Raw genomic sequence first — 72089 nt, forward strand, 5'->3', positions numbered from 1 at the left:
AGAAAGTGTCTTTCACCTTTTCCATACATCTCTTTGCCCCCATCCCCTCCCCCCGTGGGCCTGGCTCAGGGTCTGGAACTTAACTATGTGTGGTCTTGCTAGATGCTGGTCTGAGGCCAGTGATCAGAGGGTGCTGGGTTGCGGGCAGCTGGCAGATTGCCTGATGTGGGGCGGGAACCCAAGGCATACTGGGCACCTACAGCTTGGCGCAGCTGGCTCTGAGGAATTATTGCAAGTCTGCACAACTTAAAAATCTGCAGTTTGGGGGCGGGCGGGGGAGCGCGGGGGTGGGTCCCCGAGCGAGCGTCCCATTTCTCCTCCGGGCGGTTCACTGAGCCTTCTCGCTCACTGCAGAGGGGCGGGCGATGCCTTTGGACCACACGCCGGCCTTGCTGAAGTCCTGGTTCGTTCCTCAACCTCAGCAGAAGGCATCTTCCTCTGACCTTCGGGAAGGGGACCGGACTCGTCCTCCTTGCTCAGTGCATACGTCCGCCACCTCTTCTGATCTGGTAAGTCGAGGAATGGAGCGTGTGAAACAATCTTGTTCTGCACTGTGCTTGAGTCTTCAGGCAGCCGAGCTGGTGGTAAACAGGCAGGACCTGAGTCAGTTTCCTCCTTCGCACTTTGTTTTAAAACAAGTTGGGGGCCGCGATACTTACTAAGAAAATCCCAGCAAATTCGCAGGGCTTTGCTTGGGAGGAGAGGCGGTTGCCGGAGCCGCTGGGGCCGCAGAGGAGGTCATCTGTCTCCCACAGGTTCAAGGTACTCCCAGCCGCGGAGGGCTCGCAGGTGGGAGGCGCGGGGCGCTCTTCGGCTCCCCCCCGGCCTGGGCGCGCAGCTCCACGGGTGACTCTGCACTTGGGTCTGGGCGGGGGCGCGCGCCCCGCGGGGCCGCCTCTCTGTCCATCCAACAGTTCGCCTGTCGCGCTGCCCGATCCCGGCAGCCAGCAACCGGCCGCGGCACAGCGCCGCGCCCTCGGCCCGGGGAGCGCCGACTGGGAGCCAGAGGCGAGGCGGCGTGCGGAGCTGGGACCAATGGGGCGGCGGCCGAGCGGCCGGCCCCGCCCCGCCCCGCCGGCGGCTCCCGGGCGCCGCGCTCCTGCCGGGCGGGACGGACAGACTGATCGACGCGGGCCGCCCGGCTCTCCTCGCCGCCGCCGCGGCGGGCGCAGGGCCGCGCGGAGACGCCTGATCCCTGCAGCGCCGGCGGGCGGCGTCGCAGAGCGGAGCCAGCCAGAGACGCCGGGACTCCTGCAGGTACCTGCTTGCGTCCCCTCCTCCCCCTGCGCTCGGGAGACTTCTCCGTGCGACCCCGCAACTTTCCCCGCCTTTTTTTGCCCAGCTCCGCCGTGGCCCAGGTCACGGGTGCACGACCCCGCAGATCTACACCCGCAGGGGACTTCGCATCCTGCTGGGCGCCTCTCTCCGGCGCTGTCCATCCTCCAGTCCCCAGACCCGTCGTTGCTGGAGTCCTAAGGATCCGCCTGTTGCGCGGGCTGTTGGCAGCCGAGGCAGTGTCTGGGTGCCTCGGAAAGCCGCAGGGAGGGTGTCTAGAATCCGCTCTTGAGCGCTGGGTGGAGGACGGATGGAGGCGGGAGAATCGAGGAGCCGGGGAAAGGCGGCACTTCGCGGAGGGGCATCCCTGGGGCGTTTCCTTAGCCGGGAAGCCGTTCCTTCTCTTCCTCGAGAGGAGGCGCTTTCCTGACGAAAGTAAGTGCTTCCCAGGCCGCCTGCTCCGCCTTCTTCCCTGTCATTCTCCCCTCCCCTTTGCCCTGCAGCGGTGCGAGGCGCCCCGCGACAGTTGCTGGGAAGAGCGCAGCCGGGGCCCTTGCTCTGGTGCCGCGCTGAGCCCAGGGACTGCCGGCGCGCTCCGGTTGCGAGCGGCTTGGGGCTTGCAGGGCCCGTGTTGAGTCGCCCGCAGACTGCGTTTGGATCAGTGGTAGCGATGGGGGTGGGTGCCTCGGGGTCGGGAACTTTCCTTTCCCGCGCCTCTCTGGGTGGCTGCCCGACTTCTGCAGGTGGATGGGCTGGCGAGCGAGGCAGACCTGCCGGCAGGGGCCGCGGCGAGGCGGGCTGGGCGCCTTTCGCATTGCAGAGATCATTCTGAACCGCCACCCGCGCCGCTTCCCCGGCTCTGCCTCTTGTCGTTTGTGCCCTTGGTGTCTCCAGCGTCTCGGCGGGGGACACTGAGCCGGTAGTCTAACTGAGGCAGCCCACGACTGGGGTGGTCGGCAGCAAAGAACTACCTCCACCCGCGGGAATGGCCCTGGGGCCCTAGTCTGATGCTGGGGCGTGGTGGTGGGGTGTTTCTCCTCGCTCTCCTGGAGAGTAGACTCTTGATTTTTGTCTTTCATGTCACCCTCCGAGAGAGGAGCAGGTGAGAAAAACCGGATGGGAAACCTTCCCCTCCCTTTTCATGTATTTGCTTAAGTGATTTGCATAGGCGCTGGCTTAGAACTGTGTAAGTTACCCCTAGTTGCTCCCCTTTCTAGACTACTGCAAATACCTGCCCAGGTAAACAGGCAGCAAGCATTTTCCTGAGCACCTGCCCGCTTGCTAAAGTCAGATGCCCTAGTGCCTCCCTCCCCACATGTCTCAGACTGAGAGAGGGTGGCATTGATTCTGTGGTTGAACTGGGTGTACTGGGCAGGCCTCATTCTACCTCTGTTGTAAACTGCTTGAAGGCACTGATTCACTCAGAGTGTATCTACAACCAGCCCACAGTGGCTGGGCCAGTCCTTGGTCATACCCAGAGCATGGTGAAGTTTCTGCCTCCCAGTCTATTCCGTTTTTCCTCACCAGATTCGTTCCTTCTCCTGTTCTAATATTAAATTAGCCATTTCAGAACTAGGAATTGTCAATATTAGGGTAGGGAGGAGATGATACTGAAGTACTCAAAAATTCTGAAGCCAGAGCATGTTGTGAATATTTTAAGGAGACTTGCAGGATCTGTGTGGACTCAGGCTTGTGTCTGAGCCATCATTACCTGGAAAATCAGCCTGAACCAAAAAAGCCCTTAATGAATACAGCAAAGCTAAGGTTTTGCTGGTTAAAGTGTGCGAAAGTGCGAGAGCAAATTGGGAGGTTGGAAGCAACCTTTGTTCTGTTCAGAAATATTAAAATATTAAAAAGCCAATGCTCTGACACTTGAGTTTGCCAGCAAAGCACTAGTTAAGGTTTTTCTTCTTCCTTATTCTTATTATTTTTTTAAAGTAGGGGAAAAGTGGGCACTTCAGCCACCTCCTCTGTCTTCAGTGGATTTTGCCCTTCGCTGTAATCCTTCACAGACCCTGCCTCCTTCTGTTCTACCAGAGATCTCCATCTGCCCTGTGTCTGGCGTTTGGGGCTGGGATGTGCGTCAGCTCCGAGAGACAGCAGGCATCACAAGGATTTTCTGCCACTTCTTTTTTTTTTCTGGCCTCGCCATGAGAGGCATGCGGAATCTTAGTTCCCCAGTTCCCCAGACCAGGGATTGGACCCAAGTCCCCTGCAGTGGAAGCGCAGAGTCTTAACCACTGGATGGCCAGGGAAGCCTTCTTTCTTCTTTTTGTTTTTTTCTTTTTTTATAGATGATATTTATTGTCTGGATACCATATGCCAGCTATGCTGCTTGGCACTTTTCCAGGCATTATCTCATTTAATCCTCAGGACACCCCCATTGGGAAGTGAGGTTTCCCTTCTTGGTCACAGTGTTTCAGTGGGGAGCCAGCAGTAGATGGAGCCCCTGCAGGGCATTCTGAGCCTGATGGGAGACCGCAGGGTGGGGCTGAGCCTGAGGTCTCACTGGCAGGTGAGGACAGCTATCCAGGGTGGGGTGAGGCAGAGGGGCAGGTGGGCGTGCTTATTGTCTCTACCGATCAGGTGTCAGGAAGGTAGATCTGCCTGAGTGCCACTTGTGTGAAAAACCTACTAGGACTGGGGACCTGGGCTCTAGCCTGATTTCTACCTGCTTATGGCTCCTTGACTCAACATAAGTCACTTTGCTTCTCTGAGCCTCAGTCTCTTTATCTGCAAGGATGTAGACATCTGACATTGTTGTTACCCTGTACTAGGCACTATGCTGAAAGCTCTCCGTGTGTTAATTCACTTCATCCTGATGACAACCCTAGGAGGTAGGCTCTTTTATTATCCCATTTTAATTTAATTTTATTGGCTTAAAACAACAGAAAAATGTTCTCTCACAGTTCTGGAGGCTGGAAGTCCCAAATCAAGGTTACCCACAGGGGTACCCTCCCTCCAGAGGTTCTGTGGGCAATCTGTTCTTTGCCTATTCTAGCTTTTGGTGGCTCCAGGCATTCCTTGGCTTATGGCTACAGAACTCTGACCTCTGCCTCCATGAATTAATCTATTGTAGGTGAGAAAAAAGAGACAAATGAGTATCGTGTGCAAAGTCACACAATGAGGATGTTGTGGATTCTATCCCTGGCAATCTGGCTGTGGAGCCACTGTGAGATTCTGTCCTTTTTGTTTGTCCCTATAGCCCTGACACTGTGCCCTGCGCTTAAGAGGACTCAGACTGGGCTTGTTGAATGGTGACAGGGAGAGGTGGCTTGCTGTTACCAAGTGACTTTTTGGCCCCCTGTCTCCCCTTGGAAAGAAACTTGAAAACTATGCAAGAAAAATGTTCTTTTTTCTTTTGCCAAAGTTATCCTCTTTCCAGTGGAATTCTGCCCGGCTAGTTGGGAAGAAAGGAGACAGATCATAAAGACTGTGGGCCAAGTCCACCATCTTTGTGTCTCACAAAGGAGGGCAGTGGATGTGGAGGGTCCTTGGAGGTGGTGGAGTTTGAATTTCATCCTGAAGCTGGCTTTTGGTTCTTGCTCTTGGCTGGTCAGGGTGCTTAGTTGGAGCAGGGGAGGAGGAGAAAGTACTTTTTACTGTTGTTATTTTATTTTGCATTCAGTGACACGGTAGGTGAAACTTGGAGAGAAATCCCAATTGCGATGAGCACATCAATGACGTTTAGAATGTGTAGTCAAATGTAGAAGCTGATTTAGAAGAATTCCCATCCTTGTTTTCCTTTATCATTTCTTTAGATCACCCTTTGCAACACACACACCTACCCCTTTTAAAGGTAAACTCTTCTTGCTAAGCTATAAGTAGTTCCTAGATTAGGTTGTAGTGTTTTTCTTTGTGGGCAAAGGGGGTCTTGCTGTTTCTGGAATCCTGAGGAGCCTTGCATCAGAAGCTTTTCCAGCACATTTCTGCTTACTTTCTATTGGTCAGAATTGTATAAGAGGCAGAGAAAGCAAGCAGCTTTTAAAAAAAAAGTATATATATATATATATTTTTAACTTTTAATTTTATACTGGAGTATAGCTGACTAACAATGTTGTGTTAGTTTCAGGTGTACAGCAAAGTGATTCAGTTATACATATACATGTATCTATTCTTTTTCAAATTCTTTTCCCATTTAGGTTGCTACATAACACTGAGCAGAGTTCCCTGTTGCACCGTGGTTTGCTTGGAGTAGATTCCTTATAAAATTGTCTTTAACTGAACAAGCGTTGGATGGTAAAGGCCCAAGACCCCCTTTTAGGTGGTAACGTTACAGATCAGCAGTTAATGTCGACAGCAGCTGGCTACAGTGTGCTTGCCGAAGTTCCCAACGAATAAAGCGTCCTGCTGGGGTCCTGAGCAGATCAGCTGAGCTCAGCTGAGCACCCAGCAGATGCTCACCAATGTTGACTTAACGATTAACTTCTGTGGTCTTGTATATATCCTCTTTACATATACAATTATGCACAAGCATTTATTCAACAAGTATTTGAGTACTTACCCCATATTATGTACAAGGCTGGGGCCAGGTAGGAGACAGACGTTAAACAAATAAATGCAAACATTTGAGCAGAGGCAAATGTTCTAAAGAACTTCATCCTGGAGAGTAGCAAGGGTGGGAGGGTGCTAGTTTAGATGGGGGATCTGGGAAGACCTTTCTGAGGAAGAGACTTCTTCTGAGGGATGGAGAAGAGTTTATCACGTGAAAAGGCAGAGAAAAAGATTTCCGGGCTGCACGGTGCGAGGATTCTACGGCAGGAATGAGCATTGATGGTTGGAGGAGCTCCAGGAGAACTGGCCGGGGCACTGGGAGAAGGTTGGAGAGGAGGGCAAGGGCCAGATCACGCTGTGTGCTTTGAGCCAAGTTCAGGATCTTAGAGTTTATCCTGAGGGCTCTGAGAAAGAGATAATGGAATAGTGGCAGGGGAGTGTCAGCTTATGTTTCTAGAAGATCACCTGTGAAGGCTGTGAAAATGATATTAAAGAAGAAAAGATTAGAGAGGTTCCAGCATGGCAGTTGGGAGCCTAGTTAGAGGCGTGCTGGGGATGTGGAACCTCAAGCCAGCTTGGACTGAGCGAGAATGAATGGGCGGTGAGGAAGTGGTACAGGTACAGGTTGATTATGAAACAAAACAGAGACAGGGTGAGTGCAGGGGAGGGTTTGCATTTATGTCCATCTATGTGGAAGGTGACCGCGGCCGATGTTAGGGAGCTGAGTCCAGCTCCTCAATAAACCAACACATACCCGTCTCTGTATGTGGGGTTACGTGGTACGTACTAGCGCTTCTAGAAGGTTAGACATTTGTCTGACTGTGTCTCCAATTGATGGGTAAGTTTAAGTGTATCACTTGTCCTTCCCTGTTTTTTTTTCCCACAGCCTGGAAATGTTATGATTAAAAAACTAGATAATCTTTCTATGAGTATTCTTCTTCCATAATGTCATTTATATGTGTCAATTTGGATTGTTTATATAAATTGATTTAGGAGAACTAGGAGTGGGTATGTGGGAACATTTGTGGCAAGATTCTAAGCATTTGGTCCTTGATGATCACTGGTAAGCTGCTTTCGAATTGGCTTAAATGGAGAGAAATCAGTGATCAGCTTGGTGGTGAGGAGATGCCAAGCCTCTCCAAGATGTATGGGGGTGAGGCCCAATGGGGAGTCTGAGGCATGGCTAGAGGCCAATCTTCTGTGTTTCAGTGGAATCTTCCTTTACCAGGTCTTCCTCGTCACATGAGACTCTTCCTCTTTACTCACTGGTATCTTGTAAAAAGATGCAAGAGAGCAACATATGGTCTGTCATCTGGGAACCCATGTTTAGTGAAATATGTTGGTCTAAAGATCAATAAGGAACATCACAGATAGCCTGATGGAGTCTTGAAGAAGCGGTGGGTGAGTTACCGGTGACCAATTTATAGTTGTAAGGAGAGCATAAAAAGGACCATATAATTGAAAATTACTCCAAACATTGGTTCAGAGGCCTTTTGAAGACTTCTTTCAGTAATGGTGACTTATATCCTGACAAATAATTAGTGTGTTGAGATAAAAGGATATCAGCAGACTAGCATTTTGGGCTTGAACATGTTTACATTTTTTTTACTTACATTCTTCTGTGAACTGGTTTGGCTTTTCCTAAGCCCTGAGTGGTCTGCCAAAGTGAACCTAAAATCATCTCCTGTGATTTACTTAAGGTAAAGAGTTTATTTGGCTAAGGAGATGGGAGATCTCCGTGGTTAAAGATCGTGGTTTGCAGATTTGGATACGCCTGGGTTCTGGGAAAAGTATTTCAGCACTTCTGTCATTGAGCACTTCTGTGAGTAAATCATACCTTCTGGGTAGTGTTTTCTTGTGGGTTTTTAAGATCCCAGTTTTCTAAGCGTGGTACCCTCATGAGGCCACTGACATAAGACCTCTGCCCGGCCTCCACCTCTTGGTCATGAGCTGTTGCCTGGCCAAGATTTATCCCCTAGGCTGTTTCGAGGTTGAGCCTTCTTGGTGAAGCTTGTCTCCTCTGTGCTAAATGTGTAAATAAAAAGTGTCATTATGTGACAGTGTTTATCTATCTATCAATCATCTATGCTGAGGTGCAAAACGATATCAATATCCCCATACACTATCATCTCCTTAAATCACAAATCCTACAGTGTAGGCTCTCCAAATATGCAAAAATAGGAATCTTATGAAAGTTCATATGGGGCCTGAGAGCTTCACCTTTAAGCAGTTTCCACAGGATTCTGGATCTAAATAGAAATCAAATGTCAGAATGGTGCCTCTTTTTGGTGATGAGTACTGAGTTCTCTTTTCCCAGCTCCTCCAGACTTAAAATGTGGACGGTGCAGCACACTTTGCCTTCTCATCTTGTGTCTTTTATATGGCCCTTTGAAGTAGAGAGTACCCAGGAGGATGTACAGTTATATAATGTGGCCCTAAACTCCCCTGGCTTTGCTTTTTTACCAGTTGCTCCTATCACCCGTATCAACAGTTGCACGCCAGCAAGCCCTGTTTTACAATCCTTCATTTGTAAGTTAGTGTCAGCGATTCGGAAATAATTCCCACTTAAGCGTTATTAGGCATCAGGGTTAGGTTTCAGAGTGCCCCACGAATGCAGAATTAAGTCCTAAGGAGTGGGGCGGTAGACGGCTATGAGTAGTGGACGTGCAAGACTGTGTGGTGTAGACGGGAGGGGATGGAGCTCTCTCTCCTGGGGACTGGGTCCTGCCGCACACACCCATCTTCTCAGACGCAAGCCTCGAGGAGGAAGGGCGCCCGTTAGTGTGGGCTGCTTAGCTGATTGGGCAAAATCCACAAAAAAGTACCGTATCGGGTAGAGAGTTTCAGTTTTGCAAGGTGAACGGTTGCAAAACATCATGAATGCATTTAATGCCATTGAACTGTATACTTGAAAATGGTTGAGATGGTAACTTTTAGGTATTTTACCACAATAAAAAATTTGGAAGAAGGAGAAATTGAGATTCCAGTGCTATGAAATAACGTTTTCAAGTGTTTTTCTCTCAGGACTTTACATGCTTAAAAATTATTGAGAACCCCCCAAGAGCTTTTGTTAATGTGGGTTATATCTGTCAATATTTATATTAGAAATCAAAATAGATGCATTTCAAAGTATTTAATTATTAATTCATTAAAAATAACAGTAATCATCTCATAACATGTTAACATAAATGGCAGATTTTAATGAAAAGTAACTAGCTTTTTTTTTTTTTTTTGCGGTACGCGGGCCTCTCACTGCTGTGGCCTCTCCCGTTGCGGAGCACAGGCTCCGGACGCGCAGGCTCAGCGGCCGTGGCTCACGGGCCCAGCCGCTCCGCGGCATGTGGGATCTTCCTGGACCGGGGCACAAACCCGCGTCCCCTGCATCGGCAGGTGGACTCTCAACCACTGCGCCAACAGGGAAGCCCAGTAACTAGCTTTTTTAAACAACAAAATTATGAGTGGCATTGTTTTACACTTTTACAAATTTATTTACTGTCCGGTTTAATAGAGCACAATGGAATTCTTAGAGTTGCTTCTCTATTAAGTCTGTTATGTTTTCAAACATCATACATCCTCTGGAAAACTCCATAGGACACTTGTGAGAGAATGAGAGGGAAACGGGAAGATAACATCTTAGTTCATTATGAAAATAGTTTTGACCTCATGAATACTTTAAAGGATCTTAGGAACCTCAGAGTTTCCTGACCACACTTTGAGAACTACTGCTATAGAATAAATCTCCAGCCAAGTTAATTTTTGGTTGTGTTATATGTTTTAGTCTCTTTTCCTCTGATATTATCTGAATTTGAACTTTTAGCAGTTCCATATATTGCTTATCTATGATTTCAAATGAAAGAACTAGGTGGCTCCTTAACAAAAAGAACTATCGTATCATTTGTTTTTCTCAAGCATGCATTTTTATTTACTATGGAATGAGGACTTCCTTTCAACATCTCAGAAGGAAAGTCTGCACCCCTCCAGAGGCTGTGCTGAAAGCTGTCTGTCCCTGGGGCTCTGTCCTACTCTCACATGTTACTGCTGCGCTCACTGGAGGGCTTGGGGGCTCTCCTTTTCCTCCTGTTCTATCCCACCTCGTTCTTCATTGTATGGAGAACTTGGAAACTCAGAGAGAGGTGAGCACACATAGGACGTAGATTGGAGAAAGGAGAGGTGTGAAAATTTATTTTAATACGTCAAATTGAAAACTTTCTGACTTGCATCGCTGGGGATCTCATTATTTTATAATTTTTTCATATTGATAAAGTATGGAATTAGTCATAGCGGATAGTTCTGGGCAAAGCGTTAAAAGAATCCTCTCAGGATGGTTTTCAGGAGCTGGATGTTTGTGAAGCATACAAACATTTTTCCTCCCTTCCAAATAATGGATTAGGTGTTCTATAAACCATCATATTTATTAGGTGCTATATGAGCCATCATATTTAAAATGTTAAGTGAAAGTTTTTTTTTGCACCCCATGAGATAACTTGTCACTGTGGCAACTTACTGCAGCAACAGACATTTGGCTCCTTCAGAGTTTTGTTGTAAATGTGCTGAGGATTTATGATTTGGCAAAATCCGGGACTCCTAGCAGCAATAAATACTTTTCTACAATCCTTTGGAAAGACCATAATGTGTCAGGTGTGCAGACTAGGCAGAAACAATAGCTTGGTCAGCCATTGTCATCCTGTTGTCCTGGAGTCTCCAGGAAAGACTGTATGATGTGAAGACCCCTTCCAAACAGCCTTGTCCACTCTTTTGAGCAGGAAAATCCTTGTCTTTACTCTCACGCAGAGCATTAATTTAGTTACGCTTCCACCAAACAGCTCTCCCACTTCTCTGCTGTATATCGGATGCTGACAGCACTGTGTATTGGTGATATCGCTTACAAATATGGTTCAGTTCTGCAAGCATGGAGGGTGGTGCCTATGTAGCGTGAGATGTGTACGTGGGCGCGTGTGCATGTGTGCACACGTGTAGTACATCGAAGGGGAGTGTCCTGGAAGAGGTGACATTGGAGCTGATTTCTTGAAGACAGAACTGGAACTAACTGGAAAAGAAGGGAACAGAGGGAACAGCTTCAATGAGAAAGAGAGTGAGCCGTAAGGTTGGGGATGGGAAAGAATCTGATGGGGCCGAGGCAGAGGGGTTGGAAGTAGGTTGGGGGACGCAGCCGTCAGAGAGGCAGGCAGGGATGTTCTTGCTTTGACATCAGTGGAGGAGTTTGAACTCTATCCCAAACACACTGGGGAGCCACTGAAGCTTTATCTAAACGACACGTTCTCTCTGGCTGCCTGCGGAGGCGGAAGGGGTGTCAGTGAGAAGGGGGGGCAAGATGCTGTCACTGACTCGTCTACTGTGGGATTTGGGTGCATTAGAGCGGGGCCTCTATCACCCAGGTAGTTAGTTTGACCTGTTCCTTAGACTTCTACATTCCTTATCTTTATATTTTAAGGTCAAGAATAGAGACCTCTCTGGGAAGGTTGAATGGAATTTTTGGCCACACATCTGCTTCCACTTCCTGCAGCCCCATAATTTCCTTTGGGTAATTATTCCTCCCCGTTTGCACGTTGTCTTGGTGGGATGGTAAGTGTTAAGGATTTCCCCGAGGTTCCTTCTGCCCCAGTCCAGCCATGGGGTGGGCAGGTGACGTTGCCCAGCCTATCAGGCGCTCTGTCAGTGGAGGGACTGGAGGACGGAAGAGTCCACTGGCGTGTTCCTTGTTCTGCCTAAGCAGACGTCTTCTTCTATCAGTTGTTTCTGTTTCCATGTCCTTCAGAAGTGCCCTGGCTCCCGTCTGTTGCCAGGTGTGGTTCTTCAGACTTCTTTGGTCCTGAGAGCTTCAGATAGCCTCTGACTGATGCACACTGGATTTGCTAGTGAGCCCCCTGGTTGTTGTTTGTATCCAAAGGGCCTCCGGTGACGTGGGAAGTGTCCGAAGGCCTTACTTCACACCAGAGCATGAAGACTAATCTCATGGCCTTTTCTACTGGTTTTGAAAGGGGAACAGGGCAAACACAGGATAGTGTTTGCTGAAAGGGAACGAGGGAAGTACTGAAAGGGACACAGGAGACGAAGGCCCTGCCAGTGAACGTTGCGGGCCTCCCAGTGTTGCCACAGGTGATCCTGGCTGCAGGTGTGTCTACCTGGGTGTGTGTGTGTGCGTGTGTGTGTGAAAATAGCATCAAAGAGATGGGGCAATCGCTGTGTATTTAGAATTTCAGTTCTTACTCAGATGACACTCAGGGCTCTGGCAATATTTATGTAGTACTTATATAAATAAAGTATTGGGTACTGCTCGAAATGTGATATACATAATAACTCATTTGTTTCTCATCATAATACCTCGAGGTAGGTATTATCATTTTATCTTATATTACTTGTTCATCTATCTATCTATCTATCTATCTATCTATCTAATCTATGTATCTACCAACAGATGAAGAAACATCAGTGAGAGATTTTAATAATTTACCCAAGTCATAGAACTAGAAAGTGGCAGAATTGGAATTCAAATCAGGTCAGGCTAAGTACAGAGTCTATGCTCTTGCCTATGAATGTGAACCTTAGCTTTAGGTACTATCTACAGTCAGGAAGACTGACTGTGCATACTTTGTTGAGAAAAGTGCACAAAAAAATTGTGACTCTTGTATTGAATACCTGTGCTCTATACAATGACCTTTGAAGATGTTTTGTAGCTTTTCATAGAAAGAACATGAGATGATAAAGGTTACGTGTATTCTTCCCACCCCACACTTATCTAGGGATATAGGATAAAAGTGAAGTTTGCTGTAAGTACATGAGCCTGGTGTGTGAGGACAGACAGCCAACAGGAGCAGAGTATGACCAGCTCACCCACACGGGCCTCGCGCGGGGAGCCGGGCTTGGGCCCAGGGCTTGCCATCTCCCATGTGGACTTAACCATTCTGAACTTCAATTTTCTCATCCGTAAATGGTGGATTATAATAATGCCTGCCTCTCTGGGTGGATCTGGGGATGAAAGAAGATCATTCATTCATCCATTGTTTCTTGCTGGACATTAAGGATGCAAAAATTAAGAAAAAATAGGCCCTGCCTTTGAAGAGCTCACAGGGCCACGGTGAGGCTTCGAGGAAATTGTTCTACTGCGGCTCAGCAAGTTATATACTCAGATGGAGGCAGATTCTGGCGGATGGGGGATGGGGGGACCTGGTTTTGGGGTAGGGAGAGGTCAGGGGCCAGGGCTCGGTTTTGAAGAATATGATAGAGAATATGAGTCTTGAAGGGCATTCTGAGCAAACAAGTGAGAAGTTAGGGGCACTTGTGGAGAATTTCAAGTAATTCTTTACAGTTCTAGAGTTTGAGTTGGGTTGTGACAGGTGAGGATAATGGATGAGGAATGATAATAATACTGACAGCTAACATTTAATTGAGCGTAACTATGTACCAAGCACAGAGAGCTTTATTTGTATTATCTCATTTTTAGGCCTTGTCACTGCCCGATGTGCTATTCTGTAGCCATGTTTCACAAATGAGGAAATTGAGGCTCAGAGAACTTAAATGACTTGCCCAAGTCACATGGTTAGTGAGTGGCGGAGCTGGGATGGAGACTCAAGCCGTCTGGATCCAGAGTTTATCCTGAAGGCCAAGGGAGCCATCAAGCACATTAAGGTTGTGCATTTTTAGAAGGTAACTTTAGCTTGCATTGAAGAATGAATCTGAGAGTAGGGAATGGGGACAGGCCTAAGGCAGGGAGGACGGTCAGAAGTCTATGGAGTAAACCATGGAAAAATACCAAGCGTCTGAATGAAAGCAGAGGCAGGAGAGAGAGAGGGGAAGGAAAGGGACTTGAGAGATATTTGGGAGCAGAGGATGAAAGGAAAGTGTGGACGTGTTTATTTCAAGGTCCCATTAGGACAGTTGAATGGATACATCCAGTAGGCAGTTCCATGAGTCCACAATGTAGGAGGAAGCTTAGGGCTGGAGATCCACACCTGACCTCTGGAGGTGGGTGAAATTTTCAGGGAGAAGAGCTGCGGGATGAGGAAGTACCCACGGGGTGGGGAGGTGACACAGGCTTGAGACCTGCAGATTGTATCCAGGCTACAGATCTGTTTGGTTTGGCTTTACAGTATTAAAACATTAACAGCAAAGTTGATAACAGTGAAAAAGTTGGGAAAGTTCCCATAAAAATAAGATTTGTGGGCGTTCTTGACAGTGTGGGGCAGTCTGGACACCCGATGCTCACAGATAAGGGACAGCGGTCCTTTTTTGGCAGGGCTGGTGCTCTCCAGCTTGTCACAATGGCCAGGTGACCTCCTTTCTCATTTTGGGCACCTGCTGAGCCCCTGCAGGTATTTTATCAGATTTAAGATTTGGGAAGAGGAAGCAGAGTTTCATAGGAAACCAAGAATAAGTAGCCAGACAAGTGGCGTCAGTGAACGGCAGGGACCGCGAGGTCGGCAGTGACAGATGCCTCGGACAAGTGAGTCAACGCACAGCCGGGTTTGGCACCTGAAGATGCCTTTAGCAAAAACACTTAGTGCGGCATTAGGGTAGGTATTGTAGCAGAAGAGGGAAGGATGAGTGTAAAAAATGTTTTCAAGCAGCTGTGTTGCAAAGAGGAATTTGGGGTTGGGAGATTTTATTTTGTGTTATTTTTTGATATGTGAATGCCTTCAGCATATCTATATAAGGGCGTATGTGATATAAAGTAGTACTTTCTTCATTTACCCTTGACTTACATTTTATAACTACAAGGAATCCAGTCTTGGCTTTGGCTGTTTAGCAGATTATCCTACAAGAAAAAGGTTGTTCTCATTAAAACTACCTGCTCCCAGGGTATAGGATGGCGTGAGGTGCTTTATATGCCTATGAAGACGGCCCTGTGAACTTCTGATTTTACCAGCATTCAATGCAGTTTTGCTATTCTGATATGTAAGCAGCAGTGCCTTTAGAGGGGTAATTCCACATTTTAGCAACAGCAAGTTAAGTCAAGCCGTGGCCATGTGGTGATTTATAACCTGCATTTACTTATGCCTTTGTAAGCTGTCCATTTCCTTTTTTATCGTTTGCCAGGTGGAATCTGTGTGATGATCGTATCAACCAGCATCCCTTCTATTTCAGTCTGGGTTTGTGTGCTTTTATTGGTTTTATGCCATATGCCAATTTTTCCATTTACTTTTTTTGTATTTGTTATGCTATAGCTTGATCTAACTTATTTTGTGTGTGTGTGTGTGTGTGTGTGTGTGTGTGTGTGTGTGTGTGTGTTGGAACTATCTTGTCTTTGATGTAAAACTCTTTTTATTAAGGAAAAAAATGTATCTCCCTTCTTCAGTGGCTGATAAATAAGCTACTTTTCTTCTGTGGTGGCCACAATTTCAAACTCACATCTGCTATGATTTTTCTTTTCTCCCAATAGTGCAGTGGGCAAGAAAGACTTTAAAATTCGACATGGGATGGAAGCAGCCAGTAGCCAAGCTATGTGATAAATGTAAACCAACTAACTGATTATCAGTCAACTCAACGTGTAATTTTTAAGACCCTCATATGTGTCATGTAAGGTTCAAGGCACTGGGGGATACAGTGATGCGAAAGGCAAAAGTTTCTGCTTTCATGGAGCTCATATCCAAGTGGGGAAACAAACTATAAATAAAATAAAGAAACAAAGCATATGTCTCTACGTGTATTTTAGGGATTAACAAATGCTAAGGGGAAAAAATAAAGTAAGGAAGGGGGCTTGGAGTTTCATCGAGGGATATTTTAGATAGAGTAACCAAGGAAGGCATCACTGAGAAGCTATCATTTGACTAAAGACCTGAGAGAAGTGAGGAAGGAGCCATGCAATCACCTGGAGAGAGAGCGTTCTAGGCACAGAGATCAGCCAGTGCAAAGGCCCTGAGGCAGGAATGTGCCTCACTTGGCATGATTAAGGACTGTTACAGGGACCAGTATGGGAATGAAAGAGAGTGAGAGGAGTAGAAGATGAAATCAGATGTCAGGCGGGGGAGGGGAGATTTTACTCTGAGTAACATGGAAGCCACTGCTGGGTTGAACACAGGAACAAAGTGAAGTGACTTACATTTTGACAGGATCTCCAGCTAAGGCATTCTCAACTCTTTTTGTGCCACAGACCCCTTTGGTAGTCTGGGAAGCCTATGGACCACTTTTCAGAATAGCATTTTTAAATGCAAAAAAAAGTCACAAGATAAAACAGAATCCAGTTGTATGCAAATACAGTTATCAAAATACTAAAACCAATTTATGACTTAGCAATACAGGTATATGTTCTTCTTTATTAACTCATTAAAGATGATCTAGCCATTTCAGATCGCTGCAGTTCCTGGTGCACTGCTCTACCTGGTGGCAGCCTCTAATTTTTCAGATGTTCTAGAACAGTGATAACTCCAAGAGGGCTTTTTTTTTTTTTTTTTTTTTTTTAAATTTTTCTGACTGGTTCCTTGTGGCTGAATAGTTCAGGAGACCTAGGGTGTGGTCCCTCTGTTTCAGCAGATTCTCTGTATGGCCACATGCAATCCATTTCCCTTCCACAGAGACATCTCTCACTTGGGTAACTCCTGGCTCACAAAGGTGTGGACGGTACAGGCAGAATTCTTCATATTGTAAGAAGAAAGGATCTATTTAAATATGCCCAGGGAATTCCCTGGCAGCCCAGTGGTTAGGACTCTGAGCTTCCACTGCAGGGGGCCTGGGTTTGATCCCTGGTTGGAGAACTAAGATCCCACAAGCCACATGGCATGGCCAAGAAAAAAAAAAGTTAAATAAATAAATAAATAGCCCACGTCATAGGGCTGTATCTTGGCCAAAAGCACCCATTTTCCGCTCTCCGTACCTACCACAAGCTTTTCAGCCTCCATGTCTTTGCACGTGTACTTTCCTCTGCTTAGAGAACAGCCTTACGCTTACCTGTCTCCTTTACCTGTTCACATCTGACCTGACTCTCGGGGCTCAGCTCTGATACACCTGGTTATGTAGCTGTCCTTCCTTCCCTATCTGAGGAGGACCCTTTACTTCCTCTGAACTGCAGCACCTTTTTGGTACCTCCCCTAGTGTTCATATTCTGCCTTGGGTTGCAGTTGTTGATTTACCTGTTTACCGTCCTCCAAGCTCTTCTAAGCTGCTGTAAGCTCTGAGGGCAAGAGCCACGTTGTGTTTTGTTCTCTGTAGTTCCCAGGACAGGGCCTGCCCTAAAGCAGACGGGAATGAACAGCAGGAGCTTATGATTCCCACAAATGACGCCGCAGCGCGTTCGCAGAGGGTTCTCTTTCACTCAGCTCTGGAAGTTCACCTAACGTCTACCCCACTCCCTCTCCTCCCTTCCCAAATACTGACCAAGGCTGCTTATGACCTTTTATGTTCTCAAGGAGAAACAACTCTTTTCCTAAGTGTTTTGTAATACTTGTAAAGAAATTTGCACAACGTTGGAGGTATAGAGTAGAAGGAAAAAAACCACCCAAATTCCGTCATCCAGAGAGAATACATTTCACATTTTGGTGCATATTCTTACAGATTTTTTTTTTTTCATTTTATAAAGTCAGACGTAGTTTATAAAGATCAGAATCATGACACTATTGTATTATAATTATTTTCTTCTTTTCCTTAGCATATTGTGACTACCTATTCATGAATCTATGGGCAGTGGAGCACAGTGGATAAGAGAAGAGCTTTAGAGCATTATTGTTTGAGTTCAAACCATGAAACTATCACTGAAGAGCTGTTGACCCTGGAGAGTTAGTTAACTTCTCTATTTACCAGTTTCTCTGTCTGTAAAATGAATCCAATAAAAATATTACTTGTACCAGCGTTGTGAGATTAAGTGGGTTCAGGCATGCAAACACTTAGAGCGGGGCCTGACTCGGTATGCGGAGCTGTTATGATCATGTGAGTGTTTTTAATGGCCACAGAGTATTCCATTGCATGGCTACCTCCTAATCTATTTAACCATTCCCTTACTGATGGACTTTTAGGTTGCCTTTGACTTTTTACTCTTATGAATAATTCATGATGCAGTGAACATCCTTATATCTACATCTTTGGACACATGTCTGATTTCTTTCCTCAGGATACATTCCAAAATGTGAAACTGTGGGATTTTGTGACACACATTTCTAGTGTCCTCCAGAAGGTTTCCTTTAACTGACTGATACTGCTACTGTCATTGCATGATAGGTTTTTTTTCCCTGCACCTCCCAGAACTGTTTGCTTTCAGTTGCTTGTTTTATCACTGTGTTAGTGTAGATGTTTGATGCATCAGCCATTGAAAGCGTGGGGACAGACAAGCTCAAGCACAGAGTCTAAAGCCCCCGGGTGAGCTGATTTTCCTGCTTCCTGGCTGCAGGCTGAGCCCCTGTTTTGGGTCAGCCACAAAGCAGGGGGACTCCTGCAAGGTGGAGGGAACCAGGATATTCCTTCCTGGGACCAGTGGAATGGTGGCAGTCCCGGAGGACCACGCAAAGGTCAGTGGCTGTGTGGTTCTGCTTTTTCTTATGAGGTGCTCACCCTTCCACAGGGCTTTCTTTCTGTGGATTGTCTTTGGAGGTGACTCAGCGACAGCCTGCTTCCTGCCTCTGTTCCCCAGGGGAGGTTGTCTAGGAATAGAACCCGAGAAGCGGCCAGTGGTGTTTAGTTACCTGTGCTTCCAGCTCTTGGGATTTCTGGGGATAGTATTGCATTCACTCATTCTGGATGGCCAAGAGAAATATAATTTATATTAACCTTTCAAATGTCATTTAGAGGCCTTGCTTTAGAAAGCACTTACTGGTTTGCTCTCCGAAGACCAGAACCCCTATCAATTTATTTTTAATTCCTGAATATGTTAGACCCTGGGAAGTTATCGTTTTCTTCTTGGGACAGAGCAAAATAAAGGGAAAAAACATCATTGTTAATTCAAGGATTTTTCATATTAACTTAAGGTACTTCTTGAAATTTGATAGTTTGGAAAAACTAAGTCGTTTGGAGATATTCTTAGTAATCTACTTTCTGAATCAACTAGACAGTGTTGTATTATTCTGATTGCTTTGGATTATAGGATTTAAATATAAACATAATTTACTGGCACATTAAATTCCATTATGGTGGCCTGATTGCGATATTTTAATTTTATTTAAGCGAAACCCTGGACCACACTTCTCACTAGTGCAGCAAGGTAGAGGTGAGGTCAAATTTCACCTTTTCTTATTATTTGTATTATCTCCTTACTCTTTGATTTTATTGAAAATTGGTCTGTGGATGATGAATAGGGGCGAGACTACAAAACTGCTATATATTTGCATCTTTTCCTGGAATATCAATGAGTTTCCTCAAGATTGACAGATTTGGTTAGGAGTGGGTGTGGCCAGCCGTAGCACCATGCCCCACAGGAAGCAGGGCATGTGCCCTACACATCTCTGTAGATGTGCCCCCACACATCTTTGAAACTATATTAGTGCACGGGCCCTGTGTGTTTTTCTGGCACCAAAAACATTAGCAAACATAAGACAGACTCTCAGAGAAAATCACTAACCTTTACTCCTGACTCACGTTGTGTGAAGCATGCTTTGAGTTTCAACAAAAGGTTAACCTTGCTTTTATCTTTCCTCATTTGCAAAGTTTTGCTTGTCTGGCACCAGACATGCCAGGACTGAATTCTAAAAGAATAAGTGTTTGGGAGAAATTTCCCCAGCCCTTCTCAGCAGCGGAAGTATTAGTACTATCTGTCATTCTGACCTTTCTGAACTTCCAGATCCCAGATAGGTGTCTGAGGTTTCTTCACTCTGCCCGTTGAGTGAGAACCTAGCAGTGGTTCTAGCAGTGGTGGTGAACCACTGGTGAACCTAGCAGTGGTTCACCACTGGGGATGATTTTGTTCGCGAGGGGACATTTGGCAATATCTAGAGACGTTTTTGTTGTCACACCATGGGGGGTTGGGAGGAGGTGTACTGCTGTCATCTAGTGGGTAGAGTAGAGGCCAGAGATGCTGCTCAACGGTGCATGGGACAGCCCCCAGGAAAAATAATTATCTGGCCTCAAAATGTGTATAGCGCTGAGGCCGAGGATCCCTGCTGTAGAAGTTTGCAAGGTCAGGATGTCTCCAGAGGAGCTAGCTGGTTGCCAGGAGGGTGCATCAAGGTGTCATTTACCTGGTAACCTTATCACGGATTGGGGTCAGCTCTCTCTCAGACTTGCAACTTCAGAAACTCACTTTCACATGTCCCAGAGCTGATTAAACTCTAGGAGGCTGACTTGAATAGAAACCCCCAGGAAGGTGAGTAAATGACCTTCTTTTTGCCTTATTAAATTCCACTAATAAACAGAACTGGTGGACAGAGTGGACGCTTGTGTTGGCTGCATAGCTTATATGCTGTCTGTTGGCAAGGAGCCTGGGAAAGGAAATTGCTAGCAGGTGCCTCAGGGAGCCTGGAATCAGAACAAGGGGAGATTTGGGGGTATCTAGTGATACCTGAAACTTGGAGGTCTTAAACCTCCACTCAAGATGTGTCACATCAGTGTTGAAGATGCCGAGTCTTCAGGATAAGACTCTTCTCCTTTAGGAAGTGCTGGAATGAGTCTTGGCAATCCATCTTGATCTTTTACGCTTTTCCTCCTCTGTTTCCATTGCTGACCCCACTGCCTTTCATTATCCATAGTGATTCTTTTAATTAATTTACTTTTTAGTCTTGTTGGCTTGGGAGAGAGGAATTGGTTCAATACAAACGTGTCAAGCATCATTGGGTAACATCATTTGAAGATTGATATTAGGACTCTGTCCCTAGATGGAGGCTTCTCAGTCTACTGGGTGGCATTGGGGTGACAACATTTCAGAAGAATGTGAGCAGGGCCATGACAGGTGCTCTCAGGATTCTCTGCAAGTACAGAGGACACAGACCTAGGCTGCAGTGTCACTTGGAGTGTCTGCTTTGAGCTCTCAGTCACTGATTTTAGAGTTTAATTTTGGGAGAGCAACCTTATCCCTGAGATTGTGAGTTCTGGGAGAGGGACTGAGGGCATTATTATCACTCCTGTGTACTGTCTGCTTGTTGGTTTGATTTTCCTCGTTCTGTTCCAAGATTGGATGTCAGGCCTCAGGATGATGCAAGAGTCCGATATGCCACTTAATCTTCACCTTCTCCCTCTCGGTATTGGAGGCAGTCATCTTGTTCATTTTTGAAGGCTGGAGTCAACCCACCAAGAAATACAGCCAGGCTGGAGGGGAGTCCAAGGACGCCGCAGAGGGTCTCCCTTTGTCCTGTGACGAGAGGAATTTTGCAGAGGCTAGCAGTACTTGAGTGAGCTCAATGTGTTTTGCCAGGGTCCTGCTGAATCACTGAGCACAGTCGGAAACCTGCTTAAGTGCTAAATCACAGACAGTTGCACACTGATACGGATGATAGGAGCACAGAGAAACAGAACCATTTGGTGGGATTGTTAAGCAGGAAGGAGGGAACGTGTTGGATGTACACATTTTTCTTCCCCCCAAACCTGCTGGTTTGGGCCACGTTCTGCCACCTCTACTAATCCTTTCTTAACTTTCCCCAACAACTAAAAGAGGACCTTGATTTTCTACAGTAATTGAAATCAGGCAGACCTACCTGAACTTGACTCCTGTCTCTGGCACTCAGGTGTGGAACTTTGGGCAGACAGCTTCTCTGAGCCTCGATGTCCCACCTATAAAATGGGAATATCAGCACTTACCCCTTACGGTGGTTGAGGAGGGAGGTGATGTGTGTGAAACACTCGGGAAGGTTCCTGGTGTGTTGTAGGGACTCGGAAAATGCTAGTTACCATTTTACGTGGCGAGGTCACACCTAGTATGTGAATGCCCTAAGCAGGGAGTAAACTGACATAAATTCATGTTGAGAGGTACTGACTAATTTTACATGTTTTCCAAAAATCCAGTTTTTTGGACAGAAATCACGGTGATGGGAAATGAGGGAAGGCACAAGAATTCTGAGTTTTGGGGGAAGGAGAGAGAAAAAGACAGCATGGGATGTTATTCGTGCGTCAGACATTCATGGCCACTGGGCATCAGTTTTTGTAAAAAAGATATATTTGGCTAACCTCACAGTCTGTCCCTGGGCCAGCCCCGTCCTTCTGGGTGATGAGCCAGTGCCCAGCAGTGCTGGGGTTTCTTAGAAGTGCTGAATAGCCTAAGGACTTTGTTAATTTTTGTCTTCAGTAATTAATATAGTCATATCAAAGCTGTTTGCAGTTAATTAATCATCTCCTAGCCAGATTAATCTTACCTTTCTTTAAAATGTGCTACATTTGGAAAGGCGTCTGCTAGGGAAAGGAAGCCTATATATATGTGCTGTATCCTTTAAAAAAGGCACAACATTTCTGCATTTCAAGTGAAACACAAACGTCTGGGGCTAACCCTTTGAGGGGCCGCTGGGAGTCTGTGGAGGAGAAAGAAGAGAAAGGGGGAGGAGGGTGTTAGCTCCCGAATTGATCTTATTTATCCCTGTTGAGATTTCTCTCCCTCTTTTGCCACGTGTCCCATCTCAGAAGTTCAGTTTGGGTAATGCTGCAGTTTTCTCCGGATCCTGCCTCATTATCATCTCTATTAGAGCTGGAAATTCACTGAAGGGTTGCTCTGGCCACTGTTGGGACCGGCTTGGAAACTGTTCCCGCTTTGCTCCCTCTCAAGGCCCCCTGGGTGTTGGTAGGACACCTCCACTTGTTTGTTGTTTGGTTTGGGGTCTGTGGGCTCCTGGGGTAGGGTTGAGGGCAGGCACTGCGTCTTGTTATAATCCTAATGCCCTGGATAAGGCTGGGCAGAGCTTCAACTATAATGAAAGTTTGTAATGACTGACATAACTGGAGGCACTGCTTTCAGTTCTTTCCGCAGCTCAGAATCAATCTTTTCTTCTTTATCTTCTCCTCCTCCCCTTTGAACCTAGCATTGATTGGAAAACATGAAAATCAATGGATAGATGCTTAGATACTAGTATAAATCTATGGGAATGCGTCACCGTGAGGCAAGGCTTACCTTGTTGGGAATTGAAGGTTTTTTTTTTACTTTCTTTAACTTTTTTCAGAGAGAAAAATTGAAATTTGTCCTTATATTTGTTTTGATACAAACTTACTTCTCCCCCATACATCACACACACACACACACACACACACACACACACTAACTAGAGAACTTTGATCTAACACATGTAGTCATTTCTGATCTGTGAAATATGACAATGGCCAAATGAAGCAAAATGGAATTTGGCCAGCCTTCGAAACCTATTGATTTCAAATTAGAGCGGCAGTATTGATTCTGTTAGCACAGTCACACTCAGAACTTGGTCTCTAATGTGGATTAAAGGTACTCATTTAGAGGTTTATAAGTATATCCTTGATGAATTAGCTAATATTATGAATTAGCTAAAATAATGCTCCTAGAAGAAGCTGCCTGGGAGGTGACTGCAGTCCTAATTCTAGTGCCTCGTTTTATCCTTGGATATTTTCTCGGCCTTGGGGTCAGTGGAGATGTCCCACGTGTCCACTGCAGTCAAGATCTGAGAGTCCTGGGGCCTGAAAGTGATTGTGAATCCCTTCCCGATGTCTCTGTAGCCACGTGTCCAGTGGGAGTGACGGGTCCCTGAGAGTTAGATGGGGCCCTAAGATATGGGTCTAATCAGTAAAACACCCGGAACAATGAGTCTGAGATAAAACTTCTTGTATGTGTTTTCCCCTTGGAGTTACAACTTGACTCATGCTTTCTTCTGCAGGCGAGAGTGACTTCCCAGCGACTGCCTTGGCCAGTACAACCAGAGAACAGGCTTCTTCTCTTCTTTTTGGCCACTAAATGCCTCTGTGCACCACACTTTCCAGTGAAGGAAGAAGGGCGGAGCTTCTTGGATGACGATGGACATTCCACCGGGCAGGATGAGGGCAGAGTGTGTGACCTCAACACCACAAGGGTAAGCGCTGCCTCTCTGACGTTTTCTCCGACACCGTTACTTATCAAAGGAAGGGGAGGACAAACCTTACAGTGCAGGGACAGGAATGAAAGTCAGACATCAGGGAGACTCTTCCGACCGTAAAATCCACTGGGCAGTTGGGGCAGATGGCTGAGGGAGAAAGGGAGAGTGCCAGCCTGGAAGGATGGGGCTGCAGTTGTCCTGGGGGACGTGGCAGGTCAACTATGGAAGATTCTGTCGTCTCTGTGGCTCACCCCCTTTTGTTGTTTGTAGTTCAGACTTGAGGGAGTGACACTCCTGTTACTGTGACAAGGTTCCATTTGTGTCCATTTGAGTCGGTCTGGCTTGAGATTGGTGCGTAGACCTGGGGTTGGTAAGAATCTCACTCAGGTCACAGATGGAGGGCTTATTGGCAGTGCCTGGCCCGGGGGTACATTTTTGTTTGAGCCACATAATGTTAAAAACTTTTTGGATCAATTCTAATTACAGTTGAGATATACCACGTAAAAAGCAGGATTTCTGGGTTTTCCGGGAACACTGTGAGGTACACCTAGACTGGCCCTCTGTTCCCACAAAGGACTCTGGTGCCGAGTAGCCTTTGCCACTTAGACAAGCACGGGTGGTTCACCACAGTCCCCAGCCTGACCACTTCACTTGTGTAACTTACTTGTTTGGCCACTGGAAGCATTTCATTTCACCATATGCCTGATCTAGATCCTTCTGCTGGCTCTTTCACAAAAACAGTGATAGTTTTTGCTAATTCTTCCAGATAAAAGTGTCTTTCGCTAGACGGTGGACAGCAATTAGCATAAGGAGCTGTGGAGATGCCGAGACATGGTCCCCTCTGCAGAAGAGCTTGGAGTCTAGTGACAGCCGTGGTCAGACTTGTAGAGCATAGAGAACTGTAAAAACACTGTAATCCCTTGTGGTAGGGGCTCAAATAAAAATGCACCTGCAGGGCTGTGGGAAAAGGTGAGCAGAGCCGGCAAGCAGGGGCAGGGGTGAACTATTAATTTGGCGTAGGTGCGTTCAAATGCTCCAGTACTCCCTCTTCTGGACACCAGAATGTCACTCTGACAGCCGTTTTGTTTGTATGTGCGTCCCTCCATGTAACACGACCCAGGTGGAGCTGTGACTCAGACGGAGCTACTGCAGAGTTAAGGCTCCCCTCTTGGGGCAAAGTCCCCATTTTTCCTGTTTCTGGTTGAAAATCTTTCACCTGGGGTTCTTTGCTTTTTACAAATAGGAGAGATTTCTGGCTTTTCGTCTCACTGAATCAGCCCTCTGAGCAGCCTTCCTGCTTGGAGATGAGCTGCGTGGATTACAGGGATCCCTGGAGTTTCCAGAGGGGATTGGCCACACTAAATAGAGTCCAGAGGGAATAAGTACCACTCTAATATGACTGGTCCAGGTGGAGGGGGCAAGAGAGGGAAGGGAGTAGGTAGGGGCAGGAAAGGGGAGGTAGGGATACTGTTACCGTAATGTCTTATTTTTGGAATAAGGTTTTACATGTATCTTATGCTTTGTGTTTTCAAAACGTGTTTGCATTTGTTATCGTATCATCAAGGTGTGTACATCATCTTTTGGAGATCAAGAATCTCCCACCCAAGGTCACGTAGCTGGGGAGTGGCAGCTCAAGCACAAGTTTTCAGAGTCTTGACGTTTTTCTCTATTCTTTAGTTGCTTCTATAGTTCAGCACAGATAAGGGGACCTGGTGGGTTCATTTCTTTCAATTCGACATTTAAAAGTTGGGTTTAGGTGATGAATGTTCTGAATTAGGGCGACCTGGGACCTATGCCGCAGGTGTGTTGTCAGCTGCACCTAATGCTGTTGGAACGTGTCAGATGTGGAACAGACCAGGAGGGAGTTTCCTTGCTGTTTATTTGGCCAGTGGGAATCACACTTTATATCCAGGCTTCCTCACTGGGCTGGGAAGAACCGTTTGGAAGGCTACTGGGGGGATTGGCTCCATGTAGAAACAAACAAAGACTTAAATCCAGCAAGCTCTTTGAAGTTTTGTGTGTCCTGTACTCTGGCTCTGGACATGTCCTCCTAAATGTCTCATAAACAGCTGTTTCTTTCTCAGGATTGTGCTATTTTAGCTGCTGTAAAAACGCTCTGATTCACAAAGGCCTGAATCAAGAACCACTAGCATTTCCATTTCCAAATTCACAGTCAGGGTGGACCGTGCAATGCCATTGACATTTCATTAATACTCTCTGCTCCTCTGTGGCCCCACATTGACTTCTGATTTTCTTTTCCTTACACGTTACCCACCCCAGTGCACGGGGAGCTTGCTGTAGGAGAAAATCATCACCAGGGAAGGTTCCTGGTGAGAGGATGCTCAATACTTGGGTGTGGATTGAATTTAGATTTTCAAGTCTGTTTACATTTGTTTAGTTTTACTTGGAATATTCTCATATGGCATGGCCAGAAATACAATTTAGTATGACCTACCCTTTTTAAAAACATAAATTATTTTTCTTTTAAATTTAATAGAACGAAATACAGCTCTTTCAGAAGAATGTTCCAAAAGGATGGCAGCATTAATGCAGAAAAATGCCCCCCCCCCTTTTTTTTGGATTTCATGATAAGACTAATGTAGATTTTGGACAAGTGGGAAGGAAAAAAGAATCAAGGTTTTCTGTTTACTTTTATGGAATTGATTTTAAAAAGTGGTTCTGCCCAATAAAGCACGTACAAGTGGCTTGTATTTGTTTTGCTTTTGTTACTTTTCTGAGCAAATCAAGTGCATTGTCAAAGCCGCTCACGCACATGTGTGCATGTATATGTCTCACCCTTGAAAAGACACAGTTTTGAGAGTATTTTTAAAGTGATTTTGAAAGCATGAGGCAAAGAGAGCGATAAGAGGTTAATGGCTTTGGAAAGGCTTTATGGGTGCCACTTGGAGAGAAGTGGATCAATGTGGTTTTTCTTTTAAGCTGCCAGAGAATATCTTGGATTTTTGACATCTGCTCTTTCTTTTCAATCTTACACATACCAAGAGGAACAAGGTGGCCACATACAGTATATGATGTTCTCACCGTGAGTGATTTGGGTTGATAGCAGGCAGGAGGATTGATACAATGAACCGAAGCTCTTCTTGAGGAAGACAATGAAAATAGCATTTGATTTTCCTACCTTGTGGCCAGATGCCTTTGGGACCCACAGTTGTGCCTGATTCGAGACCACATGTGTCCTTGGCGTGCTAGTACCAAATCTCCTACCAAAGAATATGGCATTCATTAATGAGGATGACTGCTGAAATATGTAAAGTTGAAGATCAACCAGTCCCTCCTTCCTCCCACTTAAAAAAAATTAAATACTCATATTTGAGGCATACTGGAAAGAGTTTGCCCTGTAAAAGCTGTATAATGTTGGCTAAACTATGAGCCTCAGATTTCCCTGTTTGCAACATGGGGTATAAGATCTACCCCTTAGGACTGTGGGAGAATTAAATGAAATGATTCAGTCATTCAGGGATACTTACACTGAGGTACTGCTTGAGATTCTGGGAGTAAAAGGTGCACAATAGTGTATATGAAAGCACTTACCACAGCGCATGGCTCAAAAAGGTGCCTAGTAAATTTTTCTTAAAACATTGTTGATGGAGAATTTTAATATGAACAAAAAGAGAACAATGCATTAACCTCCTCTGTACCCATCACTCAGCTGCAACGATGGTCGTAATTATTAATTCATGGCCATCTTGTATGACAGTGCCTCCACCCTGTCCCCCCCAACCCCACATCGATGGATTATTTTGAAATGAATCCTAAATGTAGTATAATTTTATCCATAAGATCTTAGTGTATATTTCCAAAAGATAAAGATTCTTTTTGAGAGCATAATTACAATACCATTAGCACATTGAAAAACTGACAGTTATTATTTTATGTCATCAAGTGTCTAGTTTAGCATTCAAATGCCCCTGATTTTCATATGTATTATTATTTTTTTTTTTTTCCGGTACGCCGTCCTCTCACTGCCGTGGCCTTTCCCGTTGCGGAGCACAGGCTCCTGTGCTCCGCACGCGCAGGCTCCGCAGCCATGGTTCACGGGCCCAGCCGCTCCGCGGCATGTGGGATCTTCCCGGACCGGGGCACGAACCCGTGTCCCCTGCATCGGCAGGCGGACTCCCAACCACTGCGCCACCAGGGAAGCCCTTCATATGTATTTTTGAAAACATTTGGCTAGCTCAAGTCAGTATCCATACAGAGCCACATGCTGGATAATTTGATATGTCATGTGTTTGATCCATGTCATTTGCCCTGTATAATTTCCCACAGTCTGGTTTTTGCTGATTGCATCCCTAAGTGTCTTTGAACATGTTGCTCTGAAGTCTCTATTTTACTTCAACTGTTAGATCTAGAGGTTAGATCAAATTCAGGTCTGACGTTTAGGGGGCTGGTATAGTTCAGAATTGTGTATATATTTCCATCAGGAGGCACATCCTATCTTGTTGTCTCTTATTGTTACACCAGGCTTGATCAGCGGGTTCAGGTATTGGTCCTCTGATCTACCAGTTATGAAGCTCCCCATCAGCTTTTTATCGGGGTTTTAGCAGCCATTTATGATCATTGCCCAGATCCGTTATTTCATTATGAGTTGCAAAATGGTGAGATTTTTTTTTTTTTTTTTTTTTTTTTTTTGCGGTATGCGGGCCTCTCACAGTTGTGGCCTCTCCCGTTGCGGAGCACTGGCTCCGGACACGCAGGCTCAGCGGCCATGGCTCACGGGCCCAGCCGCTCCACGGCATGTGGGATCTTCCCAGACCGGGGCATGAACCTGTGTCCCCTGCATCGGCAGGCGGACTCTCAACCACAGCGCCACCAGGGAAGCCCAAAATGGTGAGATTTTAATTCTATCATTCTTTCACTGTTTTCCAAAATGGCTACCCAGAATGCTTGAGGGTTCCGATTTCTCCACATCCTCACGAACAGTTATTATATTATAACACAATACAATATTGTATTATTATTACTTTTTGATTATAACCATCCCAGTAGTGTGAAGTGGTATTTCATTGTGATTTTGATTTGTATTTTCCTAATGATATTGAGCATCTTTTCATGTACTTTTTTTTTTTGCGGTACGCGGGCCTCTCACTGTTGCGGCCTCACCCGCTGCGGAGCACAGGCTCCGGACGCGCAGACCCAGCAGCCACGGCCCACGGGCCCAGCCGCTCCGCGGCATGCGGGATCTTCGCGGACTGGGGCACAAACCCGCGTCCCCTGCATCGGCAGGCGGACTCTCAACCACTGCGCCACCTGGGAAGCCCATCTTTTCATGTACTTTGGGGTCATTTATTTATCTTTGGAGAAATGTCTAGAAAATCCTTTGCCCATTTGTCTTTTTACTGTTGAGTTGTAAGAGGTTTTTTTTTTTATATCCTATTCTGGATACTAGACCCTTATCAGATATATGATTTGCAAATATTTTCTCCTATTTTGTGGGCAGTTTTGCTAGATATGTCCAAATTCCCCTTCATAAGATTCCCTTTCATTTGTATTCCCAGTCTGTGAAAGTGTTTGCTTCCCCATATACTTCATAATAGAGTATGTAGTCCAATTTTTGGATTTTTTTTTCCATTTTGGTATTGGATATGATACTGCACCATAAATTTAAGGTGCATTTATCTTATATGAGCAAGGTAGAACATTTTTTTTTCCTGTTTTAAGACCCATTTGCCTTCTTTTCTGTGAACTGTCTGTTCATATCTGGTCCGTTTTTCTATATTGTTGTTCTTTTTTTCTTCTCTGTCTACAGCTTTTTACATGCTAGGTATATTAACCACTTGTCTGTGATGTAAGTGGCAAGTATTTTTTCCCGTATTCTCTTTTTTAACATTGCTTATGGCATGTTTTTCCATACCCAAAATTTTACTTTTATGTAATCAAAAATTTTTTGGTTATTTTTTTCTATATTTTTAGTCACAATTAGAGCAGTTTGTCTCACTTATAGAGGAATTGACCCATGTTTTTATTTAGTGTGTGCCCAGTTAAATATATGTGTATATATATATATATATATATATATATATATATGGTTCACACTAAGTGTGGGTGTATGTGTATATAATATACATCCCTTTATATGTACATTTACATATAACTTCATATATAAAATATATACTATATATAAATATATGTTAAATATATAGAGATATACCTTTGATGCAGCAACTATTTTCTGAATGGGAGTAAATGATGGCTGTTAAATAAATGCTGGCCTGAATATAGGAATCTTGTAAATAATGATGTTCAGTATCTGCTTTCCTTATGCCACTTTGGATGTGGAGCAGAGGCGTTGGCCTAAGGAGCCCTGGCTTGGGTTTTGCTCTAACCCTTAATAGCTGCATGATACCCATTCATCTCTTCTGATCCTGCTTCCTCGTCTGCAAAATCCCAAAGTAATAGTGAGGAGCAAAGGATGTAAGGACTGTTTGTAATTGGCCAGGGACTAGCTGTATGTAAGGGAACCTTGCTACAGTCTGTAAAGGTGGGCGTCTTCTTTTTGCCTGCCCTCCATAGGCTGCTATGGGCCAGACACAGCCAAAGAAAGGAACACTGTACTCTGGCCGCCGTGACGTAGAGAATCTCATCTTGCCCTCTGAGCTGAAGCATTTGATCTGATCCAGAGATGCTTTCCTTTTTCCTTCTTCTGAAAGACCCACAACAAGAGATCCCTGGTTTTATGATGTGTGTTGCTTCTGTCATTAGACTTTGAGGAATGAGTGGACCTCAGAACGGGCTCTCTTTTACTGGCATGGAGTCAATACAAAGCAAGGAGGACAGAGCAAGAAGACGGATATTATGGTTGATAACATTGTTCTTTGGAGAAGTGACTGCGAAACAGTTAGGAAGTGGATGGCACACTCTCTGACTGATACTGACTTGAGCAGGTAGAATCATGAAGGCAGACAGTGGCTTTCTACCGTTGTGGGTTTCCAGGAGAGCCAAGGAGATAAACAAATAATCCACCAGGAGATCATGTCCATTCAAGCCTTAATGCTAGCTTAGCTACAACTAGTTCCTTGGAACATTTTACTACCCTACCTGCCATGAGCATAGGCCTGCTTTCAGAGGCTTATGGAAGCCTCTGAAAGCTTTCTGAGGTTCCATAAATATTTGGACCAAGCCGTAAGCTCTGATTTAAGCCCTTCAGAGAAGATCTCTAACTAAAAATAGAAAGCAGAGGCAGAAAAAAATCAAGTCTTTTAAAGAGGTCAGCAAATCTATGAAGCTTCTTGCCATGCCAGGCTGAGGTCTCTGGGTTCATGGGAACACATTCAGTGCTGGTGAGTCCAGAGCAAATGGCCATGTATTCCTTATGACACTAGGCTTCCTCCTAGGGTGGATGGCAGAGGGCTGTGTTTTCAGGCTGCGTCCTCTGGGGTGTCCTTTTCAGAGGAGGAATCTCTCGTCTTGCCGACAGATTGGGCTTTCCGTAAACATAAGGGCAAGAAATTCCTACTTGACCTTTATGTTTCCTCTAATGATGTCACCCACTAATGCAGAGTAGAAAACACATCCTCCTTTTGACTTTCCACTTCCTTATCTTTTCCTTCCAATCAACCACCAAGTCCTGTCAATTCCACTTCATAAACTTTTGAATTTGTCACTTTATATACACCACTGCTGTATGAGTTTGGGTCCTCTCACCTATTCTATTGAAGCCCTACCTCCTTGACTCCAGCCATTCCCACCAGCAGTCTTCCCTCCTGCTGTCAATGGGGTTTTTCCAAGTTACAGCCACAAATATAGCCATGCCCACTTATTGATTAAGATGATTAAGTGGTCTTACCTACAGGATCAACTCCAGACTCTTTAGATTGATACACAAGTCTTTTTACAGTCTGGCTTGTACCCACCTTTTGATACCCTCGGTTGGGAATGTCCTTTCCCCTCTTTGCTCAGCTCTGCTTAAACCTTTAACATTTGACCTGAATAGAACCTCTGCCATGAAGCTTCTCCAGACAGAGGTCATTGTTCTCCTCTCAATAAACCCAAAGATGCTTGACTCATTTCTGTTATAACACTTCCCACATTGGGTTATTAGATTATAATAAGGAAAAAAAATAGGAAGGGATGGGGGGGATGTGTGTAGTGGAAATAGCATGGGCTTGGGGGTTAATCCAACTTGGGTTTCAATCATGGCTCTACTCAACTTCTCTGAGTATCTATTTTCCTATACACCTACCTTATAGTACTGGAAGGATTAAAAGACGTAATAAAAACAAAACATCTACTAGTACTCGGTTGGAACTTAGTATATGACAGTTTCCTACCTCTCTTTTATTTGCATCATTGGCTCTGAGGAAGCGTCATTCTATTGGATGATGGTCAAAATCTATTATTTTTCTCTCTGAGAAATGGTTCTGGTACATCTTGGTTAGTGTCAAGAATAAAATAGCCTGTGCGTGCTGGGCCGGTATAGACTTGGGTGTCATGGATTGGGAGCCTGTGGGAAACTGTGAAGGGAGGGAGGAGGTGGCAGAGGAGCTTGTTCGTGTCAGGAAACTGATAGTGCAGTTAACTTGAAAAGGTTCCCTAAGTCACTTTCTTCCCTTGTGGATGTACCTGAAACCCCATCCCATAGAGTGTAACTATATCTTTTAAGATACTTAGGGACAGGGAGATAATTATATCCTTTTGATTGTCCACATCGAAACGTGGGGAATAGGGCTTTTTCTAAACAGAGTGAAACCTTGCAGCGTAAGAGGAAACCTACATCTTTTGTAAGAGCTGAGCTGAGCCCCCAGGGATGTGTGGGTTGCGGACGAGGTGCAGAGCAGAGGACAGAGCTGTTCCTGAGGGTGCACGACCAAGCCCTAGGGGCCAGGAGAGATGAGCTACAAGCCGGGCAGCAAGTAGCCTGTCACGTCTGAATTGAGCATTTCCAGATGAGGAAGCCTCATGGTTGAGACTGGAGGTGCTTGTATTGTGTAAGTGATCCCAAATGCATTGCTTTTGGGGGAGTGGGAGGTGATGTTGGATGACTAAAAAATAGAGAAATAGGAATTGGGGTTCATAAAATTTATATGGCAGTCTTTTTCCAAACAATGGATATATAAACCCATTTTTTTAAAAAAACGAAAACCAAAAACCTGTTTTGTGTCGATTCTCTTCTAATCAAAAAGGGGATAGCGTACTCTTTTTTTTTTCTTCCTGTTTCCTGTTTTGCTTTTAATGTAGCCCATCATCCTGGAAAGGGCAGTTTAAAAATAAGCTTGGCACGGCTGGCTGCATGGGACAGGGCTAAATGCCGTCTTATGTTCCTTCCAGGTCCAGCGTGAACTCCATCTCCCTTCCCAGCCAGCTCTCTGCCGCCTGTATCCACCATGGTGTTTGGTGAGATTTTCCATCGCCCTGGACAAGACAAGGAACTTGTCAACTTGAACGTGGGGGGCTTTAAACAGTCCATCGACCAGAGCACCCTCCTGCGGTTTCCTCACACCAGACTCGGGAAGCTGCTCAGCTGCCACTCGGAAGAGGCCATCCTGGAACTGTGTGATGACTACAGCGTGGCCGATAAAGAGTACTATTTTGATCGGAACCCCTCCCTGTTCAGATACGTTTTGAACTTTTATTACACGGGGAAGCTGCACGTCATGGAGGAGCTGTGCGTGTTCTCGTTCTGCCAGGAGATCGAGTACTGGGGCATCAACGAGCTCTTCCTCGATTCCTGCTGCAGTAATCGCTACCACGAGCTCAAGGAGGAAAACCACGAGAAGGACTGGGACCAGAAAAGCAACGACGTGAGTACCGACTCCTCGTTCGAAGAGTCGTCTCTGTTCGAGAAGGAGCTGGAGAAGTTTGACAAGCTGCGATTCGGTCAGCTCCGGAAGAAGATCTGGATTCGCACGGAAAACCCAGCCTACTGCCTGTCGGCCAAGCTCATCGCCATCTCCTCCCTGAGCGTGGTGCTGGCCTCCATCGTGGCCATGTGCGTCCACAGCATGTCGGAGTTCCAGAACGAGGACGGGGAGGTGGACGACCCCGTGCTGGAAGGCGTCGAGATCGCGTGCATCGCGTGGTTCACCGTCGAGCTGGCCATCCGGCTGCTTGCTGCTCCCTGTCAAAAGAAATTCTGGAAAAACCCTCTGAACATAATCGACTTCATCTCCATTATTCCCTTTTATGCCACGTTGGCTGTAGACACCAAGAAGGAAGAGAGTGAGGACATTGAAAACATGGGCAAGGTGGTCCAGGTCCTCAGGCTCATGAGGATTTTCCGCATCCTCAAGCTCGCCCGGCACTCGGTAGGACTTCGGTCTCTCGGTGCCACACTGAGGCATAGCTACCATGAAGTTGGGCTGCTCCTTCTCTTCCTGTCGGTGGGCATTTCCATCTTTTCCGTGCTTATCTACTCTGTGGAGAAAGATGACCACACGTCCAGCCTCACCAGCATCCCTGTCTGCTGGTGGTGGGCCACCATCAGCATGACGACCGTGGGCTACGGAGACACCCACCCAGTCACCTTGGCTGGGAAGCTTATCGCCAGCACGTGTATCATCTGTGGCATCTTGGTGGTGGCCCTTCCCATCACCATTATCTTCAACAAGTTTTCCAAGTACTACCAGAAGCAGAAGGACATTGAAGTGGACCAGTGTAGTGAGGACCCACCAGAGAAGTGTCATGAGCTCCCTTACTTTAACATTAGGGACATTTATGCGCAGCGGATGCATGCCTTCCTCACCAGTCTCTCGTCTGTGGGCATCGTGGTGAGTGACCCCGAAGCCACAGACGCTTCGAGCATTGAAGAGAACGAGGATGTTTATAACACGGCATCCTTGGAGAATTGCACGGCGAAATGAGCAGGGACGTTTGTGCCTGTACCTCGTGTCCCTTACCGATGTTAGGTTAACACAGCTTTATAAACCTCAGTGGGTTTGTTAAAATCATTTAATTCTCAGGGTGTACTTTTCAGCCATAGTTGGACATTTCACTGCTCTGAAATGATAGAAACGTCTTTATTTTTTTCAGAGAGGCGAATTAAATGCCTTGCTCTGAAATTTATTCTTTATAAGAGAGAGTTGTGATATGATTTTTGAAAAACAAAAGGTAGATGGTATTGGGTGGGATCTCTTGCTACGGCTTGCGTATCATTCTGTGTTTATCATTTACTCACATTGAGCTAACTGTCAATTACTGACAAGTAGAATCAAAGGCCCAGCTGACTGAAGATTACAAGCATGTAAGATCCACAAAATGAGACAATGCATGTCAATCCATGTTCACGTTCTAAACATGGACATTAGGAGCCTAATAAACTGCCTAATTCAGTATGGAGAATGTCTTGGTCGTATGTTTTTATGTCAAGTAAGTATGTTTCAGTATATTCACAATTGGCTTGGGAGGGAAAAGCTCTTTTTGGCACACATTAAGAGCCCTTTCTGTGTGTTTCTGAATTTTGGATGTACATCAACAGTGGGCTGGTTCTTTTGTTCAGTAGACTTGGTAGTGGTTGGCAAGTGGGAGGATCGCGTTCATGATTAAACCACACTGTCCAGTGTAACCCGATTATGCGTGTACATGTTTAGGACATACTCAAATTGGCATAGGTGCATGAAACATGTGTCCTTACAGATATGTTTCCAGTATATATTTTCTAATTTCTACTGCTCAGATCGAACCTCATCACCTGAAAATTACGCAGAGCAGAGTAAATTTACACGCTCACAGGCAGAGATACATTCAGTGAATGGAAGAAAGGAGAAATGCTGTACAAACACAGATGTGATTCACTGTGGCCAGAGGAGCGAGACTTAAATCACTGAACAGAGCTATGCCAGCAGCTGTGAAATGAGCCAGCATTTAAAAATAGCCTGAGAGGCAGTCATGTCCGCCTCTTATGTTTCTACCCCTCATAACGAAAGACACACGCACTCATATCCAGAGCAGCGGCAGCAATTCTATCCCAGGTGGAGAGAATTTAGCTAAAATCTTAATTTTGGAGTTGTATGGCGACTCTAACTCATGCTGTCAGACTGGGTTCTTTCCATGAGATCTTCTGAATGGAAGAGCCACGTGGATTTATGATCCCACTTTTCATGTTTGCAGATGGGTTTTGTTGAGAGAAGGACATTCTCTGTAGGTTATCTGATGAAGGTAACCTTTTGACTCATCACTCCTTCTAATGTTTTCTTGACTTCTGAGTTGGATACCACTGAACAGGTTTTATAGTTACTTTTCGATCTGGAGTTTATTACATGCATGTGTATCACCCCCTGCCCATTGAAAAAAATGTTTCTTTTTCCCCAAGTGCCTTTGATGTTGGCATAAATACAGTTTTGAAGCGTGGCAGTAGAACTTGGAACCCAGTTTTATTTAAGATTTCCCAAATAGTCATAAAGTAATTGAAGACTGCTTATATAGGAATAGTAACAGCAACAGTAATAACAATAGTACTGGTAATAACAGCAACAGCAATAATAATAATAAGCTACTCAGTAAGGGCTTTCCCTATATAATCTCATTTATTCCTTACAACATCCCTAGCAGCAAGGCTTTATTACTGTCTCCATTTAAAAATGAGGACACAGAACTTCCCTGGTAGTGCTGTGGTTAAGAATCTGCCTGCCAATGCAGGGGACACGGGTTCGAGCCCTGGTCCGGGAAGATCCCACACGCCGTGGGGCAACTAAGCCCGTGCGCCACAACTACTGAGCCTGCACTCTAGAGCCCGTGAGCCACAACTACTAAGCCCACACGCCATAACTACTGAAGCCCGCGCGCCTAGAGCCCGTGCTCCGCGACAAGAGAGGCCACCGCAATGAGAAGCCTGCGCACCGCAACGAAGAGTAGCCCCCGCTCGCCGCAACTAGGGAAAGCCCGCACGCAGCAACGAAGACCCAACGCAGCTAAAAATAAATAAATAAAATAAATAAATTAAAAGAAAAATATGAGGACACAAGGTCACAGGAAAATGGCTTAAGTTCACACAGGGAGTAAGAGTTGGGCTTAGAGCCCCAGGAGCCGGATTCTAGAGCCCTTGCCTTGAACACGGCACTGCCTCCTCCTCTCCTGGGTTCAGGAGTGGATTTAAGGATGCGTCAGGGCCACGTTCATCTGAAGAGATAAAAAGCAATAAACTCCGTCCGACGTTGATTTTTCCAGGAAGTGAGTGGAAAGGGGAAATGCTGGCTTAGGTACCGTCCCTCTCCTGACTCACAAAGCAGACACATTTGTTGACAGGGCAGAGTTTTCTAGAAGCTGGAACAGGCTCTGAGGGCCCTTCCCTGCCCCCGAGTGGTAGAAACAGCGGGAAACCTGTGGTTCTACAAGAATCCAGGAATGTCTCTCAGCTTGTGGGTCCTTAAGAAGAGCTTCCAAACCTGGATGCTTGTATACTCTGAGCTCTTGCAAGGTCGCAGCTGTACGGGACTTGTGTTGCCACCGGTACTGCGTGTTAATTCGTGGAGGTAGCTCGCCAAACCGCCTGAGCGCGTGCGGAGTGAGTGGAGCTGGTGGCTCCCCTCTGGGCTTGGCCAGCTGGAACTCCTTCCCCCAGGACCTCACCTCAGTCCCTGTCATGCTCTTCAGTCAAAACTCATGCCACACTATTAGGCCTCTGTAGCAATAGAGCTGCAGTGCCTTCTGTGTCTATGCCTCTCAGCTTTCCCGCGATGCACGCAGGTCACCTCTTGGTCATTCCCACATGGTGAGATGGCGGGGTCCTTCTTGTGAGGGGGGCTGAGTCAGAGGCTGAACACCCACTGCACAGGGATGCTGGAGGTGGAGTGGGTGTAGAGGGCAGAGGAAGCCAGGCAACCTGACCTAATGGGCACTGCCTCTACATGAGTTGATCAGTCCCAGGTGCCGGGGTGCATTTGTTCCAGTGGGACCAGGCCACTTCGCAGAGTTTTGTCTTTTAATTCTTTCAAACTCCTTGTTCCTACCCTGTGACCTACGTGTGCCTACTCTTCGGGATCCACGGTTATCATTTCATAAGAAACTTATTTTATCTCTTCCTCGACTCACTTCCTCTCCTCCCCAGGTTATTTTGAAGCAACTGTCAGTCATATCATTGAATCCATAAGTATTTCAGTATCTTTAAAAGAAAAAACTTTTTCTAAACACAATTGCAAAGCCATTAGTGAAACTAAAAATTAACAGTAATTTCTCAATACTATCAACGATCCAGCCTTAGAAGCTACGGCAGAGCCATGACTTTCCAGTTACCTGGCATCTCTAAACACCTGGTTCAGGTAAGAATTTCTACGAATCATGAGTTATAGAGTCACAGGAAAGCAGGGAACCTCAAGAAGTAATTGAAATGATTTCTGCTTAGACCTTCAAATTACCTGAGACACATAACTATTTTCTCCAGATTTAAAAGTCTTTAGAGGCTCAGAGAACACACCTTACAGCTTACATTTAACCTAAATGTTGTCAACAGCAGTTTAAAATTCATTTTTCCTTGTCTCACACTCCCTGAGGGTGGAACCAACTACAACTGTCCTTGAATAAGGAACGTTTGTGTCCTTCGAGCTGTTCAGTCTCTGTTCTGAGCTCTCTTCTCCTATTATAAAGAATCCCCGTTTTGAAAACTTGACTCAGTTTTTTTTCCAGGAAGATAAGAGAAGAAGATAAAATATTTTTTAGGTGTTACTCAATTTAACCAACATCCAAATAAACGTAGGTATTTTAGTAGCGAGCTTAAACAACTTTCCCAAGAGTAACAGCTTCCTGTGGCCGTTGTGATAACTTGCCACAAACTTGGTGGCTTAAAACAACAGAAGTTCATTCTCCCAGTTCTGGAGGCCACAAGTCTGAACTGAGTCTGAGGGGCTAAAATTGTTGGCAGGGCTGGTTCCTTCTGGAGGTTCCCGGCATGGTTCCGTTCTGTGCATCTTCCAGCTTCTGATGGCTGCCTGCCTTCCTTAGCTTGTGGATGCATTACTCCAGTCTCTGCCAACGCGGTCACATCGCCTTCTCTTCTGTGTCGCACTTCTCCCTGCCTCCCTCTTATAAGGACACTTGTGATTCCATTTAGGATGCACTCAGATAATTCCCCATGTCAATATCTTCAATTTAATCACAGCTGTGAAGTACCTTTGCCCTGTAAGGTAATAGTTCCAGGTTCCAGGAATGAGAAGCTGGATCTCCTGGATATCTTTGGGGGCCAATATTCAGCCAACTACACCAAAGTTACACTGTTACTAAGAAGCCTTAATTTTAATGGTATGTGAATATAATGCATCTTATTAGTCGGGAGAAAGGAACGTTGGATAAGAACATGGGTTTTGGTGCCAGACAAGCTTGAGTTCTAATCCTAGCTTGGTCTGTAATCATAGACAAGTCGTTTAACCTCTCCGAGTCTTGGTCTTCTCATCTGTGCATGGGGTTGACACCAACCTTCTCATAGAGATAGTGTAAGGAGATCTGGTGCAGTGCCTGGCATATAATATGCACTCCATAAATGGTCTTCCATGTTATTTTAGTGCAAGACTTCTTTTGATTTATCTCAAGTGGTACCCAGGCAGGACCTGGTGTTTTCTGTCTGATTGCAGTACATTAATGAAATCAAACACAATTTGACTGTAAGACATTTACAGGTGTCAGTAGAAAAATTATAAAGTATTATGGTGTGAAAAGACACCAAAGCTAATTAAAATTAAGAAATATAAATCTAAGATAGAAGAATCACATTTAATGTTGGGTCAACTTTTAAGCGGATCGTAAGGGTTTTTGGAAAACAGAAAATGTCACCGAGATTTCTTCAAAGCAAAGAAAACAGAAAATGTCTCCGAGATTGCTTCAAAGCAACGGCTTTGAAGATGGAAGACAGCATCAGACCTGGAGCCGGAATACCTTTTGTTTGCATCCAGATCTGCTTTTTTCTTTCTGAACGGGCTTGGAGAAGCCACTTCACCTCTCTAAGCCTCAGTGTCTTAACGTATGAAAAGGGAACAACAAGATCATGGTTGTGAGGATGTAAAAATGCTTCATGCATGTTCTACAAACACTGTACAGTAAGAAGCTCTCATGAGGCCCTTTTGTAAGAAAGATAGAGAAGCAACTACGTGTGTATCAGTGATGGACTTTACTGCATCACTAAAAAAAAAAATCAATGAACATGGTTCCTGAAGCTTTGTGCAGCTTCGTTTGAACACAGCTTTCTTTCCAAATGAATCCTGCCGGCTACCAACATGAGTATACATTTTATTGAGAAGTGCCATGGTGCTGCAAGGCCAGATGTATGAAGCACACGACGAGCTCTTTTTCCAGTAGCAATTATCTGATGAAATTGCGCCTTGTCTGCAGCAGGCGAACCGGATCTATTCCCACTGGAGTAGGGAGCACGTGCTATGGTATTTATAAACTGTAAAAGATGTTTGTCAGCACGCACAGCACATACATTCAAGCCTGAGTGCTGGCAAGAAATAGGCTCATTGTTTCTGAAGAGCTATTGATGGATTCATAAATTCTGTCAACAAAGCTATTCCTGCAAGGGATTCTCTCCACGGATGGTGATGACTCCAGCACGTGCATTTCTGATTGTGGACTGAATTGAGTGCAAGGCCCCGGGTCAGACACTCGGCCCATTCTTCCCTGGGTCAATCCCAACAGATTCCAGAAGTAAGGGAAGAGTCATGGTGTACAGCCCTTGACGTCACAGTCCCTGATGGATCGGGGGAGGTCAGCACACTCACAGTCCTCATCTTCATCCTTCCCATTGCCCAGCAAGAGAAAGCTTTCAGAGCCATCTCAGATATAATTCACTGCCATGCTGGGGGGTGGGATCTGCAAAGGCCAGGACATTTGAATCCTTTCCAGGTTCTCAAGGGGGTTGGCTATGTTAGGATGGGGGAAAGAGTGGTCCACATTTGCTATACCTTTTGCCTCCAGGCTAACCTGACTGCCTAGCCCATGGAAGTGAGCTGCCAGTTCACGGCCATCGACCCAGGCGCTCTTGTTCACAGCAATAGACTCAAGCCCTCTTCACTGGTCCCTTCTAGCTTCCTATAGATCTGGGTGTGATCTGGCTCCTGACTCTCAGCTTTGACTTTTGTTCATCATCTGCCCTTGGATCATGGCAAACGATTTCTCTGTTCCTCACTTCAGTTTGCCCTCATCCCCTCAGTCTATTTGTCTCCTCATTTCAGACCATTTTCAAGGTGAACCTACCCCAGCCGGCCTCTCAGGAAAACCCCAAGCCCCGGCCAGCCAGGGATCAGCCCAACCTGCTGAAAGCCCTGCAGGGAGAAACCTGGACATTTCCGGCTGTTGGAATCCAGGAACTCAGCTGACTGATGTAGGCCTGATCAGACTTCACTCCTGGCTTCATAGCAAGAGTTATCCACTAACATCAGGGTCAAATCTAAGATAATGCATGATGTATAACAGGATTTTAAATGGGCCATCCTTCCCTTGCATATTCCTGGGACCTCCAGTATAACTGTCCCCTCTTCTAACCAGCCTGCCCCAGCTGCTCCTGGTGGCCAAGAGGCATTGCAGAGTTGAGTCGTTATTTGCGGCAGCTTCCCAGGTTGATAGAAGAGGACCCTAGAGCCCTTATTCTGGCCGATTGCCTTCAAGAACCCAGATTATTTGTTATGATTTTGCCAGATGTCCAAGTTCATTTTTTCAATAAAAGTTTATTAAGGGCTCTACTAGTAAATATATATATTTATATCTAATATTATATTTAATATATGTACATATATATGTATATATATATTCTGATATACTGGTGCAAAGGACGCAGCTCCTGCTTACAGGAAGCTCGTGGTGTGGTGGAATGGGCATCTGGGGCTGAGGTGTCCGAGGCAGAGCAGGAAGAGAGCACAAGACTTGGGAGTACAGACCTTGTTCAGGGACGGGCTTCATCACTTACTTCTCTGTGATCGTGGTCAGGTTATTTAACCTCTCTGAAGCCTCAACTAGTCAAAGGGGGCTAATTCAGCCTATTTCACAAAGTTGAGATAATGCATATTAAAGACACGTAGTAGGTGCTCAATAAACATTACTTTCCTCTTCTTTCCATTAACCAATATTGCACTCTTGGCTAAGCTTTCATTATATGAGAGGAATTGAAGCCTTGACATGTGTTTAGTGAATCTGAATGGTGAGGACTGTGGGCCAGATGATTCAGACTTACCGCGTGTCCTTGCTCTTCAGCTCACCCTTTGCCCGATAAACTTGTGTTGGTTCATTAGAATGATATCATATGCCCTGTTGCTCTGAGGTCAAGAGCAGCCTCTTCCACCGCTGTCTGATTGCTGGTGCCGACCTTTTCATCTTCCCCTGATGATCGTATGCATCTTGAGTCAGGAGACCCCTGAACCGTGGGAGCTTCCTTGAGCGGTTACGGACTTGCTGACATCTGTGAACCCGGTATTGCCTCGTCAATGAGGGATTCTAAAAACAACACGGGCCCAAAATAACTGCCTCATGAATGCGGTATTTGAGTGATGATAATCACCACCATGGTCCACAAAAATTTTGGCAAAGGTTTCCATCCTTCACCGAGTACCAGACTTCTGCAATGGAGCTGCATAGGTCAGTCCTGGGACAGGTATCCTTCAGTTCTGATGGTTAAATGTTTCAGTCCACGTCAGGAAATCGTCTGCAATCAGCAGATCTAATAAAGCTGGTGTTTTTAAGGTGATTTTGGTGCCATTGGAATGTGTTGCTGCATTTGAAACGGCAGCTGTACAGTAATAATATTACATGTACACTTGGCATTTGTTTAAGTGCTTGATATAAATTCACTCATTTAATCCTTACAAGAACCCCATGAATTAAGGTACTGCTGTTACCCTCATTTTACCACTAAGAACAGTGGGGTTATACCACCTGCCCAAAGTCACCCAGCTGGTAATTCGGAAGCTAGAATTTGAACCAAGGCAGCTGGTTTGACCTCAGAATTCATGCTCTTAACCACTACAATATACTGGCTCAATACTAATGTAAGTCACATTGACTACATGTTATTTAGAAATTCGATTGATGAGATTTTCTGTTTTTTTTTTTTTTTCCCAGCACGTGGGCCTCTCACTGCTGTGGCCTCTCCCGTTGCGGAGCACAGGCTCCAGACGCGCAGGCTCAGCAGCCATGGCTCACGGGCCCAGCCGCTCGGCGGCACGTGGGATCTTCCCAGACCGGGGCACGAACCCGTGTCCCCTGCATCGGCAGGCGGACTCTCAACCACTGCGCCACCAGGGAAGCCCAGATTGATGAGATTTTGACTATCTCAGAAGGCCGAGTGAATGCTGAAAATGTGTGTTCCTTATCTTGTTATGACTGTTTTTGTTAAGGCCAGAACTATGGAGTCAGAACTTCACCCTCGGACAATGAGTACCAGTGAGGGATTGAGAGCAATAGTGACATGATCAGAGAGAGACAAGTCAGGGGGTGGATTCGGGTGATTAAAAAAAAACTTCCTGGAGAAGGGCGATCTTGTGCCTGTGTGTTGCTGGTAAAGACAACAGGGATTAACCATTATTCAAAGAATCTGAGTAACCTGTGGCCATATCACCGATTTTCCTCAATACAAAGAAAATCCAACTCATTTTCCTTTACTCTCCCTTGTGGGTGTAGAAAAGCAAAGGTCTTGCCATTTTTCACTAGGATGTTGACCAAAATTCTGACCTCTACATCAGCCTATAAAAATGCCCAAATCTTTTTTATCCCCTTCTGCCGCTTTCTTTTCGTCACTTTAGTTTCCCTCTTCTGAGCCAAGCTTCTAAAGAACTGCCTACAGTTCCAGCCTTCTCTTCCTTTCTCCACAATTCCTACAATCTGGGTCCTTCTGCCATCACGCTGCCGGCACTGCCCCTGCCAAAGTCATTCCAGTGCATACTCTGAGTCCACACCGTGCTGGGCCTCTCAGCCACACTGGACAGCTTCGGTCCCTCCGTCCTGGAAACGGTCCTTGCGTCTTTGACCCTCCACTCTCTGGATTTTTGTAATCTTCTGATGGTCTTTCCCTGTCTCATTTAGGACTTGCTCACACTCTGCCTAGTACTTAAAGATGGGCTCTGGGCAAGTTTCCTCTGGCCCAGTGCTCTCCTTTTCATGTGCGTTCTTCCTCGTGCGACCCCATCCACTCACAAGGCAGAGACGGACCTTTATATTTTAGCACTTACTCATTCCCCTGAGCTTCAGACTGACAGAGAAATGACCACTGGGTTCTCCCACCAAGTTCCCAGCTGAACTCATCTTCCTGAGATGATGACCTTCTGTCCTGTCTGTTTCAGGGAATGGAAGCACCATCCACCCAGTGACCCCAGCCAGAGGCCTGGAGGTTGCCCCCTGGACCTGCCCACGTGAGTTCCTCCCTCCCCACCTTCCTCCCTTCCTTCTTTCCTTCTTTCCTTCCTTCAAGTCTTAATGCTAGTTAGCGGAAAAACAAAAGTAAGCATAAAACAAAGTCCCAGCCTCCACTTTCATGAACTTATACTTTAATCAAAATAAAACTTATATTTTAATCAAAGAACTATAAAAACAAAAGGAACACTGTGTTTGTGATAAATATTGGTTTGGAAACATAAAGCAAGAAGCTTCCCCAAAGGAAGTGAGATTTAAGTTGATATTGGTGGGAGAATATATACTAACCAGTTAAAGGGTGGAGGACAGGTTCTCAGCAGAGGGAATAGAATGTGCGAAGGCCCTGGTGAGAGGAAGCCAGGGCCCTGAAGGAACAGAAACAAGTCTGGAGAGGCTGCCACAGGGAACAGGGGAGCATGAGTGAGGCTGGGCGGGGGCAGGGCTGACCATGCAGGGCCTGTGGGGTCACCTGAGGGGTTCCGGTCTTCGTCCTACAAGTACGTGAGAAGTTGCTTAAGGGTTAAAGCAGAGCGGTGATGTGATCCTTTTTAAATTTTGTCTTGAAGTGTGGAGGATGGAGAAGAGAGGAGAGAGCATGGGAGGGAGATGCTAGTTAAGAGGTGGGAGATGACGGTGGCTTGTTAGTGTCACCCCCCAAACAGAGAGCTGTAGGTCACTTTACACAAAGTCTGTCAATTTTGGTTTGAAATAACTCAGTTCACCTCTCTGAATAACTTGAATCCTCCTGATGCTTTGCTGCCACACGAGACCGGTTTCCAGCGATTCCTCCATGGGCACTGAAGCCCCGTCAGTCGGACGCGAGCCAGGAGGCTGAGGTCACCCTGTCGGCAGTGTCCTCAGATCTCTGTCCAGAGCGATCAGCAGTGCCTACCCCACAGCGGACACAGAAGGCCCCCCAGACAGCACCAGTGCCTCTGGGAGTGGCGGCGGCCTCCCCACTCCTGGGCCTTGGGTGGCCTCTGTGTGAGGCAGCCGCCCCCTTGTGCTGAGGCTTTGATACCGGTGGCCCAGTGGGGCGTCACATGCAGCCTGGGTTAAGTGAGGCCGCTTTTAACTGCCAGCTGGACTAGGGTTTTTCAATGAATTAATTTTTTATCATTAAACTTTATTTTTTTAAAAAAAATATTTATTTTATTTATTTTTGGCTCTGTTGGGTCTTCGTTGCTGTGCACAGGCTTTCTCTAGTTGCGGCAAGCGGGGACTACTCTTCTTTGTGGTGCGTGGACTTCTCATTGCGGTGGCTTCTCTTGTTGCGGAGCATGGGCTCTAGGCGCACGGGCTTCAGTAGTTGTGGCTCACAGGCTCTAGAGCACAGGCTCAGTAGTTGTGGCGCACGGGCTTAGTTGCTCTGCGGCATGTGGGATCTTCCCGGACCAGGGCTCGAACCCGTGTCCCCTGCATTGGCAGGCGGATTCTTAACCACTACGCCACCAGGGAAGCCCTATCATGAAACTTTAGAACTGAAATAGGGGATGGAACTGGCATCGGAGTATGAAATGCAGCTTGAATTTTCCCTCAGGGACACCTTCCTCCCAGTCATATGGGTGTTTATTGAATGAAGTTGCAATCTATCTGCCAAAGTTTTAGGAAACCCCATTTTGCAAGAACATCAGGACAACAAGTCAGGATTTGGAGGGACCACTGGAGTGTATGGGTGATGGGGGGCATCCCACAGGAGGGGGGACACTGGGGGTGCACTTGGTAATGAGGGCGCTCTGTGGACAGAAAGAGGTGCAGTAGCCGCCCTGTATTAGCAAATTTGAAGGAAGAGGAATATGTTCAAGAAGGATTTTAAAGAAATTCTGCTGTGTGTTTTATGGGAGCAACAGTCTTCTGAGTTCCTTCAAAAGCCTTCACTAAAGTTCAGGTTATTCTTCGAGGTCTTTGCAGTTAGATTTGTGTCTTATTTCATGGGTCCAGAGGCAGAGGCACACCTCCAGGGAGCCCGGACGTTCTGGTTTACAAATAAACAAAGGAGCACGTCTGGACCACTTCACTCCGCTGTGTTTCTGGCAGGATCTTGGTGTTGGCACTAAGCTTTACCAGTGTCACAGGCTATTGGTGGAACCGTCAGTACAGGGACTTTAAACAAATATGTACATTGGCTCATCCTGGGCTCTCAAAACTTCAGAGGCTGTCAGCATTTACAACTGGAAGATTGTAACTCGTTTAGCATTTTACAGATGGGGACACAGCGGCTCACAAAAGGATATTGCATGATATTAGGTAACTTCTCAAGAGCTGGAACATTCCTGGGATAGGAGCTTCTTTCTCGCTTGCTTCTTTTCTCCAGTTCTCTCACATACTTAGGCTTAGTAGTCAAAGTGGACTTGAATTAGAAACTCCCTGTGTCCATGAAGACTCTTTTGGTTGCAAACAACAAAAAAAGTCTCTAGATAACTTAAGCATAAGGGGGGATTCATTAGAAAACTCGAGGGAGACTCATTGATCCATAGGAAGAACAGAACATCAAGCCATGGGAGGACAGGACCAGGGCAGTTGCAGGGTCGCCAAGGACGCCTCCCTGGAGGCCTCACTGACTGACTCCAGCTGCTGGGTTTCTGGCTCAGAATAATCATGTAGTTCTTTAAAAATGTTTTTTTTTCCCTCTTCTTTAACCATCTCAACTGAAATCATTTGAAAGAATCAAACTTGCTCAACTGATTCTTGTTTGTTCAAGATAATCAGAACTTTTGTTGATGACAAAGATAATTTTTGTCACTTTCTGTTCAAGTCTTTGGATAAATGCTTGGGCAAGATAGGTGTTAGCAAGTATGGGGGCAGCTGGAGGAACCTAACCCAGCTTGGCAGTAGAGGCCGCACTTACGCTAAATGCACGGATGGATGTGTGATAACTAGGCTGGCTGGATGGGCATTGGTAAAGATGGGAGAGTGTTCTAGGCTGAGAAAACTTGGGTCAAAGGTGACCCTGGAGCAAAGGGAGTGTGTTGGGTTGAGACAAGAATTGTGGACACCGAGGCAAGTGCAAGGGGGCAGAACCAGGTCACAAATGACCTGGGCTGAAGAGCTTGGATTTGATCCTGTGTCTCGTGGGGCCTCTCTGAAGGGGCATTAAGGGGGGAATAATTTTGGGAAGTGTGTATTCTAGAAAGATTTCTTTGGCAGCCCTGTGGAGGATGGGCTGAGTGATAGCGAGGGCAGTAAGAAGACATGAAAAACAGGAAGTGAGGACTTAGAAATGGGATATGCAACAGTCTTACTCAACATTTCTGCAATAGGCTAGTGATATTAGGAACAAAAAGAATACGCTGACAGTTTTCAGCTGTACAGCGGGATCTCATTATGACAAAGTCTCCTCTATTAGATTGACTCACAGCCCAGACTGGCAGTGGCCTTAGTGTGAGGCCCTGCATACACCTGCCCTCGGGTAAGCGACCCTCAGTTAAACTTGGAGGTGACATGGGATCTCGCATAGCTTATTGTTCAGAGTGGTTTCCTTTTATATTTTTATTCGAGTCTTTTTCTTTGGGAATTGGCCATGTGGAAGGACTACTCTCTGGTCACATGCCCGGTTAGAGCTCAGTCCCAAGAGAATTGAGGAGCTGCGGCACGTGGGCCCTTGTCTGTGACTGTGTTACAGTCACGTGCTGCGTGGCTCTCTAGGCAGGGCCATGGTTCACAGGTAGGGGCTGTGCTGATTTTCTGCTGTGGTTCTGGGGTCAGCAGGGCCAGCATGTGTGACCCAGTGTGCAGCCACATCAGCCCCCTAGAAGAGCAGAGACTTCTCCATGGCTGGTCAGGTGTGCGGGGAGGTGGCACAGGGCTGACACCCTTCCTCTGCCCCCCTGGGGCCTGTGCCTTGGCTGCTATGCCCCTGCACTTTTACATAAGCCTCATTCTTTGCCTATCCACCTCCACTTTCTGCTCAGCCCATGCATATTCTTTATACCATCATATTCTTCCGGTCTTTCCAACCATGTCATTTTATTTTTAATTACATTAAAAGTTGTTTAATTGTGATAAAACACGCATTTTACCACATAAATAAAACTTACCATCTTACCCATTTCTAAATGTGCATCAGGAGTATTCAGTATCTTTCACATAGTGGTGCACCAATCTCCAGAACTCTTTTCATCTTGCAAAACTGATACTCTGTACCCCCTAAACAATAGCTCTCCATTGTCGCCTCCCCCAGCCCTCGGCTGCCATCATTCTACTTTCGGTTTCCATGAATCTGACCACTCTACGGACTTCATATAACTGGATTCCTACAGCATTTTTGCTTTTGTGATTGGCTTATTTCATTTAACGTATCTTCAAGGTCCATTCACGTCGTAGCGTGTAACAGGATTTCCTTCCTTTTTAAGGCTGAATAATATTTCATTATTTGTATAGACCACATTTTGTTTATTCCTTCATCTAATGATGGACACTTGGGTTGCTTTTGGCTCTGAGAATAATGCTGCTAAATACATGGGTGTACAAATCTTCTCCTTCTTTGTGTAAAGTCCCATCTCCTGAGTGCACCCTTGCGTTTCTTCCATCTAGAGAGCAATGACATGGCAGGTTTTTCTGCTCTCTGCCAAGACATTATCCATCCAGGTGGCCCAAAGGAGTTTCTGTTCTACAAGGACATTCCATATTGTTTCAGTTGGGCTATTTAACTCTTGTCCCTCAACTACCACATTTTTTAAGGAGAATCTTTGTAAACTTTTTTTTTTGGAAGTTTCGCCTCCTAATCTCTTTTCCGTTGTTTGCTTCTGAGGGGACAGGACAGGAGTGTCCGTGTGGGAGGGGAAGATACTCCCTAAGGGTGTCTGTCTCCCAAGGAAAACAGTCTGAGAAAGAGGAGAGTGCACTACAGATGGGGGAGAGGCAGATCCTTCCCTTGGCGGGATCATTAGGTACAAGGATGACGTGAGCTGGAAGTCCTGGTGGGGAGAACTTGACAAACTGTTGTGCCCTGCAGGCCCAGGAACGAGCATGGGTTCTGCCAGGATGACATGTCACTTGGATGTGAAGGAAGAAGGGACAGGAGAGGGGAGCATGTGATGTGGGACCCACATGCATGAGACGGGGGAGAGGAATCAATGCCTTCAGGGATTTCTGGGAAGCTAATTGGGTGGTGGGATGTGTAAAAACCCCTGACTTGGTGCCCCCTTTTACAGAACTACATTTTCAAAAAATGCTCTTAAGATCTGATTTATGTTTCCTTTGCATGTGACTCCATGCGGAGACTGGGTTGCATGGGGCTCCCCAGGATTTAGTCAAGTTAAATGTTGGTCTTTGGTCAATACTTCCTTAGTTTGTGTTTTGCTGTGCTTTCCCCCCCCATTTTACTCTTAGATTTAGAGAGAAGGTAGTTTATGATTTCATACCTAAATTGTCATCTTGCTCTAGAACCCAGGAAAAGTAAAACAGGTTCTTTCGAAAAACACAAAAAAGACGAAGGCAATTGTGTTCTTTATACAGGAATTCAAGCTTGAAAAGGGAAAAAGTTTCCTTGAATAATGCTTTCCTGAGGTCACTGGAAATATGATTTCACCCAATTTTTCCTATATTACACTTAATAAGCACACTAATATTTTTAAATGATAAAATTAGTATTTATTTATTTTATCATTTATCATTTTATCATTAGTATTTTATCATAGGAAATAGTATTTCCTATGTTATATTTTTATAAGCAGTTGGCTTGAGGAATATTTCCTTACTCGTGGCCTGGTATTTGAGATCACATGCATCAAATGTCATTAGAGAAAAACTGTTCTAATTGGCAGAGATGCCGTGGAAGATTTGGAAGGATTTAGGATGCAGACCAGGGACGAACGTGAGAGTTCTTGCCTTTTGCTGCATCCCTGCCTGCTGCTCGCTGCACCGTGCTTCCTCCCTCTGTGCGATGCTCCCATCAGAAGGGTCACAGTCATTTTTCTTATTCTGTTGAAAGAGGTATCTGTGGGTCACACTTTAGTATTCACTTATCTGGATCCTACCATGAATTCCAATTAATATTTCCTCTGAGATCTAAGGCAATCCCTTTACTAGCTTCCTGGCCCCCATTTCTAACCATCATTTTAAGTTATTTGTTTAATTTCAGGGCTGACTGATCACCAGAAATGTTGTTTCCACTAAAGCAAGTAATTTCAAGCTTACGACATTTAAGAACGATCGAATTCTTCCGTTCAGAAAAATCTCTCTAGGTCACGAATATGCGATTAGGAGAAGGCAACTTTAGAAAAGTTGACTTTACAAAGCTACGTGTTTGCAGGAGTGAGGCCATGCTGTGGAGGATTTTAGGCAGGGATGTGAATGCTTTCTCACCTGGTGGTGTAAATCTGACGTCATCCCCTCCTTTCGTAGAACAGTAATACATTTTCAGTTCCAGTTGGTATCTTTGGCGGAACCCTGAGATCTATTAGTGCCTAATAATTGATGGAGATTTTTCCCATGCGGATTTCATCCCTGTATCAGGTAGAGTGATAAAGGGTGGTAAACTTTCATCACTTCATTATTCTCCCTGGCCTCATACTAGTACTACTGGTTTCTCTAGACTATTGTAGGCAACTCGTCAGTCACCTGTCATACCTCTGCTTTGATTCCTCCCTCCTGCAAATGCAAGAATCTCTTGGTATTAGAGATTTTCCTGATTAACAAACTTTTATCGAGCGGCACAGTTGTTGCACATTTCTTTCTCCAATTCCTTTGGTGGCAAAGATTGTCTTTCTTCCGGGGAAACCCATTCCCGTGCTCTCTGAAGAGGCTAATGCTTCCACTTGGCAGCCACAGGAGTGGGCAATGCCCCAGGCCTTTCAGGTACAAACGGGAGAGAGGGGGAGCTCCTCTCCTTCGTAGGATCGTTATTTATAAGGATGATGTGAGCTGAAACTGTTCGTTCCCGTCATTGCCACCACAAGGGGAAACTGCATGAGAAGTCAGAACAGAAACGCAAAGCTGAGGGATGGAAAGACAGAGATGCTCTTGACGACATTCTCGATCTTCTTCCTTTTGACACACCTCAGTCAGCTCTATCCCTTCCACCTACCTGGGGCTACAGCCCATCTTGTGTGTACACCAGCTTAAGTTGGGTTTTTGTCATTTGCAATCAAGGTATCCTAAGTGATGCAACTGTCAGCCGTTTCATCCTATTTATTAAGTTTCATTGCTTATTTCTTTTAGTTCTCTGGCATCCTCGGGCACCAGCTGGTCCTGTGATCTGCACAGAGTGGACGATGGATGGACACCCACTTTTCATGAAGGGCAGTAGGCAGGTGGTTTTCAGTGAGATGGAAGGTCTCCTACTAAGGTTGTCAGATGAAATAGAGGATGCCCTGTTAAATGTGAATTTCAGATAACTTAATCCTTCTTTTAGTGTAATTATGTCCCACGTGGCACTTGAATTTCAGACTGAAACCAAATAATTTTAGTATAAGTAGGTTGCATACAATGCGTGGGACACACTTATGCCAAAAATTTCATTGCTTATCTGAAATTCAAATTTGAGTACCCTGTATTTTACCTGGCAATACTAGTCTCACCAAGTAACCATGCTTTAAGAACGTGTTAAAACAATATTATGGGGTTTCTAAGTTTAGGAGAGCATCCTACATGAATATCATTCATTCCTACAATGTAGAATTTAAACTTAACTGGGCATCCTGTATTTTTATTTGCTGAATATGTTCCCTACTTCAGTTATCTTCCTGATTTGATGATGTAGCACCTAAATTCTAGTATCCAAGAGCCATCTTGGTTTTCTACTCCACAGTCAAAGAAGCAATGTTTGGGTTCAAACCTCTTCAGTGGGCACCTATCTCTCTCAGGTATCTGAAGGCAAGGGTTGTTACTGTTTATTTTTTTAATTAATTTTAGTGAAATATAGTTGGTTTACAATTTTGTATTAATTTCTGCTGTACAGCAAAGTGGTTCAGTTAGACATATATACACATTCTTTTTCATATTCTTTTCCATTGTGTTTTATCACAGGATATTGAATATAGTTCCCTGTGCTATACAGTAGGAACTTGTTGTTTATCAATTCTACGTATAATAGTTTGCATCTGCTAATCCCAACCTCCCAATCCATCCCTCTCCCATATCCCCTCCCCCTTGGCAGCCACAAGGGGTGATACTGTTAATGAAGCACTCTTCCATGGCCTTTGTTGGGAGGGGAGAGTTAAGTCAGGAGAACTAACATTTACCAAGGTTCTCTTACTTGTTAAACTTTGGGGAAAAGCTTGTACCCCTTGACTCATTTAATCTTTGTGACAGCCATGTGAAATAGAGAGATTCTCTCTATCCCCATTTTAAAAATAAGGAAACTGAGACTCAGGCAGGTGAAGTAATTTGCCCCAAAACTCATAGCTTGAAAGTAGTACCAGGCTCAACTGACCCCAAGCCCATGCTCTTTCTGTAGGTTCAGTTTCTTGGGAAAAGAGCAACTTCTGGTATCTTCTAGCAGAGTAGGACATCCCCAGGGCTGGGGGTGTCATCGTCCCTCTGCTGGCATTGAGACCAGAGCCAGCAGAGGCGCAATGACTGCTAACGTCCAACTTTTGACCAGAGAATCTGAGACCTTTACTCTCTGCCCACACCCAGCTTGAATGGGTGCATAGTTCCATACCTTTCCTTGATATAGCAACAAAAGCAAAGCAGATGGACCTGAAACATATGAAAAATGTTCCAACATGCTCATAATTAGAGAATTAAAAATTAAAACATCTCAAGACACCATTTCTTACCTATCAGGTTTGCAGAGATTAAAAATGTTAATCAACTGGTTGGCAAATCTGTGGGGCAACAGTTACTATTATACATTGCTGGGGGGAATGCAGACTGGTACAAACCATCTGGAGGGGAATTTGGCAACACTTGACAGAACTATAAATGCGCTTACCTTTTGACACAGCATTCCAGTTTCTACGAACCTGCCCTGAAGACATAGCTCAACAATATGAAAATATATATGCACCAGTTTCTTCATGGCAGCCTTGTCTGCAACTGTTAAATATCGGTCTGTAGTTTAGTTAATAACATTGCACCAGTGTTAATTTCCTGGGTTTATAATTCTATAATTTTGCTCTGGTTATGTAAGATGTTAGCATTAGGGCAAGCTGGGTGAAGGGTACTTTTCTGTAGTACTTTTACAAGTCTAAAATTACAGCAAAATAAAAGGTTAAAACTACAACAAGGAAGCAGATTTCTCATCACTTTATGTGGGACATGAGGTCAGGACTGGACCAGAGGTGAAGGGTCAGAGCTGCCCAACTGCCTCATCCTCAGGTCCATTACATCCTGGAGAAGCGGGTCGGGCTGACCTTGCAGGCAGGAGGTCATGAGGAAGAGAGTGGAGGGGTGCAGACGGCCACCAACCATATCCTTGCTGAGAGTCTGAGGGTCAGCACACTCTGGTGGGAGAAAAATAGAGGACAGCATACCTGCCTGGACCGCTGCTATCTAATGTTCAGATTAAGTCTCTGAAGGATGTCCTTGGAAACAGTTCCATTATTTTAAAGTCTCATCTCACCTGTGTGAGAGATTTACTGTCCTTTCCCAGTCACTGGTTGTTTGTACCCTATATTCAAATACTTTGAACTATTAAGATGATACATAGCCCTCTCTTTATGTGGCATTTTCAGTCCTACAAAGAGAAAAGCTATGAATTGCTTAAGATGGGGAATCAGTTCTCTCTCCTGAATGACTTGCTCAGAAATGCAGTGCTCGGGCTTCCCTGGTGGCACAGTGGTTAAGAATCCACCTGCCAATGCAGGGGAGACAGGTTCAGGCCACATGCCGCGGAACAACTAAGCCCGTGCGCCACAGCTACTGAGCCTGCGCTCTACAGCCCACAAGCCATAACTACTGAGCCCACATGCCATAACTACTGAAGCCTGTGCGCCTAGAGCACATGCTCCGCAACAAGAGAAGCCACTGCAATGAGAAGCCTGCACATCACAACAAAGAGTAGCCCTGCTCGCTGCAACTAGAGAAAGCCTGCATGCAGCAACAAAGACCCCATGCAGCCAAAAATAAATGAGTAAATTAAAAAAAAAGTTAAAAAAAAATGCAGTGCTCTTATTTTTAAAAGATGGTAAAGTTGACATATGAATCAGTGTCCTTAAGATGACTTGGGTGTCTCCTAACATTTTTTTATTATTTCTAATTTATGCTTCATAGTAAAATAGAGATAAGCTGCTTTTTATTTGCTCTTCTAAGTGATTTTGCCAGAGTTGGGCTTTGGACTTCAGCGATACTTCACCAAAATATTAAACCCTTAATCCTGTGGAGATAAGGTGAATTAATAGGGGTATGGGGAATGTTTTAACTGTGCAGCTTCCCTAAATCCGTGTTTACTCTGCTGCCAGCTTCCCGGGGTCAATACCGAGGCAGGGCAAGCCCAGCCCAGTCGTGAGTCCTTACTTTCAGGGTGGGGTACACGTCCACGGGACATCCTACCTTAAGCACCTGCCTAAACCAGGTACCATGCTGAGGCTTATACAGCATTTAATCACCCCAGTAACCCTGTTAAGGCTCAGAGAGGTTAAGTGCTTTCCCAAAGGTCACAAGGCTAACACATAGTGGAACTGGGGTTTGAATCTGTCTCACCCCAAGAGCTCTTTTTAGTAAGCACACTACCCAGTAGAGGGAGACCAATGTGGCTGATTCGGCCACCTACCCGAGGCCTGGCTCTGCCCATGTTTATGGGGAAAAATAATGGGGTGCCCTCTGTCAGCCCAGGCACCTCATCTAGACGTTGGAGCATTGGTCCATTGTTCCCACTCAAGGTTCACAATATTTTCCCAGCATCAAAGTCATTTTGAAAGAAGCCTCATTTGCCAGTTAAGATTGGCCTACATAGGAGGTTTCAGAGCACACCCAGCCTTACCACCTTTTGACACTAGAGCCTGAGGACCCTGGCATACCAGCGTGGGTGATGCCAAGGACCCTTTCCTTTCTTTTCAAGGGAAGGTTCCATCTGTGTTTCGAAAAGAGCATAGGTTTGGAGTCACACCAGAGTGTGACTACTGTCTCACCACTGTGTTTCCTTGGATAAATGAGTTCACCTCTCCAGATTTGTCTTCTTTTCTATAAAGCAGGGGCAGCAATACTTTTCACAGAATTACTGTCCGAATTTAAGGACACACGGGAGAAAGCAGCTACTACGTTGCAGGCGTTGAGTAAATGTTCATTATTTTGACAAGCACTACAAATTCACAATGTAGCATTTCTCCCATATATTCCCTCCCCAGTGCCTGGTCTGTTTCCAACGAAGAAGAATAAAGTTGCAAAGCATGCTGCCTCTCAGAATTACTTTATTTCTAGAGGACGGAAACTCTGCCAAGGAGGAAAATGGGAGTTATTCCAGGCTTTTGGGCAGGTTTTATTTGTACGCACAAGCAAGCAAGTCAAATTCTTTGTTCTGAAGATGAATTTCATTCTAATGGTGCCAATGAATCTTTCAAAAATTTCATAATTGCCATTCCAGCGTGTTCCAAACTGAAAGATAACAAAAGAATTAGGTGGCCAGTTCAGATTGGACTTGGAGACGGATGCATCTGCATCTGCATTTGAAAATGCTTCAGCTGCTCCCTGAGTTATCTCAGTCCACGGAGATGTGCAGCTGAGCTAGATCATGGAGTCAGCAACAGCAGCCCCGTCCTGGCCAGCCTGCCAGCGGTACTGAGGAAGGCTGTCACATGGAGTATAAATTGGGACATAAGAAGAAAAGACGATCCAGAGGCTACAGTGGGATACGTTCATGAGAGATAGAGTTTATGAGCATATGCAAACAGAGATCTAGTAAATGTTTTGGCACTCATTCAAACAGAGAAAAATGGTGGGAGAATTTAATTATTATATGGCACCAGGCGGTAATTGCATCCTATGATCTCCCGGGCATATATGTTCTAGAGTTACCCAAATAAAGTATGATTGATGATGGAGGTGAAATGATCAACCTAAAAATATCTGTTTCTGCTGCCTATAATGACAGAATGATCTGCTCCACCTTCTTCTGGCTAACTCCTATTCATCCTTCAAAACCCAGCTCGCTGTCAACAACTGCAGGGAATTTTCCCTAACCATCCTTTGACTCCGCAGAATGCATCCCTCCACTGTGTCCCCATTTCACTCCATGAGACCTCTGTTATGGCCCTGATCTGCCTATCCAATGAGTAAGGATTCCTCATGTGACCTAAAGTCTTGAATCACTTCTCTCCAGCACATTTGGGAATAATGTCTATTTCCAAGTTTGTTCACATTCAGCTGCTTCTTTGTGGTCATTGTCTTCTACAGCCACTTTCTGCTTCACCCTTTGGACCTCTTGGATCTCTTTTCTCCCTCCATACCTTGCCGTCACCAGCATGTTGGTCCCAACGTGTAAGATGTTCTTCTCTTTATTACCCCGTCCATTTATATCTCCCAACACCATCAATATAAAGCTTCAATGTAGTAGATTTTACTAAACATTTGAGATGAGAACATGGTAAGAAATATTAAATAAAGCTGGATGTTAAATATCACTGTTTCCATCACCTAAGAGGAAAAGAAAAAGGTTGATTCCTTTGTAGAGATCCCCTTATGACATACCCCAGGTTTTGCCTCACTTTTTCTGTTGTTTTTTTCCTTGTCAGAGAGAAAGCACTTCTTCAACCTTTTACAGTAAAATTCTCTTCCTGTTTGAAGTAAATCACCGTCCCCTGCTCACAGAAGTTGGCTTCCTCCAAGACTCTATCCTATAGATCTCTTCTGGCTTAGTTCAGGCTGCTACAATAAAATACTATACAAGGTGGCTTAAACGTCAACCATTTATTTCTCATCGTTCTGGAGGCTGAGAAGTCCAAGATCAAGGTGCCGGCAGATCCAGTGTCCGGTTAGAGCCCTCTTCCTGGTTTGCTGGCAGCCATCTTTTTGTTGTGTCTTCCTAAGGCAAAGAATGCAAACTCTGGTCTTTTTGCAAGGACACTAATCCCAACATGGGGGTTCCACCCTCATGACCTCATCTAAACTTAATTAGATCCCAAGCCCTCACCTCCTAATACCACTGGGGTTTAGGGCTTCAACATATAATTTTTTGAAGGCTGCAAGATGCAGTCCATAACTTTCTCTTATGCAGGCCACCCATGGGGCAAAATGATCTGTAGCTGTTCATTTCCCGGATTTGGCCGTGTGAGAAAGGAAAGGTCTTGGCAAACCAGGTCTGCTTTGAGGTCACTATTAGTGTGAAATGAAGATGTGGGTTTGCTCTTCCCGTGGCCTCCCAACCAGCTGAGGACAGCTCATGGACACAAATCCACATTTGGGTGCACACTCACACCTCCCCCAAGGACACATGTAAATGCTTGCAGGCAGTTCAAACTAATTCCAGGTTTAGGATGAGAACAGTTTTCCTGAAGGCGATATAATTTGTAATCCTTTCCCTTACCCACAATGCAGGCAGCTCTCTCCCTTTTTCTTCCCATCCTCTTGCTTTCAGGTTCATGTACAGGAAACCTTCTGTGCATAAGAAGTGGAAATCCATTACAGGGTCTTTCTGAACAGCAGAGACATCTGCTTCTTTTTCAGCCTCTGGCTACAAAATAAACTCTCTACCTCTGTGTCACTCCTTTGCCTCTGTTAATCCATTATTGACTGTTGCCTGAAGAATGAGACTTCCTTAGAATCAAAGTATTTATTCTCTTTCCTCAACTCTCCCTGCCCCTTAACTTCTCCTTTCTCCACCCCAGCATCTTTTTCTGCCAGTGAGCTACTGGAGTCCTTGCTCTTCCGAGCCCAGATTTTATGGGTCCCGGGTCTCACCAGGTAAGTGGCCAGGTGGGTGAGGCCATTGATTGCAGGGACACTTACGCCCATGGAGATGTGGTTGCATTGAGATACAGTGAGTTTGGTTCCAAGTAGCCTCTAAGTATCTCTGATCCTTTAGGCAAAGAAGATTTATATTTGAGTGATTAATGCTGGGAAGTTTCAGGCATGTATTGTGTGACCAGGTAATTGACAAATGACTTCCTGTTCTCAGCTGGCTGCTGCTAACCACAGACAAATGACTATGCATTTGACAAACTTCTTGCCAGTTGTGTGTCTCAGTTCAGCTCTAAATATTTAAAGCAGTCTATTCTCTATTCAGCATGCCCTGAAGTGAGCTTCTGAATGCAGCATATTTTGTCCCCTGTTAAAACTACCCAAGCTTTTTAAAGTGTTGAATAAAAGAATAGACAGTAGTAGGTCTGGGCTGTATCTGGCTGTTGGAACCAGTAGGCTTAGTTACCTGTTAATCCTCTGAGGAGTAGCCAGTAGGAACATTGCTCATTTTTCCATTTCTCCCAGGAATTCTTTTATAAAGTTTGAGCAAGGCTGCAAAGTCTCCTCTTCCTGTTATTCATAGGAAAACTTACATTTGCAAAGGTGCTTGGTGCCATTGTGACAGAGGCCAAAAGGTTGCTTAAAAGGATGACAGTGGATAAATGTCAGAAGCCCAGTTTCCTGATCGGTGGTCCTACTCTCTTTATGGGAAGAGCGTCCACTGAAAGTCCTCTCTTGTTGCTGATGTCATATGGTTGGAACGTAATGAATGCTTTTCTAGTATGTGATCAAGGCTAGGTGAATGGCACCTAGGAAACTACATTATAAAGTTCTCTGAGTCCACAGAGCTTACAGTCTGCCATAAGAAGACCTAGGTTGCTATCCCAATGCTGTCACTTTTCTAGTCCAATGACCTTAACTCAGGACCTCAATTCCTTTATCTGCAAATGGCAATGATTCTAGTTACCATTTGTGAGTAGTAAGTAAAATGATGCACGACAAAAATTGATATAAATATATCTTTATTTAGTCTTAATAATGTAAGTGGTAAATGAAGAGAATTTTTTGCTCTGTTATTAAGACAATCTGATATTTTTATGTTTATATTTTTATGTTTAAGAGATAAGGAATTATTTGATATTTGAGGAACACTAACAGAAATAAAGTGACTATATTCTGGGTATGTAACATGAACACACAGTGTTTCTAGCCGGCGGGGGTGGGAATGAGGCAAAGAGCTTTGATTAAAAGATAAATAAGTACAAGTCTTTAAAACATTTTTTTATTATTTAAAAATTTTGCATTGGAGTATAGGTTTTTTTTTCACATCTTTATTGGAGTATAATTGCTTTACAATGGTGTGTTAGTTTCTGCTTTATAACAAAGTGAATCAGCTATACATATACGTATATCCCCATATCCCGTCCCTCTTGCGTCTCCCTCCCTCCCACACTCCCTATCCCACCCCTCTAGGTGGTCACAAAACACGGAGCTGATCTCCCTGTGCTATGCAGCTGCTTCCCACTAGCTATCTACTTTATGTTTGGTAGCGTATATATGTCCATGCCCCTTCTCACTTTGTCACAGCTTGCCCTTCCCCATCCCCATATCCTCAAGTCCATTCTCTAGTAGGTCTGTGTCTTTATTCCTGTCTTACCGCTAGGTTCTTCATGACATTTTTTCCCCTTAAATTCCATATATATGTGTTAGCATGTGGTATTTGTCTTTCTCTTTCTGACTTACTTCACTCTGTATGACAGACTCTAGGTCTATCCACCTCATTACAAATAGCTCAATTTCATTTCTTTTTATGGCTGAGTAATATTCCATTGTATATATGTGCCACATCTTCTTTATCCATTCATCCGATGATGGACACTTAGGTTGTTTCCATCTCTGTGCTATTGTAAATAGAGCTGCAATGAACATTTTGGTACATGACTCTTTTTGAGTTATGGTTTTCTCAGGGTATATTCCCAGTAGTGGGATTGGAGTATAGTTGATTTACAATGTTGTGTTATTTTCTGCTGTACAGCGAAGTGAATCAGTTATACATATACATATCTCCACCTTTTTTAGATTCTTTTTCCATATAGGTCATTACAGAGTACTGAGCAGAGTTCCCAGTAGGTCCTTATCAGTTATCTATTTTACTCACATACAGTAGTGTGGCTACAAGTCTTAAGCAGTTTAAGTTACATTGATATCTTCGACATCTTCTCTTCAAAATTCCTACAGTACTTGCTTTTTCTGCTATTCAGTGAGCACTTAGTCAAGTCAGGACATGTGATTGAAAGCAGTGAGAGAGTTCACACTTTTCCCCTGCCAAAGAGAATTTGTAATTGGCAGCCACATGTACCATTTATCTCCTAGTCCATTCCTGAAAAGTTATTCTTCACACTAAACATTTATTGTAGAAAACAGAGAGGGAAAGCAGGAAGAGGAGAAAGAGAGCAAAAGGGGATGGAGAGGAAGATTTTTCTAGGGGTATTTACACATGAGAAGTTCTTGAGACAGGTGACTATAAAAATGTTGTGGAGAAGAGAAAGAAGTATGCTAGTTATAAGACAAGTAAAGAGTGGAATTACTTTAAGAATCCTTTTTGCAGGTTGACCTCCACATGGCACTTCTTACAGACTGGTCCCTGTGGTTCACAGCTTTAATAGGGTTACAGATGAAAAGCACCATGAGATATTTCATGTGAAGATTTTTCTCCATCCAACCAAATAGTCTCATCTTTTTTTAATCACCTCCCAATCGACTCTCGCCTAGTTTATCCTCCACTACCATCCACCAGAATAATTTCTGTGAAACACAAATGTGATTATATCAATCCTTTGTTTCAAACCCTCTCTAAGGAGATGGACAGGACGTCCCCTGTTAGTCAAGGCACATCCATCCATCCATGAGGTTTTTGCCCACGTGACTGCTCTGGATGGTGTTTCCAACTTTCTCACGTAGGTGGTCTTCTGTAACCCAGTAAACAACACAGATTCTCCCTCAAGGGGTTAAGAGGGAGATTTCTCAGCAGGAGATGAGAGCAGGGATGCCCTCTTGGATGACCTGATAATCTCCGCCCAAGCCCACAAGTGATGCCAGCCAAAACAGCAAAGGCAGCAGCCACATTCCTTGTGAAATCCAGCCATCAACTGGAAGCACCAGTGACCTAGCGCGGAGCAGGGGTGCGGTGGGAGTGTCTGCCCTGATCCAGAGCCCTGTTTCATCACCGCCATTGTTTGAAATTTCCAGGGTAGGATAGTACTTGGTTTTATTATTGTTTTGAAATTCTCTACAACAGAGCACCCACCGATTGCCTTTGCAGACTGCTCCCCCAAGGCAAACCGCCCCCTCCCCCCGCTTCCTCTCCACCACAGGACAGCACCACCCCCTCCCTTTTCTTTTTCTAGAGATCGAAGAGCAAGTGCATCACAGGCTTGAGTTGACTGATGCGGAAGTGCCTGGTGACCATTGGAATGGCAGCCTCTCAGGACTGCAGAAATCACAATTTGAAGGTCAGACACTATAGGTTCATGCAGAGTAAGACCAGTGGAGCAATTCCATCTCTTGGACTTTGGAGATGGGGTGGTGGCCCCAGAAAGACGAGACATCACGGCAGAAAAAGAAGCACTGAGGCTGTTTGCACAGGTGCAGTTTGGACATTAACTTTGGCTCGCATAACTGCATTTACTTTCTGAGCTGGAGATTGTTTTCTAAGTACTTACAGCCAGTAAATACTACTCCTTTCAAGGGGGCTGTGTTGAATTGTTTTGCTCCTGAATTTGTTATACTTTAAAGGTGCTTTATAAATTGGGATTTTTTCAAGTGTCGCTGTTTTAGTTACTCTAAACCCGGACGAATTTTTTTTTTTTTTTTTTTTTTTTCCGGACGAATTTTGATTTAAATTAAAAACTGTCAGCTTGCTTAAAAGGGGCAGATATTTGCTATTGTGACTTGTTGCCAGCAAAGCCTTAAAGAATAAGCGCTGAATCTTATGGTACAGAGAGTAGGGAACGGGTCAAATACTAAAGCTAATGTTATCAGCAGTCGGACAGAAATGAGAAAGGGAGGGCCTGGCTTGGAGGGGAGGCCGGAACTTTTGATAGAGATCCTTCCTGGGCCGCATAACGGGCATAGCTTCCCATCACCTGCAAGATAAGCCCGTGCTCCTAAGTGTGGCAGATACAGGCTTGGAACCCTGCCTACCTCTTCCATGCCATCTTTCTACGTTGTCCGTTGCATGTATTCTATCTCTGTGCTCCAGGCACCCAAAGCAGCTAGTCCCTGACTGTGACATACTCTTCCATGCCTCTGTGTCTTTATAGGTACTGTTTCTCCTCCCTGGAAAGCCCCGTTTTCTTCTTTCTCCATCTTCCTATATTCATCTTCAAGAATTAGCAAATTATCTCCCCTGGACAGCTCTCTGATTCCACTCCCAGTCACATCCCAAGCAGAAGTAATTGTTTCCTCATCTGTGATGTTGTTCTGGCATGGGAATGCCAAGTTTGGCTCATGCCTCCACCACTTAGTGCTGTGTGACCTTGGACAAGTTACTTAACCTCTCTGTGCGTCAAATTCCTCAACTGTATCATGGGGATAATAACAATAATAATACTATGCCTTATAAAATTAAAATGAGGATAAAGCTCTGAGGAAGTTTCCTAGAATCACATAATAACTTAACCTCTTAATTATCTTTATTGTAATTTATGACTACCATTATCATCATGTATATACCTACTTTGTGCTTTTATTCACACCAATTTTATTCACATGATTATTATTTTTGATGTCAGTCTGCCTCAATCTCATCTACCTTTACTCCTCAGGGTTTAACACAATACTTGGCATTAACAGGTGTCCAGGAAATAGGTTTGAATTTTACAGTACTTATTGGCATTTATGTCTTCTTCTCCTTATCAGATTATAGGCTCCTTAAAGTGTCTTTTCTGCTTTATCGCAATCTTCAGGGATGCTAGTCCAGTACCCTACACATAATCAGCACTCAAAATCTACTGAAGAAACCAGTGAATTAATGAAGAGTGTGTACAAATGACTATTTAGATATTGGCTTCTAGCTAGCAGGCAGACCAGTGGTGTCATAGGACACTGACTCCCAGCTTGTCATGTGGGATCAGCTAGAGAACTGAAAGCAAACAGTTTGGTCCACTTGGTTTTTTGTTTCATAAACTTCTGTTGAATTTAAAAGACAGTCAGGATGTAGTTAAAGATGAGGGTCTGTCTTCTGAACCCGAAACCAGTGTATGGAAGTGGCATGGGGTAGATTAGAGATTTGTAGATGGACTAACTTAAATCAAATATCCTTTGTAAATCTGACAGAAAGCTTCTCTACCCCATAGTTTTAAAAGTCTACATTTCCACAAAATTGGGTCTTATAATCAAACTTTCTGTGTTTCTTCAAACTATCTAATGGAGGTGTTTTGATTGGATGTTCCATTATGTTACATTGTCAGGTTACAAATAAAGTCATAATTTTCTTCAACTAGGGACCAGACTGAGTGGAACACTTGCAACCAGATTCTAAGAACAGGACATCAGTATTTTCATGGAAGTGTTTAAAATGGGTTGTTTCTCAGCCCAAGAATGTGATGTGTTTTTGATCCATCTCACAGCATCTTCTATTAATAACTTTCTGAACTTTGGATTGATTATTTAATAGCTCTTACTATTAAATACTATTCCTGTAAAGGGACACTTGTTAGGCTGTTTGAGGTCTGAATTTATGTTTTGTTTAAAGAGTACCATTTAAGGTTAAGATGAAGAGATTTCGGGGGAATGGTTTAAGTTAAAAAATGAGAGTTACTTGAGTCTAAACGTAACCTTTTAAGATTTTCCCAGGGAACTGAAACACATAGGAAAAAATGTGGAGCCATTATAAATGGAATGTAAGACTCTTTACTTTTCTTCTTTAAGCCTCTGGAAATGAAAAATGTAAATAGAAAGATAAATGAGGGAAGGATTTTGAAAGTTCTTCATCAAGCAGTCGAGTTGTTGCCTGAAATGGCCAGGGAAGTAGAGCGGATGCCTCTTGAAGAAGCCTCAGCCGGGCCCATCTGCCCGAGAACCCCGAGCATGACTTCCAGCACCCATCCCTAAGATAGTTCATTTGCCATCTCTGCTTTTGTGCCTGCCACTGCCTCTAGTAGCTTCCATTCTTCCAAGCTGTCGGCAGCACGCCTCTACTAGTTGAATCTATCAACCTCCATCTTCCATCCTATCGCTGGTGTATTACGGAATAAAGACTTGCCTAGAAATAGAAGAAAGTCACACACCCTGCAGCCCTCACCCCAAATTTTGCCTTTAAAAACTCTTCCTCAAAAACCTTCTGGGAGTTTGGGGGTTTTGAGCATGAGACACACATTCTCCTTGCTTGGCCCTGTAATAAACCATTCTCTGCTCAAAAAAAAAAAAAAAGACTTGCCTAAAAGTGAGAACACAGTCATTTACTTACTAAGAAACTTTTTTTTCTTTTTTTGAGAACCCACAATGTTATGCCTAGCACTGTGATAAATGCTGGAAGTTCAGGGATGGTGTGGCTTGGGTGCCCATAGACCAGTTTCCTTTTCTTCCTGGGCCCACAGGTATTTTTCAGATCACTTGCAGTCATGTGAGACCACGTGGCTAGACCCTGGTTAATGGATTTCAGCAAAAGTAATGGAAGCAACTTCCAGGCCTGTCTCCTAAAATATCTTGCGTGATATTATTCTCTCTCCCTCTTATATCATCTCTAGCTGAACGCAGAAGATCCAGGAGAGGACCCCAAGGCCCACGGAGTCAGCTCCATTGCTGGACCACAAAGTCTGGGTATCTGAATCACCACGTGGAGGACAGCAACCTGGGATAACCGTCTGCCTAGAAATATCCTGCATCGGACTTTGCGTGATCAAGAAATGAACATTGATGTTGTTAAGCTACTGAGATTTCAGAGTTCAGTTAATGGAGTAATACAATATAATTATATAGTAGTATAATACAATAATATACTCTCTGACTAACAGAGATGAGTAAGATACAGATCTTGTCTTCAAGGAGTTAACATTTTGGTTGGGAGAAGCATATAAATTATTCTAAAACAATGTGATCAGTGTAGCAAATGAGATGCATAACATACAATGGAAGTAGCACGAGGAGAAAGATGGGGATGATGATGGTGACAGAAAGACTTTCTGAAGGAAACCCATCATTGTGTATTTCTTGCAAGTGTAGGCATGGTTGGGGAGGGTGGCTGTAGGCTGAGAGAAGGGGAGAATGAGAGGCAGGTCAGTGTTGCAGGAGCAGAAAAGATGAGCTTGAGCGCAGTGACACACGGGGCCGGAGAGAGAAGCAGATGTCAGAACTTGGAGGGTCTTACCTGTCACACTGGTCACCTGGGCTTTCTGAGATCAGTACTGTTCAACGTGCTGATCTGCGATGCTGTAAGAAGCCCGTGGCACCATGTGTATCAGCACTCTGCTGCTTTCATGGAAAATGTCTTGCTATGAAAACAAAAAGTCAGCTGGACTAAGTAGCAAGATCAGTGATGTGATTGATATTCATTTTGGCACAAGCTTCTTATTTCGTCATGTCCAGAAAACTGTTCCCGTGTCTGAGGACCACACTTGGAGTGGCCCCGTATTGGGCAAATTATTCTGTTTGCTGTGGACAGCTGATGTGAAGGGTGTATATTCATGGCAGGGAGACCACTTAGGGGGAATGGGGAAATAATTCTAGAGGAAATTGACAAAGACCTAAATTAGAGCAGTGGAGGTATTGATGGACAAAAGAGAATGGATTTCAGGAATATTTAGCGCAAGATCAGGGTGTGGTATGGACTGTGAAAGAATTTTTAAAAAATGAGTCAAGGTGGTTTTTTTTTTACATCTTTATTGGAGTATAATTGCTTTACAATGGTGTGTTAGTTTCTACTTTACAACAAAGTGAATCAGCTATATGTATACATATATCCCCATATCTCTTCCCTCTTGCGTCTCCCTCCCTCCCACCCTCCCTATCCCACCCCTCTAGGTGGTCACAAAGCACCGAGCTGATCTCCCTGTGCTATGCGGCTGCTTCCCACTAGCTATCTACCTTACGTTGGGTAGTGTATACATGTCCATGCCTCTCTCTCGCTTCGTCCCAGCTTACTCTTCCCCCTCCCCGTGTCCTCAAGTCCATTCTCTACATCTGCGTCTTTATTCCTGTCCTGCCCCTAGGTTCACCAGAACCTTATTTTTTCTTTTTTTTTGATTCCATATATACGTGTTAGCATATGGTATTTGTTTTTCTCTTTCTTACTTACTTTACACCGTATGACCGACTCTAGGTCCATCCATCTTACTATAAATAAAAAACTAAAAATAGAACTACCATATGACCCAGCAATCCCACCACTGGGCATATACCCTGAGAAAACCATAATTCAAAAAGAGTCATGTACCACAATGTTCATTGCAGCTCTATTTACAATGGCCAGGACATGGAAGCAACCTAATGTCCATTGACAGAGGATAAAGAAGATGTGGCACATATATACAATGGAATATTACTCAGCCATAAAAAGTCCTGAGTTTTTTGATCAAGTGTCTGGGTGGATGGTAGAGCCATCAGCTGAAGAAGAGTCCATACATGGACTTGGTGGAGTCCATTAACATCCAGTGCTGTAGAAAGTGAAGTGGATAGGAAACACCCGGGTAGATATGTTGAAAGACCAGTTGGAGACGATTGTCTATAGAGCTTGGGGGAAGAGCTCTGGGGTGGAGTTTCAAATTTGTAAGTCACTATCATAGGAGGTATGGAAAATGGGAGTGTAACTCTACAGAGTGAATAAGACAGTGGCCCAGGATGAAACACTGGGGAACACCAAAATTAAGGAGACAAAGATCTCCTGAGACAGACCTGACCTTCCAGAGGAGTGAGAAGTGCTGGGAGCCCAGAGGGCAGAGTGTTTTTCAATGCTCTGAGCCAACAAGAGCAGCAGGGAGGACCAGTAAAATATCAATGCAAATGTCTCCACTGGAACTGAATCAGATGTCTTTGGTGAAATCTGAGCTACAGCAGTGCCCACCAGTAGCAGACACAGTAGCAGAATTATAAGGGATTCTAAAACCATCAAGAGATCTAGGCAAACTCCTTTTCCTCTCAAGTCCTCTTTCCACCTCTGTAAGAGGAGAAGTCAGACTAAGTGAGATGCTTTCAGTTCTAACATTCTTAATAATAGATACCATTTTGAACACCAAATATATGGTAGTCACATAATTTTGATAAAATTGTGCAAGATGCCGGCATGCCACTTCTCCTGAGGCTCAGAGAGCTTAAGGATCACGCTGAGGTCCATACGCTCAATGAATCTCTGAACTGAAAATTAAAAATTAGGTTTGTCTGACAATAAAACCTGTGTTCTTTTCACTATCCTGCACTGCACGATGATTGTGAGGAGAGATAAGGCACCAGGCCGAATGTGAATTGAATTTGGTAGTAGATCGTGTATTAGAGCCATCCTTGCTGTATTTTCACAGATGATATTCTTTAATAAAAGGCAGATTGTTCCTTTTGAGGAACATAAATGAAATTCACTGCAAGGGCTTTGCATTAAGCTGATGTTAGGTATATAAAAAAGACCAGGTTGGTCAGCAAGTGACAGGGAAATTGGGGAACTTTTATATAGACAGAAAAAAAATCAATACTAGCATAATAGTTTACAGACGTAATGCATTTTTCAGTTAAAAATCTCTGAAGACAAGCTTAGTGGTCGATCGGTATAGAAACCCTTGAGGGCATGATTCTCATTCAGTGCAGGTAGGTATTATCTGAAGCCAATTATCTGATATAAGAGAATAGCTCATGCCTTCTCCAGGTGTCTTTCTTTGAGTATGTTTTAGGAATGATTGCTTTTAAAGTTAGCTAGCATACCAAGGGGAATTTCTATATCTATCCAAAGAGAAAAAGGAGGAGACTATTTTGAATATGACACATTTAAAGAACCAGTGGTGTCATTGGGCTTTAGAAAACTGGGCAAAGAGGCATGGCCAAGGTTTTCAGGAGCTTTATGATTTAGCTATTCAGACTTTTCTATATACTCTTTCTGGGGCAAACACTCTCTGTCCAGAAGGCTTACAATTTCTTCTTATGCCCTCAAGTAGTCCTTCAGAGATAGTCTATGTAATAAAGTGTTTTAGATATTATTAAGTCTGAATATTCGATTTTAAAGTCAAAGAAATGGAACACAGATAGGGGAGGGGTCTTGCCCAAGGTCACAGTTAGAGTAAAGCTGTGACTAAAGCACCAGGCATCCTAGCCTTTGGTGCAGTGCAATTTCTGCCACACTGAGTCTGGGATGTAAGCTCAGTGCAAAACAGGGCTCTAGCTTAGTTGTTGTTACATCCACCATAGGACCTCGAAAGGTACTTGGCACACAGAGTGTTGGCTGTGTAACTATGGTAAAGAACAAAGTGCTTATGTTTTAACTTCCTAGCAACACAGAAAAGATTCTTTTGTGGGTTTCCCCATCTGTTGTGTTCTAATTCCACCAGGCTACCTGTCCTATAGACTACTTAGCCCCGTCCCCAGCTCATACTTGTCTGAGGATCTGGGAGTAGCCAAGCCCCAAGGTGGCAGTAAGGTGAAGAGACTGGAGGCTCTGTACTCAGGCAAGCTGGCTTGAGCCCAGCTCTGACCTGGCTTGGATTATTGCTGGGTTCTTACTCTACCTTGATTCAGTAATTGAAGTTATTTGTAACAACCCGAGATCTCAGTCTATGCCTTGATTTCTTGCTCATTATCTCTTAGACTAATCTAGGCTTTAGTGTAGTGACAAACAAGCCCCCAGATCTCAGTGGTTCAATACATAAAGGTTCATTTCTCACTCATGAGTCTGGTAGCTCTCTGGGACAATTCCTTTTTAAACCATAACTTAAGGACTTCAGTTTTTTGTATCTGGTAGCTGTACCATGTGGAAAACATGGCATCCAGGTCAGCTGGTGGAGGAAGAGTGAGCTGGAAGGCTGTGTACTATCTCTTAAATGCTTTAGCTTGGAAATGACACACATCACTTCTGCTCAACGCTGATTTGTCAGGACTAGTTACTTGGCCTTCTCCAACTGCAGGGGCTTTGGAAATTTAGGAAAGCACATAGGCTTTGGTAAGTAACATAGATCCCTGTCAGAATCAGGCAAATGAGAGATCACTGAGGTTTTCATCTTTCTTTTTCTTTCCTTCCTTAAAAAAAAACCCCCAAAAACCCATACTTGTGATAAGCGGACTTTGCACAATGGAATGTTCTTTGTGGCTTAGCAAGACATAAACAGCGCTATTGGTAGGTCTAGGAAACATATACAGTGGGGCCTTAGGCTCTTGAGAACTTTGCCAGCCCCAGCGACTGCTCTGAGTTTAGGTCACATGAGTTGTCTCACTGAGTAATAAAATGTGGGGTGGACTTGGCTGGGCTGAACCCCAGTTGGCTGATTATTCAGTTCAGACAGAGCTAAAGGAAAACAGTTGCCCAGTGGCCTTTCAGTTCTGCTCCTTTCCTGTTATTTCTTCAGCCATTTAGAGTCTAAGGTCTGGATAGAGCTGGGCCAAAGTTTGGCAGGATTCCAGACAGATAAATCATTTGCAGACCAGCAAGGGCCTCACAGCTTTACTAGGAAAGGGAGAATTGGAAGCTTGGATTGGGGTGTATCTATGTGTCCTTTTAGTGGCCGAGAGTGCTTTCATTTTAACCCGCACTGAGGCCAAGCACAATTGTAGAATCACACATTCTTTTTTTTTTTTTAACATCTTTATTGGCATATAAGTGCTTTACAATGGTGTCTTACTTTCTGCTTTATAAAAAAGTGAATCAGCTATACATACAGATATATTCCTTTATCCCCTCCCTCTTGCGTCTCCCTCCCACCCTCCCTATCTCACCCCTCTAGGTGGTCACAAAGCACTGAGCTGATCTCCCTGTGCTATGCGGCTGCTTCCCACTAGCTATCCATTTTACATTTGGTAGTGTATATATGTCAACGCCACTCTCTCACTTCGTCCCAGCTTACCCATCCCCCTCCCCAAGTTCTCAAGTCCATTCTCTACATCTATATCTTTATTCCTGTCCTGCCCCTAAGTTCTTCAGAACCTTTTTTTTTTTTAGATTCCATATATATGTGTTAGCATGTGGTATTTGTTTTTCTCTTTCTGACTTACTTCACTCTGTATGACAGACTCTAGGTCCATCCATCTCACTACAAATAACTCAGTTTCGTTTCTTTTTATGGATGAGTAATATTCCATTGTATATATGTGTCACATCTTCTTCATCCATTCATCTGACGATGAACACTTAGGTTGCTTCCATGTCCCAGCTATTGTAAATAGAGCTGCAGTGAACATTGTGGTACATGACTCTTTTTGAATTATGGTTTTCTCAGGGTATATGCCCAGTAGGGGGATTGCTGGGTCATATGGTAGTTCTGTTTTTAGTTTTTTAAGGCACCTCCATACTGTTCTCCATAGAGGCTGTATCAATTTACATTCCCACCAGCAGTGCAAGAGGGTTCCCTTTGCTCCACCCCCTCTCCAGCATTTATTGTTTGTAGATTTTTTGATGATGGCTATTCTGACCACTGTGAGGTGATTACCTCATTGTAGCTTTGATTTGCATTTCTCTAATGATTAGTGATGTTGAGCATCCTTTCATGTGTTTGTTGGCCATCTGTATATCTTCTTTGGAGAAATGCAAATTTAGGTTTTCTGCCCATTTTTGGATTGGGTTGTTTGTTTTTTTGATATTGAGCTGCATGAGCTGCTTGTAAATTTTGGAGATTAATCCTTTGTCAGTTGCTTCGTTTGCAAATATTTTTCTCCCATTCTGAGGGTTGTCTTTTCATCTTGTTTATGGTTTCCTTTGCTGTGCAAAAGCTTTTAAGTTTCATTAAGTCCCATTTGTTTATATTTGTTTTTATTTCCATTTCTCTAGGAGGTGGGTCAAAAAGGATCTTGCTGTGATTTATGTCATAGAGCGTTCTGCCCATGTTTTCCTCTAAAGGTTTTATAGTGTCTGGCCTTACATTTAGGTCTTTAATCCATTTTGAGTTTATTTTTTAGAATCACACATTCTTTACCTTCAGTGAGTAAATGCTCTCCTAGTCATTTGGTGGGAAGAACCTAAGGATTCCCAGCAGACAAAACACATATCAACTGGAAGCGATATGGGACATTGTGATGGGATTTGCATGGCATGATGCTCTGCCTTAATGTTTCCTACCAGTTTCTGCTCTTGTTAGGATCATCTATTGAAAGAGGGCTTTTATTTTTATTTTAATTTTTAAAATTTATTTTATTTATTTATTTTTGGCTGCGTTGGGTCCCCGTTGCGGTGCACGGGCTTCTCACTGAGATTGCCTCTCCCCCTGCAGAGCACAGGCTCTAGGCACGCGGGCTTCAGTAGTCGTGGCGCACGGGCCCAGCTGCCCCGCAGCATGTGGGATCCTCCCGGACCAGGGCTCGAACCCGTGTCCCCTGCATCGACAGGCGGATTCCCAACCACTGAGCCACCAGGGAAGCCCTGATTTTTACTTTTAATTAAAGTTGGAGACTTTAAGTTACACCTGAGAAAAGAAAGGGGAGAAAACTAATTGTAAGTCATTCTCTCTCCTCTAACGCTTCTCAGCCCCACATCTCGTAAGTTATCAAATCCTCACGATTATGCTTTCTGATGATTCTACAATCTGCTTCATGCTTGATAGCTGATTGCCTTTGCCTTACGTTAAGGCTCCATTATGTCCCGTCTAGAATAGCAATCTAACTGGTCTTGCTAGTAAAAGTAAGACAGAGTAGTATGTCAAAACTCAAATATAACCATATCACAAGACGTGTAAAATATTTCAATGGTTTTTGATTGTCTATGGAATAAATTTCCATTCCCCCTCTTTCAGTGCATAAGGCTTGTCACGATGTGGCTGCTGGTTTTCCTGTTGTCTCTCACCTCTCCACACTGCCAACCTGTGGGGAATAACTGGTAGGTACCAGATTGTCTTATACCCGTCTGTGCCTTTGCTCCTTCCTATATGTTGCTACCCAGAATGCTGCTCTCTTCTTCATCTAGCAAACTCTTGAATCTTTCAGGATTCAGCCCAGACAGCATCTCCCTTAGGGAAAATTTCTAGATCCCCTCAGTCGGGTTAGACACCCTCTATCTGGGTTCTGGCAGCGTTTATCACACTGAATTGTAATATTTAATGTGCTCAGAATCTCCACATAGATTCTCAACCCCTTGAAGGCAGAAACCATACCTTATTTAACGTTGTCTCTATATGTTTTCTTACTCTCCATGATGTTCTATTGATCTTTATGTCTACATTTATGCCATATCACACTATCTTAATAATGGTAGCTTAT

The 72089-nt window shown here is 44.6% G+C and overlaps 1 protein-coding gene across 1 annotated transcript; it reads left to right on the forward strand.

The window, feature by feature from the left end:
• The first annotated feature begins 1117 nt into the window (after nucleotides 1-1117).
• KCNS3 (potassium voltage-gated channel modifier subfamily S member 3) lies at nucleotides 1118-34952 on the forward strand. Its single transcript, XM_032652981.1, has 3 exons — nucleotides 1118-1257; nucleotides 23466-23657; nucleotides 32946-34952. Exon 3 carries the CDS (start codon nucleotides 33002-33004, stop codon nucleotides 34475-34477), a length of 1476 nt encoding a protein of 491 aa, XP_032508872.1. The 5' UTR covers nucleotides 1118-1257; nucleotides 23466-23657; nucleotides 32946-33001; the 3' UTR covers nucleotides 34478-34952.
• The last annotated feature ends 37137 nt before the right edge of the window (nucleotides 34953-72089 follow it).

This window comes from Phocoena sinus, chromosome 13 (assembly GCF_008692025.1).
Source record: "Phocoena sinus isolate mPhoSin1 chromosome 13, mPhoSin1.pri, whole genome shotgun sequence".
Classification (NCBI taxonomy): domain Eukaryota; kingdom Metazoa; phylum Chordata; class Mammalia; order Artiodactyla; family Phocoenidae; genus Phocoena; species Phocoena sinus.

Bases quoted from the DNA above. Each gene is read 5' to 3' on its own strand.
- KCNS3 (XM_032652981.1), top strand. From the start codon at position 33,002: ATGGTGTTTGGTGAGATTTTCCATCGCCCTGGACAAGACAAGGAACTT.